The sequence below is a fragment of the Urtica dioica genome, chromosome 4 (assembly GCF_054948205.1).
Source record: "Urtica dioica subsp. dioica isolate 48M chromosome 4, U.dioica_male_clone48M_v1_H2, whole genome shotgun sequence".
Lineage (NCBI taxonomy): Eukaryota > Viridiplantae > Streptophyta > Magnoliopsida > Rosales > Urticaceae > Urtica > Urtica dioica.
In genome coordinates this window covers 45,517,452-45,589,540 of record NC_142759.1, presented here as the reverse complement: position 1 = coordinate 45,589,540, position 72,089 = coordinate 45,517,452, and the positions used below count along the sequence as shown (strand labels likewise).

The following is a 72,089-nucleotide window of genomic DNA, read 5'->3' as shown; positions in this document are numbered from 1 at the left end:
GGAATTGCTCTATTTCGTTCTTAGAAAATAAGAGTGAGATCTTGAAACAATATTTGCTTCTTGATCATGTGAGATTAAAGAGTGTGGTCCCATGATGTATTTCTTTATTCGTCCGAAGATTACGTTTCGGAAGACTACGGTGTCATCAATAGGAGCACAAGGATCTGAAAGCTTGAACAAGGAGATCAATACGTTCAAAGACGAGGATCTGAAAGCTTGAAGAAGGAGATCAAGGCGTTTGAAGACGGATTGTGAAAGCTAGAAGTTTCTGTTCGTGAGCCCAATCCGTAAGTTCTCTATGAGCGTTGTTCTTTGATCTTATTGGTTGCTTGACATGTTTGAATGCTTTCATTATTTAATTAATAAAGTAAATCTAGATCTTGTTAGATAACCATACTTTTAATTAGCTCTTGTTAGTGTAATTAATTTAATCCGCAACTTACATGGTTATCAAGGTGAGCACATAATTACAACAAGTGGTATTGGAGCGATTGTTAGAGTCTGATACCGCTCGTGTTTCTCCAACAAGTTGTATTAGAGTGATTGTTCGTGTCTGATACCTACTTACTTTTTCCAACAAGTGGTATTAGAGCGATTATTTGTGTCTGATATCCTACATGCTTCACCGACGAGTTGTGTCGGAGCAATCGTTTTGTGTCCATCCGATACCCTCCATCCTCATTTTCCAACATGCGTCTCTGTGATGCACATTTGTCCACTTGTCAAGAGGCAGAACAATAGCTTTGTTCTCAGTAACAATGGTGGGGGGCTTCCATCCCTGTTCAACAGCCTGCCAAGCACTCTCGTCGATGGCCTTCAGAAACGTCGTCATCATCGTTTTCCAATAGGCATGGTTGGATCCATCCAACAGAGGAGGACGTCCTATATTGTATCCTTCTTTCGTGTTCATCTTATCAAGTAACGCACATTAGCAAAAATCCAAAAAAAACACTCAATATGCTAGAGCGACCTGCTCTGATACCAATTGAAATTAACTAACGTTGTTAAGATGGTTGTTCAAGTTTTAGGTTAAGCAACTTCTAGAACAACTGATTGTTTTAGCACATTAGATGCATTGTTATGGAGAAAAATAATCAAGCAGAAAGCAGTAAAAGACACATAAAAATTGGCAACCATGTTCGGTATAACAACTTAACACTTCATGGTTGGCTCCATCTCGCACTTGGAATCCAGTCTCCCACAATTCTTTTGCCTCTTCAACAGCTGGCTGCAAGAACACATCTATGTCTTTTTCGGGTAAGCTCAGCTCGGGAATTAGAAGCGTTAGCATCAAAAACTCTTTGTTCATGCACAACCAAGGTGGCAAGTTATACGCAGTCAGTACCACCATCCATATGTTGTACACTAAACTCATTTCTCCAAACGGGTTGAACCCATCAGAAGCTAGTCCAAGCTGCACATTTTGCGACTCTGCAGCAAAATCTGGGTATCTCTGATCTAGATTCTTCCACGTCATTCCATCACCAAGATGTCGCAGAACGCCTTCTTCCTTAACACGCTCTCTGTCGTGCCAATGCATCTGAAGTGATGTGTATTGACATGCGTACAACCGCTTCAGTCGATCTTTCAGGGGGGAAATATCGCAATCTTTTGCGATATTTTTTCCTAGGAGTCTTCCATCTGCTCTCGTTGCAAACTAGGCAGATGTCAGCTTTCTCGATATCTTTTCGGAATAACACATAGTCGTTGATGCTCACAAGGACGAATATCCGGACCATGAGCAAGCTTCTCTCAAACAACGTTATCAAGCAAAGGCTTGTCAAAATGGTTCTAGAAATCGGCAGATGGAAACTTTCATCTCAACACTTACTCAATAAGATTGTTGATGAAGATGTTTCGATGTCGATGTTTTGCAGATGATTGAGCTGCGTGCTGAGAATCAGCAGATATCTGATTCATCTGGAACTATTGGTTGATTAAAAGGAGCTTCAGTAGCAACTTCCCACCAAAAAATATATGTTAGCGTTGTAATTGAGTTTGTGCGGTGGAATGAAGAAGCCATTTCCTGATGCAGTTTGTTTTCATCTCGAGTAATTTTTACAATATATATATATATGGTCTCTCTAGATATATAGTTATACGAGTACTCATGTTTTGTCATATAGTCAATCATTGGTAAATTTTAAGTAAATAGTTACGAGATTTTATTAACAAAGCCAAAAAGACATTTATAGTTGTAAATATTCATTAATAATTGTAAATAACTATCATACTCCGAGAGCATAAATGGAATGCTAAATACGTCCAAACAATGTCACATCACCATAACGATTATTTACTTAAAATTTACAAAAAGTTGGTTATTTAGCAATTCTCCAAATTATGGTGGCTTAATTACTCAATTAATTGTAGTTTTATTCTGCACCGGATATAACTTCCTGTTAAGTGTCTAATTCCTCTTAAAAGATAACAAGAAATGGGAAAAAAAGGATATAATTTTCATCCAAAGTTTCATCAGTCCTTATTTTAACTGGAATTGTAAATGTCAAGGTATGGCCATATAGCATAAATTTTTAGCACAGTAATGTCATTCTTGTGGTAAAGAGGCTATGGACTTTTCTTGTTAAGCAATTCGTATCTGATCATATACAGGCTACCACTCTTGCAAACAATGTCAAAGCCGTGTTTACTCGTCTCCTGGACCAAGTAAGTTGGTCAATCAAATGGACAATGTACTAAATGTGCCAAGTAATAGAAAATATAATTTTAATTTATTTCCCCAGGTAAGTCAATATATAACAGATGGGTTGGAAAGGGCTAGAGACGGCCTTACTGAAGCTTCAGCGTTGTCAGTAGAAGAGTGGATGCTGCGACTGTGATCACCTTACTCCGATTCATTTTTTTAATTTTCAATCATACGCGTTTATCTGAAATAATTCATAGTCCTTAAAGATTGCATTTTGTGATCTGTGCTTAGGCCGAAGCCGCCGCTTCAGCTGGAGAAAGCAGCTTCAGATCTTTCATGGTGGTTGTAGCCCAGTAAGTATGTATTTTTAATGGCTCTTGCTCAAATGCCCTTCTTTTTTTTTTACTTAAAACGCCTATCTTTTCACAGTACTTTGCGAATTCTATTTCTTGGCTTTTGTTGAATGCTGCTTCATGTGAGGATATGGCGACAACTGTTGGTGATTATTGCACCTTAAATAACCAATTAAATGCGGATAATAATAATTAAACTAACAATAGTTAATTATTAATATGGTTATTAAACAAGATATAGATTAATTAATTAATTAAACATAAGAAACTTCATCAAGCAACCATATCAGATAAAAGACGAGTTTAAGAAAACTTACATTTTTTGGCTCACGAACCGAAAGCTTTCACAATCCGTCTTTGTCTTGAACGTACAAACCTCCACACGATCAGATCTGAAACTCCTCCTTCAAGATCTCGATGTGATGAAACCAAAGTTTTTCGAAACGTAATCTTCGAGGAAGATAAGACAAAAGAGTGGGCTTCGTTATATCTCACTAGATCTGGAAACGGGGTGTTTCCGATCTTTCTCTCTTATTTCTAAGAATGGAATTGAAGCAATTCCGAGGGGAATGAGTAGAGGAATTAGGTCGGCTCACTCAAGGGAGAGATACCACGAAATTCCTTGGCAATTCAGGTTAAATTTTGCTTCTCATTAGCCCTTTATTTATAACAGTTAAAAGGTATCTTATAGAATATTCCAGAATATTCTAGAAAATATTATTTTCTTTTATTGTGTTCACACTAGTGGATTAAATCTCAGCCCTTGGATCTCAATAAGTGAATCCTATTTTTTCTCCCATCCGTCAGATCAATATGATTTTATTTTATACAACAGTATAAAATATTTGCTGTTGAGAAAATTTAGGAAAATAGATTCTCCTAAATATTCTCCTTATATTTAGCCTAAATATTAGGAGAGAATATAGGACAATCATATCTCCTATTTATTCTCTTATATTTTAGGAACAGAAAAACATAAAAATACTGGTTGGCACACCAGATAAAAAATCGCCTACCACAGGTAGGGAGGGCCCAAATTTTTCTTTTTCAAAGCCCAATAGATTTAAACCCATTTTACACATATTTAATTATCCAACAATAAATATAAAGTTTATTTACTTGATCTGGCAACAAATAAACAGCTTTACTAAAAATATTTATTTAATTCCAAAAATACCATTTTTGGAATTAATTGCTGTCAATCATTATTACAACAAGTGAGATTATAATAATAATACATACTATCATATTAACGTTCTTATCCGCCTTTATCGAAGCAAAATCAGAGACAATGGACCTAGTAGTAGAAGCTTAACAATCTCGATAAAAGATAAAATATTCATTTTTCTTTTCTAATCGAATTGTCTAGTCCCTTACAATACTCCGATGCGGAGGGTGATGCATATAAAGGACTTCAACAATGCGTTGAACCCGTCAATGGCTGAGGTCAGCATTAGCCTCTCGAATCCCAGATATCGCTTTTGCTTTGACTTTCTTATGATCAAATACACGCCAAGTATGGTGTTTTATTCGATTTTTAGTCCTCCGTACATGCTCTGATTTAATTTATGCTTTGTAGGTGGATCGGTTACTACTTTCATCTGAACAAAAGTCAAACAGAGTTTTGGTCAGCTGATGATGGAGTTGCTCCTGATCATCGGTCAACAAATGCATTCACGAGGTACAGAAATGTAAGCTAATTTTTTTGGAAAGAGTTTGTTGACTTTGGCAATTAGAAATTTTAATTTGGATTCATCAGGAGCCCCAGGGTAATTGCGAAGACCCGTGGCTTACCTAATACAATACCAATTAATTGTTCGATGCATTTCTCTAATAATTCTCCCCATATTGAAAGACAAATACAAATTCTAATTATACTATATTAACCCTTTAAATATATGTTATTATTGAATTTCCCTGGTATATAATATCCTAACACGTTTCCTTCACTATTATTGAAGTTATATGGCTTTATGAGGATTGTATCAGCTTTATCTTTCTTAGGCTGTAAGTTAAGTCGTTTATGTAAGGAATATTGCCCCACTTGATGATAATAAACATGAATGATTGCTGAATTGGATAATAAGTTTATTTTATTAACATCATATGATTAGTGGGTTGAGTTCTAAAATCAAAATCAATAACAACTATCTTCCATAGCCTCCGCATTAAACTAAATTGCGTGTTGGACACCTGAGTTCGAACGGTGAGCTAAAACATGGTATTATGCATCAATATTCATGTGTTGAAACCCCGGAACAAAATTATGTCGTTGAAAGAAAACACCAGCATTTATTGAATGTTTCTCGTGCTTTGTTTTTTTAGTCATACATCCCTATTGTTTTTTGGTCTGATTGTGTTCTAACAGCCACCTATATTATCAGCAGAACACCTATTCAACCTCTGAATCATATATCTCCTTTTGAAGCATTGTTTCATAAAGAGGTGGATTATCAATTTATGAGAGTTTTTGGTTTTTTGGCTTTTGCCACAACTTTGAGAGCACAGAGGACAAAGTTCCAGCCACGAGCTAGACAATGTGTCTTCATTGGTTATAGTCATGGTGTTAAGGGTTATAAACTCTTTGATATCAACACCAAAGAGGTTTTCTTAATCTAGAAATGTTGTTTTTCACGAAAATGAATTTCCTTTCTATTCTCTTTATACTAACCATCCTGTTGCAGATCCTTTTGAGAATGTAGTACTTCCTACATCACATCATCATGTGGAATCTGATGATGTTGATAATCAAATCAAATTACCTACAGATCAAGCTAAAGAGGATGTTTCTCAGCAACAGCTTCCTTCATCCACAAGTAAGATGATCATTTGGATTCACCACCTCTAAAAAGATCATCTCGTGCAATTCAGACTCCGACTTATTTACAAGATTATCATTGCAACCTAATGGAAGATGACTCAGGTCCAAGTTTTCATTCTAAGCGCACCATTGATAAAGTCATTAATTATGATCATTTATCTATTTCTTTTAGAAAGTTTGTGTTATCTGTCTCAGCTAATTACACTCCAAGCTACTACCATCAAGCGGTCAAGCATGAAAAATGGAGGCTAGCTATGGCTGAGGAGCTACGAGCAATGGAGGCTAACAAAACTCGGTCGATCATTCCACTACCTTGTCATGCAAAAGCGATAGGATGTCGATGGGTCTACACCGACAAGCTGAATGCATATGGCTCTCTTGCTATACATAAAGCCAGATTAATAGCCAAAGGATATACACAGAAGGAAGGTGTTGATTACATTGACACGTTCTCACCAGTGGAAAAACTGGTGACAGTCAAGCTTCTCTTTGCCTTATGTGCTTCACAGCGTTGGCATATGGCTCAGTTAGACATTCAGAATGCCTTTCTGAATGGAGATCTTCTTGAAGAAGTCTTTATGGAGATACCATTGGGAGTATGCAAACTCCACAAGTCCATCTATGGATTGAAGCAAGCCTCGAGGCAATGGAATCTCAAGTTCACGTAGTCTATTATTCAAGGTGGTTTTCAGCAGTTGAAGTCAGACTACAGTCTTTTTACAAGAGGTCAAGGCTCAACCTTCGTGGAGATTCTTCTGTATGTTGATGACATCATAGTTGATGGTCCAAATGCAACTATGATTGGGGAGGTCAAGACTCTTTTGAAATCTAGGTTCATGCTACGAGATCTTGGGGTGTTGAGTATTTCTTAGGTTTGGAAATTTCCTATTCCAAATCAGGGATCACAGTCAATCAACGTCACTATGCCATGCAATTGCTTGAAGACTTTGGGTTTTTAGAGTCCAAACCAGTTTACATGCCTATGAAGCCGAGGATCACTTTGTCAGCAACTGATGGGGAAGTATTAGAATATGTTACTCATTACAGGCATCTCGTTGGGAGATTGTTGTATCTCACAATCACCAGACCTGATATCACTTTTGCTGTCCATGCGTCGAGTCAGTTTCTTCAGAATCCGCGAGATGTCCATCTCCAAGTTGTTCGTCACTTGTTGAGATACATCAAAGGCCAATCAAGTTTAGGTCTTCACTATCCTTCATCTTCTACAACAAATCTCAGGGCTTTCTCAGACGCAAATTGGGGTACATGCACTGACACTAGACCCTCAATTACTAGATATTGTGTCTTCTTAGGTGATGCTCTTATTGCCTGAAAGTCAAAGAAACACTCCAGCACTGCTTGATCTTCTGTGGAGGCAGAGTACAGGGCAATGGCAGTTACAACGTCTGAAGTTGTATGGATAGAATAATTGCTGAAAAATTTTGGGATTCGATCTTCTGCAATTTCAGTCTTGTTCTGTGATAATCAGGCAACATCTCATATTGCTTCGAATCCTTCTTTCCATGAGAGGACAAAACATATAGAGATTGACTTGCATTTTGTCAGTGATCATGTCAAGAATGGATCGCTGAAGCTCCTGCCTATCAGAACTCAAGATCAACTAATTGATCTTCTTACTAAGCCATTGCCTTCTCCGACGTTGAAGCATCTACTATCCAAGATGAACTTCATGAATCTCTTCAGTCCATCTCGAGGGGGTGTATTGAAGTTATATGGCTTTTATGAGGATCGTATCAGTTTTAGCTTACGTCTTTCTTAGGCTGTAAGTTAAGACATTTATTCCTTTCTTTGTTTTTTTTTTATCTATGAACGACAAGTTGTTCCTTGTTAAGTCGTCTGCGTATGACACATTTATTTTTCTTTTTTTTTCACTCATTCAATACGTGGTCGTATCGCTATTAATGAGTTAGTTAATTTCGTTTTTAACGTAAAAATACCTTTTTGATATTCTGATTGAATATCGAAACTTTCTGATCAATAACAAAAGTTTGTTTTCATTGGATTCTTTTTCGCTCTGTTTTTCTCCGTCTTCTTCAGTGGAGATCGATTGTAATAACTATCATGAACTAAAACCAGAACTTTGCTCATTTTATTATTTTTTATTTTCTGGAAATTGATTATGATGTGTTTCGCTTCTTTCAAAATTTCAAGAATTGTTTCTTGGGTCAATGTGACTTTAAAGCCTAAGTTTTTAAGTAGGAATAAATTGTTTTTTTGGCAAAACTTTTCCGCATGAACTTTTACTGTAATTTTGGTTACTCTAATGATCTAAAGAAAGACATGAGATTGTATTTTCCTTCAGATTTTATAAACACATTGGGTTTTGTTTTGTTAACGTTGGTTTGCTTCAGTCTTGGTCCGGCCGTAACAGTCTTTTTTTTTTGGGGGGGAGGAATTAAGTCATATAATCAAATGAGATAAGAATAGTAATAGTTTATTTGACTTATTGGCTGTGATTTATTTTCTAATGATCAAAAGGACAGTATCTTTCCGTGTTGATTCTGGATAACATGTAACATGCTTTCTTTTTCTTTTCTTTTTTTGGCTCAGAGTCGTCGCTTATCTGAACTTGAAGGCCTTAACAAACAAGCATTCGTAACAGAATTGGTATGCCATCTTATGTTCTCCTCAACTATGAATTTCAAAAATACGCGAGCTATCTTTTGATATTGGCAAAAATCAAAAACTGTTCCTTATCAACCTTGTTCATGACACAATTCGAGTTAAGTCTACTACACAGCGATGAGACCACATTTTTGTTCTTCTGAATTGGGTAAATGGAGTGATAATTTAAAAGACATTCCCTCGATTACTATGTAATTTGTAGTACACCTTATTGAGTCAACTCAACGTATTTCATCAGTCTGACCTATGTGATGTATTTTTTCTGTTCTGAAGTGGAGGACTAAGGCTGAAGCGTGACATAACAGAGTACGGAGAGTTTGTACGCGCCTTCAATGCTCCGTCAGTTGACGAGAGTTTTGAATTGCTTGGCATGTAAGCAATTGAATCCTATCAATGAATTCAATTTTCCATTCAGACTTTCTGATGAATCCTTTTGTGTCCACTATGGCCAATGTCTTCATTGCCACTCCCGAAAGTCTCTCAACACTTTTCGATATAGTTTTGGTATTACTTTGGCTGCCAAATCAGATTTATTTTCAACTACGAGAGGACTATAAGAGTACAAAGCTTGCTTCTAGACTCAGCTCCTTGTGGAGGAGCTCATAATAAGATAAGCAAAACTAAATTAAGTGCGTCCTTTGCTGTGAGAGAGCCACAGTGTGGCTCATGTGAAGCATTTGCGGGCCAAAACCAAGCTCAAGATCGAACTACCCTGGAAATTTAACTGCGCATTTTCGAGTCCTAAGGTCGTTACTTTCTCTGTTTTTACGCTTCATTGTTTTCTTTTTTTTTTCACTGAGTGTATATTTGTAAAAGGTACGAATAGAAAGATCAGTTAAAATTATAGTCCCCGATGGGTTTATTTATGTAGTAGGTTTTTCAAAAGTATTCTTTGCTCGATGAATTCCAAGATGCGATTCCCTTTTTCTTCTTGTAAATTATTCTTTCGGGTAAAAATGAGAACCAAGCTATTCGAGGTACTATGAATGCATAACATCTCAAATCGAAACTCTTGTTGCCTTTGTGCTATAAGGTTTGATTTTTGTAGGTGGACCAGTTTTAGTAGTTTGCAATGCTATTTCACAATCAACAAGATGGTTGCTAAATTCTAGCAGATTTTGGTTAAATGAATCTTTTTTTTTTTTTTTTTTTTTTTTTTTTTTTTTTTTTTTTTGCAATTTCAAGATTGCCTCCATCAAGAAAGCAATTGGTTGTCTTAGCTTGAGCAAAACTTCAAATCCTTTTTAGGTTTTCTAGGACCGTGATAGCCATTTAGTCTTCAATAAAGAAGGCACAAAGGAAGGTCCAATATGCAAGTTCAAATTTTGCTCGTTTTGTTCATGGATCATCAACTAGAAGAAAAATAAGAATCAAGGGAAAAAATAATAGAGGGCAAAAGAAGAGTAGAGCTAGTAGTGATTGAGACGTACGACCATGTCCTTGGTGGGGAGCCTCATATTTGGACGTTTGTTTTGGGCAAGTGTGGTGTGGCACATCCTACCTTAAATAAGCGTGGGAATTATGTTCAGTAGTGCTTTTGAAAAAAAAAAAAAAATAATACCAAGAAAAATTTCTTTAAATTTTTTACACAAATAATATTTTTTAAGTTGTAACCGATCAGTATTTATGAGTTTTACATAATTATTAAACAAAAAAAAAAATGCATTGCTATGTTGCACTCTATTTAACTTTGTTAATACATTTTTAATTAATAAAAAAAATGATTGATTACCGTTTGAAAAAAATAATATGCTTGAAATTATTTGAATTCCTCACTATTTTATAAATGGTGAAGTAGTTAGCCAATTTAAAGTTATAAATTTGCAAAATAGAAGATTTGTCTTAATTTAGTTAAATAGTCAAAATGTACAATCATTTGGTTTTAAAAAAAAAAAAATTGACTATAAAATTAATTTTTTGAAAATGATAAATTACTTATAATAATCGTCAAAAATTTTAATCTTAATTGTCAAATAAATTTGAAAATGTAAATTTGACTACTCTGTTGAAAAGTTGAAATTTTGACTATTTTGCTAATCAATAAATTTCAATGGCTATTTTATACAATTTTTTCAAAAATGATGCACTTAAAAAAATTATTCCGATATTATTTCCTAAACAAGAGCGCTATCTCTCTAAAAGATCGCATAGAGTGGTTGATGGAGAACAAATTTAGTGGATCTGGCTTAAGTGATTGCCATCGCTTTGACAGAAAAGTTTCTCATCACTTATATGTCCTTGTGCCAAACCCATTATCACTGCTCTCTCTCTCTCTCTCTCTCTCTCTCTCTCTCTCTCTCTCTCTGGAAGGACCAATCTAGTACATTACTCTCTCTCTCATAGAAAGAAACATGCATTTGCTCGGGAAGGGGATGTATCTAGTGCCAAGATATTTAGAAACTCCACAAAGGGAATTGGGCATTATTTCTTAGGGATTATTGATTGTATATTATCCTCCCATATTATCCTGTATCTTTTCAAGTCGTTATTTGACCCATAACAACAGATCATTTGGACCTTACAAAACAGTTGACAAAAATATTACGGAAAAATATGTGAATACCAATTTTGCAGTTGTGAATTATAAAATGATATGAATTTGTCAGAGGAATTCGTCGGAGTTCAATTTTGAGCGGACCGTCTATCAGAAGGTTTAGGCATAGACAAAATTTTAGTGCTCGAAACTTTCGAATTATGATACAGGGGTATAAATGGACTAGATTACTCTCCTTTGTAAAAATATCGATTGATTGGGATTGAACCCACGACCTCCACACAGGAGGTGGTGTGGAATTACCACTAGGCTATCCTAGGTACCACAATATCGATTGATTTTTGAAATATACAAGTATTATTAGTTTTACTCATATTTTGAATTGTAATTTAGCCAATGTTTCAAATTTTATTTTAAATAGCCAATACTATGCAAACATGGTAATCTGTAACTAATATGTCGTCAATGTCTTGACTTTTCTTTAAAAAAATCTCGCCTGAATTTGAAGGTCTACGTTAATTATTTTATAATCTATATCCTCTAATAATAGGAGGCAGTTATTAAATAGAACGTAACTGTATTTAAATTTTGATTTTGAAAAACTGAGTTGTTTCTCATTCTTTTCGTAAGAATTTAACGAAGTCAAATTTTGCTTTTGAAAAACTGAGTTGTTTCTCATTCTTTTCGTTAGAATTTGAAGATGACTTCGTTTGTTATTTTGGTTAATATTAGGATGTAGTCATTATTAAGTGTAGTTATTATAATCAAATTTTGATTTTGAATGCTTCAACAATTCCATCATTATGGTAACTTTTGTTTGTCTGTTTGACATTGCTTATTAAACCTGATTTTAATTTTTTTTTAAAACTAAATCATATTTAAATGTTTGGTACAAAAAATTTTTGTTTTTAAGTTGAAAAGTAATTTTCAATTTTTTAACTAAAAATCTAAAAGCTATACTTTAATGTTTTTATAAGTGACTTTTGCTTATGACTCTTACTTTATCTTTCTTAACTCATTTATTCTCTTACTTTAATTTTTAATTCTAATTATCTTTATATTTTTTTATCAACTAATTTTTTTTATATGACCAAAAATTATTTAAAAAAAATTACAATCTAATATATTTTTCATATACCGAAAATATCTTATTATTATTAATTATATTTTATATAAATAATTATTACTTACAAATTTTAATATATATTTTACGAAACACTAAATTTGCTTTTGTTAAAAGCTACAACTATTTTACAATAGTTTAACAAACACTCATCTGCTTTTAAAAAAACAGTTTTTTCTTACAGCGGATCTAAAAACACCTCTTTTAAAAGTACAGCAACGCCAAACAGAGTCATTATATGTTTGTTTTTCGTATTTTAATTATGTTAATATGTTTATCCGTGTTTTAAGTGTATGATTTCTGTTTGTATGTTTATAAATGTTTATACCACGTAAGTTTTATTCATTTTTATAGATGTTTTATACATATATTAATTATTGTTTTTAGTTTCCTCAATCAACAAACGTTATGTTTTATACAAATTATTGTTTTTAATTTGAAGCTATCGATGGTGTTATTCATAGGATCTTATTTTAGTATATCGGTGTGAGGTGTAGGAGATAAAGATTTTATTTTTTTACTTTTATTTTTTTATTTAATTTGAAAATATAGTCAACAATGGCATATTGTCCGTGTTGTTTTAATCAATGATCGAAATACCATTATCGCTACCGTTCCGAGAACTCAAATTTTACTGTTATCCGAAGATAAGCCAGAGGAATACCGTGGAATTCAGAAAAGGAAAACTGTACCGTTGAGAATTCCGTAACCGTCGAGAAATACCGTCAAATACCATACTTACCAAGAGGAATGTAGTGAATAAATATTTTTTAAAAAATTCATACATAAAATAGGAGAAAAATGGAAAAAGTCTACAATAATAGTTCAACAAAAATCCAACACAAATTTAATGACATAGTTTAATACAAAGTACAAAATCAAAATAATGATAATATTCATGTTAAAAATCAACTAATTATACATAAAATTTCATATTCTACAACTAATTTAACAAAAAAGACAAAAACACTCAAATCTAAACCCTATTTTCTGATGTAACAAAAAAATTGAAAAAGAAGGATATAAACTCCAATTAAACACAATAATGAAGTTAGAAACTAAGAATTTGAAATAAATCATCAAATTAAAACCAACGACAAATTTCGTGAAGAATACTAAATATCATCAGATTTTAAGAATTGTCGGTATTTGACCACATATTGGTAAGTTTTCATCGGAATGCGTGAGAATTTGCCTAAAGACAATCGGAAAATGGACAAATTCTCCGAAAAACACCGAAAACCTAAATGATTTCCTCGGAATTCAAGAAAAATTTCGGTTTTGTACCTATGGGTACCGGGACTCTTAAAAAAATGATTTTCGGTCTGGTTTCCGACCAAATCTGCGGAATTTCAATCCTTGGTTCTAATCATCAAAATCCCAAAATTTGAAACTTGATATTCAAATCTTGATAAATCAATTTATTTTGGTACCAACACGTTATGTTTTTTTTTTAATTTGGTATAATATTTTATTAAATTTAGAAAAACCTTGTAATTCTATTTGTTTCTCCTCACCACTATTCACCTTCCCTCTTGGAGCTTCGCGGGATTTTGGCAGAAATGAAGGAGAAAATGTAAAAATAAATAGATATTAAAGGACATTTAAGCGAAAGCGCACCCAACTCTTTAGAAAAAAAAAGAAGGGTGTGTTAGGTATCTAGCCCAAACAGCCCCCTATTTTAAAATTATAGCCCAAGTATTAACATATTTAGGAAAGTAGCCAATTTGTTATAATAACATTCCAATATTCCAATAATACCATTAAGAGTTGTTATTATTAACTGTCAGAGTAAATAATATTAACGGTAACAAGAAAAATAGTAAATCTCATTACCCGTAACAAGAACAACAATAAATCTTATTAACTGTAACAAGAACAACAATAAATCTTATTAACTTTCATATTCGCCGTCTTCGGCGTCGGAATCCGAGTTTTCATCAAAGTTTCAAACGGCGAAATCTTAACCCTAACTTCAAACGGTCGGATCTGTGCAGCCGCAGGACTCGCTGATGTTCGAGATCGTCGAGAATTTCGATGTAGCTGTGGACGTTGCTGCCATTTTTTCCGGCGAGTTTGTGGTCGTCTACGGTTTCGGCATCGTGGCGAAGAGGGAGGGTTTTTGGTGGAGAGAAAAAGAGATGAGTGAGTGTTTGGAAGAGTGAAAGGAAATGGGTTACACTACTACAAATTAACATATTGGGTGCGGAAGGGTATTAGGTGCGACATGTCGCATCTAATAGTCGCACCTAAACCCATATTAGGTGCGACATGTCGCACCGGATACTCATCCGGATGACTAAAAATTTCGCTAATGTTTAGTGGTATTCGGTGCGACACTGTCGCACCTAATAGGTACTTGTCGCACCAGATACCTCTAGGTGCGACATTTGTCGCACCTAATACCTTTAGGTGCGACAAGTGTCACACCTAAAGGGTTTAAAATTCAAATTTGTCGGCGAATCCCTCCGAATTTTTTTCAACATATTGGGTGCGACAACTGTCGCACCTAATAATATTATTAGGTGCGACGGCGTCGCACCCAATAGGCTTAGCGTATTATAAGCACGCGAGTCTTCTTCTTCCTCGCCCAATTTCATCTTTGCAACTCTCTCTCTCTCTCTCTCTGTCTCACCATCTCTCTCAATCTCACTCTCTCTTTCTCTGACCAGCCGCCGCCCAGCCCTCCCTTCGTCCCGTCTCCGACCAGCACCAACCCGAGTCTTCTTCTCCGTGCGCGCGCCATCTAGCCGACCACCGAGCCTCGTAGCACGTGCGACCGCCGTAAAGGTTGAGCCGCCGCGAGCTAGAGAGGACGTCGGAGGGTTCAATTCCTCTAGAAACAAGACCGTGAGTCACCAGCCGAGAGGACGAATTGCGCGTGCGACCGCCGCGAGTCGCCGAGCGCGCCGCCACGAGGAGACGCCGGTGAGGAAGAAGTTGAACGTCGGAGAGCTGAAACCCACCCAAGGCAAGGTGAAGTTCTCTTTCACCCATAATCAATTTTGAAGTTAGGGTTAGAGTATTGATTTGGGGGTTTCGAGTTCCTTGGTGGTTTCTGAGAAATTGAACGCGTTTTGGTGATTTTGGCCGTGTTTTTATTAGACCGTGAGTCTCGCCCGCCCGGACTCCTGCCCGTGCTCGCCTGCCCGCGCCTGGACGCCCGCCACCCCGTTGCCCTGCTCGCCCCTCGTCAATCCTTACCGCCTCGCTGCCCCACAGCCCGCCGCATCGCTGCCCCACAGCCAGCCACCCCGCTGCCCCACCGCCCCTGCTGGCCTGCCCCGCGTCCAGTCCCACCGCCGTAGCTCGTTGCCTCGCCGTCGCCTCGGAAAATGTTAGTTTATTTTAATTAGTAATATTTTTAGATTATTTAATATATTTAAATTATTTCATATAGATTAATTAATAATATATATGAAAATATAATTTTGATTAGATGTTAACATATTTAGTTAATTAATTTAATTAGTAAAATGTTTAGTTAGATTAATTAGTAATATATATTAAAATAGTAATATGTTAGATTAGATGAAAATATAACTTGATTACTTTTAATAATATGTAATATGTTAGATTAGGTTAATTAAGTTAAATGTAACATATTAAATTAATTAGTAACATGTTTATTGTAATTTAATGTAATTGTAACTTGTTTTGTTTAGTTTGATTGCAATTTGTTGAATTATTAGTAACATGTTAAATTTAAACTTATTGAAAATTTCTTGCAACCAAGCTACGGAGGCTCGGTTTATTATTTAGTATGTTAATAGATAGTCCTGGTTGGTTATATATGTGTTTTTTTTTAATTGCAGATTTTGGTTAGTCAATATTATAGGGGAAACTCTGCCGAATCTTTGGTAGAATAAAAATTATATGTCAAAAAATTAACTCTTTCGACAATATATTTTAACGAATTAACTAATTTTTCGAAATTGGTTAACTCGTTAATGAAATCAGTAGTGAAGTGAATTTGTGTTAACGATTCACTCTCAATTTCATAACAATCCACTCTAAATTTCAAATATTAACGATTCATTCTCAATTTTACCTCTCAATTTCCTAATAATTCACTGTTACAAAATGAATTCTAACGATTCATTTTTATCTTTCAATTTCCCGTCTCATTCAGCAGAATGTCAAATCCAAGTAGAGATTGGATTACCGAGAACAATCGGTTGAGTTTGCAATATAAAACAGGGGTTAACGAGTTTATCCGCCTTGCAAGCAAACTCCCGAACAAAAACGGTCATTATCGTTGTTCTTGTAAGTCTTGCAATAACGTGAGACGGCTGGACATCGGAGTCGTAAAGAATCACCTTTTGAACAAGGGGTTTACCCCGGGATACACCGAATGGTATCATCACGGCGAACGTCATGTGCTTACCCAAGTAGAAGATGCTAGCGAGACTAACCAGAGAGGAGTCGGTGGATTGCACGATGCTCTCCATGATATAATGGATCACGAGGACTTCGACGATTTTACGGATCCAATTCCGAGTGAAGTGCGTGCAGATGAGCAAGTGGAAGACTTGTTCGTCGAGTTGGAAGCAGAATTGCACCCTGGATGCACAGAGTTTTCGTCTTTGTCGTTCTTGATTTCGTTGATGCACATCAAAGTCACGAACCACTGAACGAACAAGTCGTTTACAGAATTGTTGCAGCTCTTGAGGAAGTCTCATCCAATTGGTAACCGAATTCCGAAAAAACACTACGAGGCAAAGGCGAAGCTGAAGCGTTTCGGCATGGGATACGATATGATCGACGCGTGTGTTGGGAATATTGCCCACTTGAAGATAATGAGTAAATGATTACTAAATTCGATAATAAGATTACTTTATTAGCATTATATGATTATTGGGTTGATTTCTAAACAATTAGAATCAATAACAACTATCTTCCATAGCCTCCGTATTAAACTGAGTCACGTGCTGGGCACTTGAGTTCGGGCGGTGTGCTAAAACGAGGTCGATGATACGCCTGGAAAGCTATATCTAAAGTCATATATGTGGAATACATAGGTGAAGGATGATCACTATGTGGGAGCATTCTACACTTGTGGTAAGTGTACGACTTGGACAGGTCTTGGTTGTAGATGTGTCGTTTAAGGACCGTTACGACACACTAACCGAGGCCGCTATGATGGTCACAGTGAGACTTGATCTGAATCCTGAACTGATCATGGACACTGGGTCATGTTACTAAGCTCTTTGACTCATTCGCTTAAAGGCTATCCATGCTAATCACGGCTTATGTCTTGGGAGTCTCTCAGAGCATGATTCGAGTGGGAAATGATTTACAGATACGGAATCCAGCCTTCCTGAAAGAAGGTTAATGTTCACTCACCTAAGGGTTGATTCCAGAACCGATAGATTGCTAGCACTTTCGAAGTAAGTAACGTTCAAAAGAATCTTTCGCTGGGAAACAACGATGCTTAGGGCTGATATGTATCAAGAGAAGTATAACGGAAAAATTGACTTATCTTGACACGGGTTGAACCTGGAGGATCTTGATCACGAACTGACTATATCAGTGGACACTCGTCACGATGAGTAAATATAATTCTAGTATTAAAGGAGAGTTCATTCTTGGCTTACAAAGTGGAGTATTTGACCAAGATTAAACGAATCGATGGAAAAAGGGAAAGGACTATTTCGTCTTTTTCATCGGATTTGTTAATCTTCAATTACTAGGTCCATAGTCCCCGATTCGGCCCTGATAAAGGCGGATAAGAACTTTCGTATAATAATGTTTATCATTATTAATCTCACTTGCTGTAATTATGATTGACAGCATTAATTCTGGAAAACGGTTATTCGCAGAATTAAATAAATATTTATGGTAGAATTGTTTATTTATTGTTGGATCAAGTAAATAATCAATTTTTAATTATTTGTTTGTTGTTGGACCAAGTAAATAAATAATTGATTGGGTTTTAAGCAATTGGGCCTTGCACAAAATATGAAAATCGGATTTGGGAATTTTGGCATGGGAGTTGCGCAAGTTTGCCTTGGCCGTGTGCCTAAAATCCCACTTTTATAATATTTTTATTTACCAATATTTTATCTTTAGTTGTTTAAATAAAGGAGAGAGCATAATATAAGATATTGTCTTTTATTCTCTCATTATTTAAAGGAAAGTATTTATGAGAATATATGAGAATATATTTAAAGGGAAATAATACATTCTCCTTTATTATCTCACTAAATAAAATATTTTCTATTTAAATAGAGAATAATATCCCATAGATATTGATCTGATGGATGAGAGAAAAAGTAAGATTCACTTGTTGATATCCAAGGGCCTAGATTAAATCATCTAGTGTGAACACAATAAAAGGAAATAATATATTCTGAAAGATTCCATGAATATCTCATTTTACTACTATAAATAGGGGTTCGTGAGAAGGAAAAATCAAGCAATTAATTTGAGAAAAAGTCGTGCATTCTAGCCTCCCTTGGCCATGCACTTCTGCCTCTCCTTCCCCTCGGAAATTCGTTTCCATTCTTAGTAAAATAAGAGCGAGATCCCGAAACACATAGTTTCGTGATCTAGTGAGATAAAGATTGTGCCCACTCATCTTTCTTATTCGTCTCGGAGATTACGTTTCGGAAGACTAAGGTGTCATCCTCTAGTCCTTCATCAAGACGACGCAAGGAGTATGCGATTGGATTATGAGCGTTCTGTAGCTGAACCGAAAATCAATGTAAGTATTCGTTTTTTTAATCGGTTGCTTGATAAATATGCTATCGTGAATTAAATTAATTAAACATAACTAGATCTTGTTAATTATAACCACAATTTAATTAGCTTATGATCAGCGCAATTAATTATTTTTCCGCATTAATATGGTTATATGGGAGAATCATCTCCAACGAGTCGTATCAGAGCGATTGTTCGTGTCTGATACGCGCTTGATTCCCCAACAGCGTGCATCAATGATTGTGTCTTATCTCTAAAAGATCTCGAGAAAGCTGAAGTGTGCCCAATTTGCAATGAGAGCAGATGGAAGCCAACCGGGAAGAATGTATCACAAAATATATTATGATACTTTCCCTTGAAAGACCGATTGAAGCGATTGTACGCTTCTAGACACACGTCGCTTGAGATGCAGTGGAACGAACGAGATCGCGTCAAAGAAGAAGGCGTTTTGCAACATCCTGCAGATGGTTCGACGTGGAAGAATCTAGATGAGAGATACCCAAATTTCGCTGCAGAGCCTCGTAACGTACGTCTGGGACTAGCTTCTGATGGGTTCAACCCGTTTGGGGAAATGAGTCTAGCGTATAGTTTGTGGCCCATGGTACTAACTGCGTACAACTTGCCACCTTGGTTGTGCATGAAAAAATAGTACTTGATGCTGACGCTTTTGATACCTGGACCGAGCTCACCTGGAAAAGACATGGACGTGTTTTTAGAACCACTAGTTGAAGAGTTGAAAGAATTGTGGGATACTGGGTTCCAAGTGCGAGATGGGGCAAACGATGAAGTGTTTCGGTTGCGTGCCGCGCTTTTATGGACGATAAACGATTTTCCGGCTCGAACGTATTTGTCGGGATGGAGTGGCCAAGGGTATCTTGCGTGCCCTACGTGCAACCTTGAGACGGCATCTATGAAAATTAGAAACAGGATTGTCTACTATGACCATCGTCGATTCTTGCCTACGCCTCACCGATTGAGGAAAAACATTGATCACTACGTAAATCGTCACGAGAAGCGCCGTAAACCTGTCAAGTTGACTACGCAAGACATACTCGATCAGTTGGCTAGTGTTTCTTCCACGACAACTGGCAAAAATGTCGGTAAACGAAAACGTGCTGAGTGCGAATTGAATTGGACCAAAAAGAGCATCTTCTATGAGTTTTCTTACTGGTTAGAATTGGAGTAGAAGCACAACATGGAACGTTACAGAAGAGCCGTTTATACTCGTGACGCAAGCGAAACAAGTGTTTTACATCCAAGATCTCGTCAAGGGTCGCGAATGGGAAATTGTTCAGGAATGCAATCATCGAGGGATATAGGACATTCCTGAAGTTGACCCGACCACTTCAGCATCGATTCTGTTGACAATAGAATTGTCAAATATCGACCGTCTTAATCATCGACACGAAACCGCTACGGCCGAGCTTGTTAGTGCTGTTGAAGATGATGAAGAAGTGGATGAAGAAGATAAAGCATGCGCCGTTTTTTAGGGAGACGATGTTGATGTCGATACTAACATTACATCGAGTGATGACGATGAATGACTAACACCATGTAATAACCACATTCGTCGAATATTAATTAAATAGTAAAAATACTAACTATAATTCATTTTGCAGGATGTCTACTTCAGATCAGGACCCATCAGGAGGAGAGCGTGACCCCCCGCAGATGCCGAGGAAGAAACGGAGACCAACGACTGACCTCGTTTCTGCGAGAGCTGGTGTTGGGACCCCTGGAGTGAACGTAGTTCGCTACGATCAGATTGCGAAGGCGTTCTACCAAGACGTCAGGGAGCAAAATCCGTTGATCGGGACGTTCCAAAACCGATTAGGAAACCTAATCAAGAGTACCATTCCAGTCGACCTCCCAGACTGGAATCATGTGCATGCGCATAGTGTGGCGGCTCTTATGAACTCGATTCATAACGAGTATCGCTTCGTTTACGCTCATCCCGACACTGGCGTGTCAGCAGATCCTATTCGCAACGAGATTGATATGGCTATCATTCGCGATGCGAAGAGGATGCGCCGTGGTTATAAGTCAAGGTTGTCGTAGCTCCTCTTCAAGACGTTTTGCGGGATTAAGGATCTCGCTAGAAACGAAACTCCTGAAGGCTACAGGAAGTCTGGTTGAAGGAAATAGAGACGTTCGACTCACCGGAGCATAAGGTATGAGTTGAACTTCCGATGGTTATTTGAATTTCTTAATATTGAACTTAACGAATTTATGTCTCGCAGACAAAGTCTGTCCGCAACCGGGAAAATTCGAAGATGAAGAAGACGAAGGCGAGACAAGGGTCGCTTAGTTTTTTTGGTCATCGCTCGAGGAACGTAAGTCGCTTAATATTAATATGCAATATATATGTGATTCATATTTTAATGTTGAAAAATTACAGCGAATGGAAGATGGGAGTATAGGCTCGGCTTTAGCGATATGGTCAGAAAAACACCATGACGCTAAGGGATCGTGGACGACGGACTTCGCGAAGTTGCAATTTGTAAGTTATTTGTTTTATTTACTATAATTAATTACTTAAATTATTCTTATCTGATAAGTTTTTTGTGGTTTTTTTAAGGATCAAATCACCGCCCAAACGATAGATATTTTGCAGCAAGCGGAGGAGCAAAACACCGTGATCTCCCAAGAAGATGCAGAGATGTACGCGATGCGTGATGTTTTTGGAGTACGGAGAGACTGGAAAGTCGGTTTAGGGCCTTCGATCCCAAGGTCATCATTGGGTGTTGCCCAAGCGCTAGATAGAGGCTCGTCAAGTTCGTCATCTCAGACCGATCCATTGGTTTTCGAGATGCGAGCTCAGATGGATGCCCAACAAGCCGAGCTGCAGGAGATGCGGCAACAGATCGCATTCCTCACCCAGATGCACAACCAGCCTCCCACGACTCCCCAACCTCCGCTTGCACCGCAAACAGGTGGCACTGATCAGCAGACGCCAGGTTCCACGCCGGGTTCTACGCCTGGTTCTATGGATTTCTTGCGAGACCGTCCTTACGGAAGCGGCGGAACGAGCGGCAGCGCATCAGGCAGCGGTGGACAAGGACGCGGAAGCGGTTCCCGAGGTTCTGGCAACTTATTCGGTAGAGGGAATTCTACTATCGATAAGTTGTATAGGAAAAAAAATTAGTAATTAATTTTTTCGTTTTTTTAGAATGAATTTGTATTTTTAATTAACAATTCACTTTCAGAATATTATTTCTAATTTAGAACTTTGTTAATTAATTTTTATTTAATTTTAAATGAATTTTAATTTAATTTTCTAATTTCTGATTTTGTAATTTTTTAATTACAATAACATATTCGGTGCGACAATGTCGCACCCAATATGATGGCGGGAAGTGTATTAGGTGCAACATTGTCGCACCTGATATGAATATACCCGCCAATTTTAATAAATTTGGCACGAAAATAGCTTGGGCATTAGGTGCGACATGTCGCACTTGAAAGTGTCGCACCTAAAGGTATGATTATTAGGTGCGACATGTCGCACCTAATGCCTTTAGCGACGGACTTTTAGGTGCGACTTTGTCGCACCTAATGTCACACCTAATAAATTATTAGGTGCGACATTCGTCGCACCGGATGACGTTTTTTGTCCTAGTGTTAGAGTCAAGGGTATTTTAGGCTCTTTAAAAATTCTTTGGCTAATTACTTAATATAACTCAAACCTTGACTATTATTTTAAAAGAGCTCTAATTAAGTGGCTACTTGTTCACCAATCTAAAAAAAGAACTCCTCAAAATATATATTTAAGTAAAATGTCATATTTTCATCAATTGTATTGAATGATCTAGTTTCATTTCCCTTTAGAAGTAGCAACTAGCAAGTGAAGATCTTAATGGTCTTTTTCCGTCCCAATTTCTAAGTAGATAGAAACAAAGAGAGCATCATCATTATTGAGAGCATACATGGTTGACCAATCCAAACCAAGTGAAGATTGAACTAGAAGTACTATTCTCAACTGTTTACTCATAACTAGATTGCTCTTCTAAAATGTCAACCCCCACAATAAAAATAAATCAAACATCTTTACACCAAAACCATAAAGTATTTATTTATTTTGTTTATTTCCATCTTATACAACAAGTGCTTCACAGCACTCTATCCATACAATTTGTTACCCAAAAAAAAAAAGTGACGAAAAACTTATGTCATGGATAGTTTTGGTGGTGGTGGTCCAATTCTAGAAATCCTTGCCTATTTTTTCATCTTCTTCTTCTTCGATGGGGATTCCTATGCATCGTAGTCACTAATAACTCTCTTTTCTTGGCAGAAAAGGTAGCTCTTTAATGCCAATATTTTGGCTTTATATGTTTGACACCCATATAAAAAATGGAAAAGGGAAAAAGAAAGGGAGGAGAAAGAAAATAAAAGGAAACTAACGTTTATTCGTTTGAGATTTGGTGGAAGCAGTGTAAGTAAAAGCGTAAAACAAGCTGTTTGAAAAGACTTTAAACGTGCAGAAACATTGGATTTAAAATGTACAAATGATTAAGCCTTTGAGTGGCTTCCTAATCTTAGAAATTTCGAGTGAGGAACTAATAATCACTAACGATAATGTTAGTTAGTAAGACATGATTCTCTATCTCAATGTTATTTACAAACTAAAATAAATTGTTTAATATTTTAAAAAGAATATTTAAAATTAACTAATACTTTAAAAATTAGAATTTTTTATGTAGTGCTTTCATGGTCATTATATCATTTATCGTTTGCTTTCTAAAATTAGTAAGATATTTTAGTTAATATAAATGGTGTAAGTTGTTTAGGTGTTAAATTTATAGTTATTTCTCTTCCTAAATGTTCAAGAGGATACTAAATCATTTGGTTCTAAAAAGTGGTTGATGACCAAAACGAAACACTTAAAAGTCCAAGGGCTACTTGCACAAAAGATTAAAGATTTTTTTTTTTTTTTTTTTTTTTTTTTTGCATTAGAAAAATGTATATATGATCTAATATATGTATATGGACACCGAAGATAAGTAGACCAGATGAAACCATAAAATTTAGACATAACCAACGTTTGGAAACTTTTGAAAAAATAGCTAACGTTCAAAAAAAATTTCATCATTCCGATATTTTCAATAACTAAATCCCTATACACGCGATTGATATGAATGCATGCATATTATCAGTTATGTTTCTGTTTTAATTGTATGACGTAGCAAATTTATGTCAATATTTGTTCATTATTATGACATCCATAACTTATGTATTCAATACTTGGAGTGGAAAAAGTTGGATTGATTAACGCATTATAAGAAATATCGGTAGTTGACGCTGTAAATTTCTGTTAATAAGTGGTAATTAATGGCCAAAAACAAAACGAACAAAAAAAAGCTTTGAGAAGGCTGAGAAGAATATCGTTAATTGTGAAATAATAAGCGCTTAAATGAGTTTGCATAATTCAAATTCAAATAAAAAGAAACAAAAAGTCTCATTAGAAGTAATTAAATCGTATTTCATTTGAAAAAATAATTAACTGATACACAAAAGAAAAGCTAATGTGTCATTAATTGAAAGTCATTTAAGCGTAATTCATTTGAAAGAAACAAAAAAAATGTAGATAATTAGTCATTCTAAATAGCTTATTCAACTGTCAACTCAACGTTTTGGCTATTTACTTCACATTTTCAAAACGTTAGCTACAATGAAAACTCAAAAGTTTCTTGTCACTTAGAACAAGAAACAATAGCGTAAAATTTATGTACACTTACACAACTAGTTAAAATAATTATAGGAATTAATCACTGAAAATTTATAGATAATGATTTTTTCTACAAATTTTCACCGTATCATCAATGCTAAGATTTTTTTTTCCTTGTATTATATATATATATATATATATATATATATATATATATGTATGTATTCTACATAGTTAAATCTTAAATATAGTATTTGTTTAAAGAGATGTTGAGTAGACTAGCCAATCAGAAACACAAAATTGTCAAAATAACCAATGTTTGATTTATTTTGTGAAATAGCCAATAAACCACATTAACAAACTTGATCACACAAAAACACCCTTTATTTAAAATGAAGGTTTTCCAAATATAAATTAATTAACAAAAATAAAATTAAGAAATGAAAAACAATACAATAGATAACTCTTACATTAATAGATTAAAAATATTACGAGATCTTCATAGTCGATCTTCACCGCTGATCTTCAACGCCGAGTCAACTTGTCATCCATCTCGAGTCGCCAATTCTCCGACCGGAGACATAGAGTCCCCAATTCTCTCACAAATAAACTGAATTTAATACGAATAAACCAAAATAAGCAGAATTCATATATATGTATATATACAATGATATTAATAAAAATAAACCTGATTTACCAAAAATAAATACAAATAAACACAAACATACCGATCTGTTTGTGAAAGGACCTCCATGATGACCATGGCGGATTGGCCCGCTGAACACTCGAAACATGCGTTTAAAACACAAATTTACCAACATTTACAAAAATATACCGACATATTACATTTGGGCAACGAAGAAGAAATCGAGAATTATGAAGGAGAGAAGTTTAGCGCAAACCATCCTTCATACTATGTGTGTGTTCTAGACATAAAACCTCCCCACCTATTGGCAACCGGAAAAACCTCCGCCATCTAATCCAACGCCCCTCCTTGTTATGGAGAGAGATAAAAAAAAAATATTTTGAAATGAAAATTTCCATTGATGTATATTTTGGACAATCAAGTCATAAGATATTGGGCAATCAAATAGATATATCATCTTCTAGATTTGATTTTCATTAATAATATTATTATTTCAAAATTAGATATTAAAAAAATGTAAAACTAGAAGCAAAAAATTGGTTTAATTGTGACATTATCAAAATTGGCTTTCTCCATTGTACTGAAGAAGAATAAAACAGAAACACATATACTGATACGCAAAACACAAAAACAAAACAATTGTTGATGTTTGTTCCTTCCAGAATTATGTGTAGATCTACAAACATTATAAAAAAAAATATATTATATTGACCAGGACTAGACTTCCTAACAAGGAAGATACGCTATTTTAAAGACTCATAACTTAACTATCAAAATATCAATGGATTTGGTCAAACACACACAAGTTGCTTTATAGTAAACAAAACAAAACAAATATAATCTAAACAAAAACTACCATAAATATGGCTCCACTTTGGACTAAGCACGTCTCTAACATGGTGCCACATCCCCCACAAATATTGGACTGCACTGCTCTCTCTCTGAAATTTTTTTGTACGGCACTCACCACTAACTTTGACCCAGTGCATATCAATATTCAATAATACAGATAAAAGTAAATAAATATTTGATTACATAGAAAATAAAATAGCTTTAAATAAAGACCCCACACGTTTGCAATCTACAAAACAAAGCCTCGTGATCCCCACGTCTATACCGGCCTTCGCAAAGCAATTGTTTCGCATACATTCAGCATTATATATATATATATATATATATATATATATATATATATATATATATATATTCATGATTATATATACACTTACGCACATATATATGCATCGAACCAGCTCAAAGTTTTATTTTAAATATACGAATAAATTGGAAACTGTTTAGCATGTCATAGTCATTACACTCCATACATATGTGCTTGTTAATTAGTTGATGCATTGCAGGCAACATTATTAATATGTCAATTTTTAATTATTTGTATTTATCTAGAGGTACATTTTGGCGTTTTTCATGTCACTATCCCCTTAAGCTCTAACACATTAAAAAACATAATAAGTTATAATTAAGTGACAGGCATATACATTGAGACAAATTAATATTAATTTTAACAAAATATCTATGCATCCAACAAAAGATATTACAAATTCACAGTGACACTTGATTACGTCTATATTTTATATGATGTTATTTGGAATTTTTTCAAAAAATAGATACAACAATACTAGATATTACACAGCATATTTAACATAAATGAGACCTAAAGTAAGCTATATTGATCATTTGTGATATAGAAAACTCATGATGTATCAAGAATAATGTAAATGACCACGTTTAATTATTATATGTGTATACATGTAACTTCAAGTAGGTGTTTCGTCGAATTTTGTAAACATACAAGAGACGAATTGCATATATGTTCAATCATGTGTTTGACAAAACACGCATGCAATAAAAGAAGGATTACGGCTTCACTTGATTTATGTTATATATATATATATATATATATATATATATATATATATATATATATATATATATATATATATATATATAGCAGCATAAATAATCAATATTTGAATTTAGTGTCACATAAATATTTTTATTTTTTATTTTGACGGAAAAAAATACTCAATGATCATTTGAGTATCACCGTTACAACCTCGGATGTTTATACTAACAGAATTCGCACGTGTATGAGTTTATACTCAAAGCAAACATCGAGTATTTTTATCGTAAAAATAAGATAAAATATTTATTAAATGACACTAAACTCAAACATTGAATATATACGCCACCATTAACTCCCTTTCTCCCTCTTTTATATATATATATATATATATATATATATATATTATATATATGTGTGTGTATGTATGTATACATATCTATATATATGTATATATAAGAGTCCATAGCACTACTACAAACTATGGATTAGGAACGTCTACAATGGTACAAATAAGTGTTAAAAAATCCACTTTTTACAACGGTACAAAATAACCTTTGTGAAAAATTAACTATTTACAATGGTATAGTGGTCCCGTTGTAAAAAATGACACAACCAGGGCATTATAAATAATGTTTTCATCATCAAGGGAAATAGGCAAAACATAGTAAAAGATTTTTTTTCTTCTTTTAATCTCTCTCTCTCTCTCTCTCTCTCTCTCTCTCTATATATATATATATATATATATATATTAATTTCTTTGTATTGCGCAAAAACAATTATGTTTGCTCATATTTGTATTTTGTAGGATACCTAGTTAAATATTCAAACCGAAACTTAACTTTTGCAAAGTATATATTACAAGATAACCATTAACTAAAATAGACGTGATAGATTTGAGAAGAATTATGGGAAATTGACACACATAATACCAATTGAATGTCCCTTACCAAATATAGCCCAAAATGAAAAAAATTGACACAAGTAGTACTTTTGGTAGGTGAGAGAAATTAATTTTTCCCCATCTACCCTCACCCCTACCCTCCCTCATTTAGTTACGTTTTTTTTCTGCTGAGAACATAACCCAGGAGAAGAAGAAAAGAAAACAAAAAAGGAAAGAAAAAAATCGCGCGTCTTCAAGGACACCGGCTGAGAAGAGCTCGCCGGAGAAGAAGGAGAGAGAGACGGCGACGGAGAAGGTAATCTCGATTTTTAATTTCTCTTCCTCTATGGTTCGGATTTGAGGAAAAATGAAATTAGGGTTTTGAATTGGGATTTTATGATTTCGTGGGTATGAGTTTGAGAGTTTGATTTCGATGATGACATAAATGAGTTTTTGATTTATGTTCGTGTTTGATGCCTTGTTTATTGGTTGGGCTCGGATTCTATTTGGTTATGATATTGTTTCTTCTGGCCGAGTGTAATTTCGGCATTTTGACGTTGTTGATGTTCTGGTTGTTTATCATGGTTAAGGAAATTCCTTTGGAAGATGTCTGAGAATCACGTGATAGGTTTGAGTCTGGAAATTGATTTGGACGAGTTTGGGTTTGATTTTTGGGTCTTGGCCGTGTGATGATAGATTTAATTGTGATGTTGAATTGTTGATGATTCGAGACTGTTGGTGCTGTGTATTGGCTGAAATTGTTAAGCGTTTATTGTGCTTTGGACTGAAATGATGTGAAGCTGTTTTTTGTGTGTGTGTGCGTGTGTGTGTTTTTTTTTAATTCACTGTCATAACATCTTGCATTGTATCATAAAATATAATATAACTAAGATAGTGATGTTTGCAGAGTGGGAGGTTTGGGAAGCTGAACAAAAGAGTGACTTTCCCAGAGAGTTTGGATCTTAGTGCTTATACGAACGAGGGAGGAGAGAGTGGGGACGATGATGATGTGTACAAGCTCTATGCAGTTGTTGTCCACGTGGACATGCTTAATGCATCGTTCTTCGGCCACTATATCTGCTATGTAAAGGACTTCTCCGGAAACTGGTATAGACTTGACGATTGCAAGGTAACCACCACAAACTGTCATCTCATCCCTCTGCCAGATCTTATGATTGGCCTTTGACAAAATCTTTTTTTTATGAATATATACTCTTGTGTGTGTGTTTTAGGTCGCCAAAGTTGAATTGGAAGAGGTGCTTTCTCAGGGAGCATATATGCTTTTCTACAGCCGGTATGTTCATATTAGTCAATTTCTTCTACCTTTTTAAGGTTATGATAGAGAATCAAATGATAAAATTAATGAAAAAATGATATAATTTAACCATTTTGAAGACGTCCCTTTCCACCTCAAAGATCTGTGGGACAATATTTTGAGGAGCATTGGGTTTTGTCCGCGTGCGATCTAGTTTGTATTTTGCTTCGTTCTAGATGAAGCTTCCCCTCTTTTTATAAACTTTTTCGATTTCTTTTGAGAAAAAGGTATTCAGCAATGTAGTTAAATTTTGACACTCTATATCAGGGTATCTACTCTATAAATTTTGTCACGAAGTGAATCCAGTTTGTGACACTTCCAGGTTTTTCCAGGGTGTCATGAACTGGATTCACTACGTTTTTCCAGGGTGTCACGAACTGGATTCACTTCGTGACACTAGTGTCACGAACTGGATTCACTTCGTGACACTAGTGTCACGAACTGGATGTTTTTCCATGTTAATAACCGTCTTTTAATACTCATTTCTAATACTGAGTGAACGTATACAGGTATGGCGGAAATATGTTTATATGCTAAGCATAGCGGGAAGTGGGTAAAACCGGGCGTATATCAAGAGGGTGGTACTCTTACGCTTTTACTTCCTACCAAATTGAATTACCAAAGTTTGATGCAAACATTGTATGCTCGGTTGAACGTGACCCCTGCAACGCATTCAATCAACGTCAAACATGAAGCTGACGGGCTCGTACCGCCAACCATAGACGACGACGAAAGTTTGCGATGTTATTTGTACTTGAGGAAGAACGAACCGAGCCGGACGAAGTTGAATCTTGTACTTGAGATTAGTCCGGAGGCATTTCAGGATAAAAAAGCGGATGACGCGTCTTCTCCACGGGTTGGATCCACTCCAACAGCAAACACAAGCGAGAGTGGATTTGGTTGCAATCGAAGCAGGATCATTCCAAACATGCCGAGTCCTATATCCGAGGCACGTGAATGGGACGTACCAAGTCCGGAGGCTTTCGACAATGATACTGTTGGGTTGGATGACATGAATACTGTTAGCCAGGCAACACCCCAACCCAGAAGGTCTCCACCACCAGTTATTTTGTCGATAGAGGCTCCACCACAGACTCAACACCAGGAAGAGCCTCCTCTTTCACCACAGCCGCCAACTCGATCACAAAGAAAAGAGAATGTATCGAGCCAAGAGAATGGGGGGTGTTCGGTTACGGCTCCCGAATTAAATACATGTGTCGAGAGTAACGATATTGAGGTGTTGGACATTTTATCTCCGGTAAGTGTTAAAAAAAAGGATTATATGCAAACAAAGCGGCGTTGTTGAAGCATTTGCGGATGGATGCAATCAATAATCATTATCGGTTCAAAACGAAGAACTCATCTCCGCTCAAACTTCATGTCATTTGTGCGGGTAAAAATTGTGATTGGGCGGTCCGGGCAGTGAAGCTAAAGAACACGGATTGTTTTGAAATTAGAAGGTAAAATTTCACGACCTAAAAACTGATTTTATTTGAAATTTCATTTCTCTTCATAGATGAATCAGTCCGTGACAGATCTATCACGACGTGAATCCACTCCTGACACGAGTGGATGTACTTCATGACAGATATGTCAGGAAATGTATGCCCTTTTAATTTTAAATTGTTTTTGATCGTGTGTATGTGTTTATGGTTCAAGATATGATCCAAAACACACTTGTTCTGTGGAGGAAAGACAAAAAGGGCAACCGCAAGCTACAGCAGAGTTGGTTGGAGAGAGGGTGAAACACAAATTTATTGATCCAACTGTACATAGTTGTACCCCAAAGGAGATTCAGAGTTACATGCGAACAGAGGTTGGAGTCAATATTTCATACAGAAAAGCATGGAGGGCAAAATAATGTGCAATACAATCCTTGTATGGGACTGATGATGAGTCATATGCCTCTCTTGCAAAATACAAGTACATGTTAGAGCAAAAGAATCCAGGTTCTCTCATCGACCTAAAAACTGACCGTCATAAATATTTCATGTACTTTTTCGTTTCTTTGGCTCCGTTCAGAGAGAGATGGAAGTATTGTCGGCCTGTTGTAATTGTTGATGCAACCTTCTTGACAAACTATCACAAGGGCAGCATGTTTACGGCTTCCGCGATGGACGCAAATGAGCAAATATTCCCGCTTGCCTATGGTATTGGTGAGTCCGAAACTTCCAAGTCCTGGTTTTATTTCTTCAACAAACTTAAGGAAGCATTGGGGGAGAGGGATAACATGGTCATCGTATCCGACCGAAACACCGGAATCATTAACGCCGCGAAGAAAGTTTTTCCAAGAGCAGAACATGGTTTTTGCGCATACCACGTGAAGAATAACGTCAAGGCAAAATTCAAAAAACTTGGCAAGGAATTCAATTGGAAGTTCTACGGTGCAGCAAAAGCGTATACTATATTTGAATATCAAAAGTTTATGCGCATGTTGGACAAGGAAGACCCGTTGATACGTCTGTACCTTGTCAACGAAGTAGGAAATGAGAAGTGGGCACGTTGTTTTTTCAAGACATCAAGGTATACGATCGTAACTTCAAACAACGCAGAGTCTTTGAATGCGTTAACTGTTAAAGCAAGATCATTTCCAATAGTGAAGTGCCTTGATTGGTTGAGGGAGAGAATGCAAGTTTGGTTCTACCAACGACGAGAAAAGGCGGCATCAACTCAAAGTGTGTTGTCAATGGAATATCATACCGAAATGTTAAAAAAACTTGCTGTCTCGGCCCAAATGCAGGTTATAGTGTGTTTTTAATTTTTAAATTCTGTCACGAAATGACCCGAGTCCGTGACACTTGTGTCACGGAGTGACTTCAGTCCGTGACACATGTGTCACGGAGTGAATCCACTTCGTGACACAAGTGTCACGGACTCGGGTCATTTCGTGACACATGTGTCACGGACTGAGTGGTTATGTTTAAACTTTTTTTTGCTTATGTTTTAGGTCCGGCCTTCTGCAGTATACGAATTCGAGGTTTTAGACACAGAAGGAACACCATGGGCAGTGAACTTGATTGATAAGACGTGCTCGTGTCGAGAATTTCAAACTGATCTATTTGTATGTGTCCAAGCCATCGCGGCTTGTCGCTTACGCAACCTACCAGTTGAGAGCTATTGTGCAGAGTACTACACGACCGAGTATTGGAAATTGGCGTATGCAGGGGTTATTCATCCTCAAGGAAGTGAATCGTCATGGACTTTTCCCGACGAAATCGAGCAGATCAAAGTAAATCCGCCTAACTTCTTAGGTCGTCCGGCGGGTAGACCTAAGAAGAGAAGGATTCCCTCTCTTGGAGAATCTGATGCCCCGCTTCGTAAATGTTCCCGTTGTGGAGGTGTAGGTCACAATAGAGCTACGTGTCGCAACCCAATTCCACCGGAAATGAGGGCTCCGGGGATGGGACATTGGTTTGGTTTGTAATTCGACACGTTTTATCATTGAATATCTAGAACTTCCTTGGTGTTTTGCTATGTATTACATTTTGAATGTTTTGAACTTTATTGGTATTGAGTGTATTGTTAAGAATGGTTTATGAAACAATGTTATTGTTAAGACGTGAACACAGTCCGTGACACATGTGTCACGAAGTGATCTCATTCCGTGACACATCTGTCACGAAATGAGGTCAGTTTGTGATACATAAATTGATTTCGAAACAATACACACTTTTAAACTAAGAAATTGAAGTTCTAAGAATACATATATAAAGTTATAAACAATACATACACTTTTAAACTAAGAAATTGAAGTTCTAAGAATACATATATAAAGTTATAAACAATACATACACTTTTAAACTAAGAAATTGAAGTTCTAAGAATACATATATAAAGTTATAAACAATACATACACTTCTAAACTAAGAAATTGAAGTTCTAAGAATACATATATAAAGTTATAAACACATGCGTACAATCATAAACACATAATTTCAAGTTGCCTCAACATTGACATTTCCACGCGTGTGTAGTTTTAGCGCTCCGTGTCGGTATAATTCGGTGGTCATTTTCTGTCGATACATGATCATGTCCTCCTGTTTCAAATCAGACAATGGAAGGTCGTGCGCCAAAAACTCGGCAGTCTTGATCATAAACATGCCACAATCATTTCTGAGGGAACAAAAAACGCATGCTGTAATTGATATGTGTCATTAAGAATGTAAAATTAAGAATTAAAATATTTACCCATTGTCTTGTTGTGGCATTTGATCGTAGTGGACAACCTTGAATATGTCTTCATTGGAGAGTAGAACGCCGGCGACATGCAGAACATATGGCAAAATGGTGGTCAAGTTTCCCGCTTCAGTGTTAACGAGCGTTTGGTGTCCACCGGTGGAACTCATGGAGTCGTACACCGTTATACACCTTGAACGCACGTTGACAACAAGAAGATACCAGTGTCCGCCATCTATTACAGGGATGAAGACATCATCGATCCCGTCCCATGGGTCCACCAGTTGCTCCGCTCCAGACTCTCCTGTAATGTGGTCGACGACACATTTTTTCAGTTTCTTCTTTAAGAATACACCCGGATCTTGACTAGCATTGAACTGAGTGTAACTATCTCGGAGATACTTAAAGAAGATCGTGGACATGATGGTGAAGGAGTGACGTAACAAACCCGCATTTTTCTTCTTCCGGAGGTAGTACATCGCGACGTCCACATGCTGCACGACAAAAGATAAACATAAGCACTAAATACCTCAGTCCGTGACACAAGTGTCACGGAGTGACTTTAGTTCGTGACAGATGTGTCACGGAGTGGATTCACTTCGTGACAGATGTGTCACGGAGTGAATTGACTCCGTGACAGATGTGTCACAGACTGAGTACACTTCGTGACAGATGTGTCACGGAGTGAATTGACTCCGTGACAGATGTGTCACGGAGTGAATTGACTCCGTGACAGATGTGTCACGGAGTCAATTCACTCCGTGACACATCTGTCACGGAGTCAATTCACTCCGTGACACATCTGTCACGAAGTGTACTCACTCCGTGACACATCTGTCACGGAGTCAATTCACTCCGTGACACATCTGTCACGGAGTGAATTGACTCCGTGACACATCTGTCACGAAGTGAGCTGCAAAACAAGACATATTTTAAAAATTACTGACACACATTAAAATCTGATCAGACAACCAACCGTCCTCGTGCCACATGTTGTAGAAGAAGGTCTTCTGGTTGATAGCCATATGTCCAAGTTCCATAGAAGGCGCTATGGTTTCTTCCTCCGGCTTATATTTTGGTTTGCCCTGAGATATGTTCTTGTGGCCCCTCTTCAAGCCGACTTGGAACCACAACTTCATGACGTCAACGTCATCCTGGTCCGGTCGTTTGGTTACCTCCGACAGCGGCAGTTCATCAGGAAGCACGTCCGGAGCATTCGTACCTATCGGGGCTGCGTCGTTGCCGGGTCAAATGTTTCTTGATAGGTGAGTCTTCAATAAGGATATGGGGATTCGGTGTCTTCAAGTCATATATCTATCCAACAAGAGAAATAGAGTTCAAGTTTATTGTTGAGTTCAACCATAAAATAATATTTCATAACAATTATATGCTTATTTGAGTTCAAGTTTATTGTTGAGTTCAACCATAACAATTATATGCTTCTAAACAAGTCAAGAATTAAGTTCAACCATCAAATTAATGGAGGTACCTCTTGAACCCCCTGTGTCCCTAACAACTCATACTCTTCTATAGCCTCTGCATTCATTTGGGCTTCTAGACTGAGAGACGAATCTTCATCACCCCAAGATTGTTGACCTTGTGTGTTTTCGACGTCACTTTCGTCCTCCTGACCATTCAAAATCATTTAGTTCAACATGAGTGTAATCAAAATAACGAAATTCAGCGACTCCGTGACACTGTGTCACGCACTAAGTACACTCCGTGACACATCTGTCACGGAGTGAATCCACTCTTAAAGAACAAAATAATATGTCTATTGCATATCTTGTACCTCTTGTTGACTGGTTTGCTTCTTTTTCCCTTTCTCGACTTCGTTTTTCTTCTTCTTTTGGTTGCAATCCTTCTTCTCCTCCTGTTTCTTGCTCTTCTTGGCGCCATCGTCCTTCTTATTCTTGTCGTCTTTGTCCTGCTTATTTTTCTTGTCCCCGTCATCGTCCTTTTTCTTCTTGTCCTCGTCGTCTTTCTTCTTCTTCTCGTCTTCGTCGTCTTTCTTCTTCTTCTCTTCTTCGTCTTTCTTCTTCTTCTCCTCGTCTTCCTCTTTCTTCTTCTTCTCCTCTTCTTCTTTCTTCTTATCCTCTTCTTCTTCTCTCTGCTTCTTCTCTTCTTCTTCCCGCATTTTCTTCTCTTCTTCCTGCATTTTCTTCAGCTTCTCAACATATTCTTCTTCCTCTTTTTTTTTTCTTTTCTTTTTCCACTCTCTTCTTCGCCATCTCTTCTTCCCACTTCTTCAATTTGGCCGCTTTCTTCTCCCGGCGCTTCTTTTCTAACTGTAACTCGTTTCTCCAATCGTAGTACTGATCTAGTTCATCAAGAGCCACTATGTAGCTCTTCACCGCGTCCAAAATTTCTTTTTTGAACTTCCTGTAGTCGTCTTGCATATAGCGGAAACGCTCGTCGAGATTTCCAACTGAGTTTTCGAGAGAGTCGAGCCGGGACTGTCCATGACCAAAATAACAAAGTAAGCTGGCTGACGAGTAAATCCAGTACGTGACACATCTATCACGGAGTGAATCCACTCCGTGACACATCTGTCACGGAGTGGATTCACTCCGTGACAGATGTGTCACGAAGTGAATCCACTCCGTGACACATCTGTCACGGAGTGAATCCACTCCGTGACACATCTGTCACGGAGTAGATCCACTCCGTGACACATCTGTCACGGAGTAGATCCACTCCGTGACAGATGTGTCACGGAGTGGATTCATTTAAATTAAAATAGAAACCCAAAATTGTGTTACCTCAATTGTCTGTGCTTGTGAATGGGACGGTTGTTGTGGTGGTTGTGGTGGTGGTGTTTCTGGTTGTGGGGCGTCTTTTTTGGGTTTCTTCTCCGAGCGTTTGTCCACCCCCGCTGCCGTCGTAGAAGGGGTTGCAACGCTTGAAGAAGTGTCGCCGATTCCGTGAAATTCAACCTATACGTGGGACAAGTTAACAAATGAGTGATCAATATTAAGTATGAATTAACCTACAAATTTATTACCTCATTGAAGTTGATTCCTCTCATGGCGGCATCCTGAACAAGTCCGATAGACTTCCACCGACGCATTATTGGCCGAGCTGTGGTGGAGACTTTCTCACAAACCCCCATGTTCGTCAGGAAAGGAAGACACTCGTACCCCCAAACCTGAAGCGGCTCGACGAATCCGGGGAGATGGAGCTTCCTTTTTTTTTACCTTGCTCCATTGGCTCGCCACCCTTCTCCATAAACTTCCGGACTTCGCCGAGAAGGTAGTTCCACACCACGTTGCCCCATGGATGGCGACCGAATGTGTCCGTGTCCTCCACCGCCTTAATGAGCTCTACGCACGGTGTCCTATTCTTCGCATCGTCCGCCAGGAGGACATTCAAGATGAAGTAAATTTTCAGGTAATTTACCTGAACTTCTGTCGGCCAATCTACGCTCGCCTCCAAGAATTGGTTGACCAAGTTCCGACTCAAATACTTCCCCGGGAAGAATTTTTTGAAGAGGCTGTCATTAGAAACAACCCCCTCGAACTTGAATTCCTCGTAGTCATCGACGACTTTGAGGAATGTGATCTCCTGGAAGTCTCTCTTCGTGAACTCCCGGACTTGGCCTCCAATCTCAATCAGAAGCCCGTCAGTGGTTTCGCCCTTGAAGCTCCCGGTCCTCAACACCAAGTGGCTTATAATCGCCGACGACCGGACTATTTTGGGTTGCCCCACGTACTGTCCAAAACATGATTGGGCGAATCCAGCTTGAGTCTCGGCGCTGCGGCCGAGTAAGAGAGCGAGGAAATTTTCCAATCCCCCGTGGAAGTTAAAGGAAAATCCTTCAACGTTGGACTCCGGTATAAACCGTCTCCACTCCTACACATATGAGTCAATGACATTATTAGTGAAACCATTATGCTTGAGTTCGTGACAGATGTGTCACGGACTTACCCACTTCGTGACGGATGTGTCACGGACTCGCTGACTTCGTGACACATCTGTCACGAAGTCATCGAGTCCGTGACACATCTGTCACGAACCAGGATCAAAATGAGTTTCTGACACTCACCTTTCGGGGAATAGCAGTTGTAGGACTCTCCAAGGCGGTCGCAACGCCCGATGACTCAGCCTTGTTTTTTGGCTATATCAAACACAAAACAAAATCAAATAGCTGCACATACATCTAATTAAGTCACTTCATTTTTATTCTATACCTTCTTTATCTTTGTTGGTGCGACGACGAACGCGTCGTCATCGTTGGAACGCTTGGACGGCGAAATTATTTTCCTTTTCGAAGCCGTCCTAGGACTTCTTCGGACACTTTTTGAGGCCTCCTCGACCTTGCTTCCTTTAGACTTCGTCATTGAATCTAAAACCTAAGACAAATCAAGTCACCAATTTTCAACAACTTCAAGACCAAATACACGCACACACACACACTCGCCAAACCCTAACATTGTTCAATCAAATATATACACGAGCACGAAACACACACAAACACACACATTCTCGGCCAAACACAATACACACAAACACTCAAAGACAACACATTCTCGGCCAAACACAAATACACTCAAACACCCGAACACAAATACACTCAAACACCCAAACCCAAATACAATCAAACACCCAAATACAACACATTCTCGGCCAAACACAACAAACACTCGCCCAAACACCAAATACACTAAAACACCCAAAAAAAATTTGAGCCAAAAACCCTAAATCAACAAACACTCGGCCGAAATAAATGAAATAGAGATACCCATACCTTTTTGAGTAAATGAAATAGGGTTTTAACAAACACTCACCCGTATTTCTAGGGTTTTAAGAGACCGAAATAAATGAAATAGAGATTTGAGTAAGCCGGCGGCCATGGGTATCGGAGTTCTAGCTTTCAAAATTGCATAAGTAATACCCATACATTTTTTTGTTATGCCTTGCGACCTGGAACGACGATGGAGGATCACTGCTTCGCTAGAGAACGTGTGAGGGAGAGAGAGAGAACGTGCGGCCAATTTCTTTGAGCGAGAAAAAAAATGGGGGGATCGTGCGAGAGAGACAGAGAGAAGATTAGGGATTTTTTTTTTGGGAAAAAGATGAAGAATACCCGAGAATGGCCGATTTTTTTGAGCGAGAAAAAAATGGAGGGATCGTGCGAGAGAGAAGATGAGGGGTTTTTTTTTTGGGATAAAGATGAAGAATACCAGGGAAATGCCGATGTTTTTGAGCTTGAAAAGAATGGAGGGATCGTGCGAGAGAGAGAGAGAGAGAGAGAAGATGAGGGGTTTTTTTTTTTTGGAATAAGATGAAGAATACCCGGGAATGGGTTTGCATGCGTTTAAAAGATTTCTGAGGGTATCCTTGTCTTTACACAATGGCTTAGGTATTACATGTGTAAGTTTTTTCATTTTTGGCTAAATATGGTAAGTGACAACAAGATGGTATTATTGCTGTCAAAACCCCAAGAATTATACTTATTAATTAAAAATTAAATCTAAAATATTACTAAAATAAATCACTTATTCAACTTCCAAAATGAAAATAAATCTCACAAAAGTAAGGAAAACTACTACAACACAAATACAAATCAAATGAAAAACCACATTCAAAATTTTAAAACGCCCACTTCAAAATTTAATATTGGTTAATGTATGTAATAGCGGTTTATTATATATTAGCTTAAAAATAAAAATTTAGAATTAGATTATAGTTTTTTATTTGATTACCACATCATCCTAATTGACTATTTTATATAAAAAAAAAAAAAAAAATTAAAATGTTGGCTACTCTAAAATTGCAATGTTTTAAATGGATTAGTCGGCATAATTTTTCTATTTTTGTATCTTTAATTATTCATAAATCTTCATCAAATTTTTTATAATATGTTTTAATAAATTATATTAATAACATCAAATATAATCTTAAAATCATTTTTATGGAATTATTTATATTTTTTTATTTATAAATTAAAAATATGTCTTCCTATATTTTATGTCTTAATATTTTTTTTTTTAAATATTGATAATTTTGTTGGCTAATAAATTTTAAAGATTAAGGTTATTCTTTACCAAAAATGTAATTTTTAAATAATCGCACGGAACATCTAATAGTAAAAAGAAAAATAAATTTACTAAACTATGTGATAACGATTGACGATTACGTACGTTCTATTTCCTTCTACTATTGAAACAAAGTTGATCATGTAATTGTACACTTCTTTATTTTTATTTGAGTTAGTGACGGCAAAAATACTCAATATATTCTATTTTTTGCGTTTTAATACCCTTTTTTTAAAAATTGCGGAAAAAATACTCAGTGTTACAATATACTTCCACTGTTACTTTTTGTCTGTTAAAATGGATGGAAAGATACATATAAGCCATCTAGATGAGCAAAATTTTAAAAAAATAAAAATAAACATTATACTTTTTTAATATTTAAAAAATTAAAATTCTTGGCCTAAATTCTCTACCCCTCTAATGTATTTTCGTTTATTTTAATACTGAAAAAGTTTGAATACTCTTTGTTTTTAAATAAATTACAAATATATTACACTAACAATAAATAAAGAGCTAGAAGCAATTTATTTAATTTAGATTATTTATTTTCTACAACATTAAAATAATTAAAAATTAATAACAAATAAAATACTATTAACATGAAGTTTCCCCAAAATTTATATATAAATATACAAGCTCATGCATGCTGAGGAAACAGAGGAGATGAGAGAATATCGAATTTTAATTTTTGTGTTTTTTAACATAATAATAATAAAAAAAATTAAGTTCATTTTTAATTTTTCTCATTTAAATGACTTACATGTCTCTTTTCATCCATTTTAACGGTCACGTAGTAATGGTAGAATGATATTGTAACATTGAGTATTTTTCCGTAACCTTTAAAGAATGGGTATTAAACTGCAACCTTCTAGCTCCCACCAACATCAACCCGAAGACCCTTACATCGTATATCAAGAACAACTTCATAGATTTCAAGACCAATCACCTCTTCCACCACGAGTCACCTCTTCCACCACGAGTCACCTCATCCACACAAAGAAAATCCACAATCTCAACAACCCAAGAAGAAAAGAAAATCACGTCCCGAAATGTGGAAATACTTCCAAGAGATCCAAAATGACGAATGAAATAAGGGTATGTGTAGCAAATGCCGGAAGCTCATCAAAGCCGACTCTTCCTCTCACGGTATTTCCTCATTGCGCTACTGTTGGGAAAACAAGGGGGGTATCGGACACGAACTATTGCTCCGACACCACTCATCGGTGAAGCACGTAGGATATCAGACACGAATAATCGCTTTGATACCATTTGTTGGGGAAACACGAGCGGTATTGGACACGAACAATTGCTCCTATACCACTTGTTGTAATTATGTGCTCACCTTGATAATCATATAAGTTACGGAAAAAAAATTAATTACACTAACAAGAGCTAATTAAATGTATGGTTATCTAACAAGATCTAGATTTACTTTATTAATTAAATAATGAAAGCATTCAAACATGCAAACAACCAATAAGAACAAAGAACAAGGTTCATAGAGAACTTACGGATTGGGCTCACGAATAGAAACTTCAAGCTTTCTCAATCCTTCTTCAAACGCATTGATCTCTTTCTTCAAGCTTTCAGATCCTCGTACACCTCTTGACGACACCGTAGTCTTCCGAAACGTAATCTCCGGACGAATAAAGAAAGACGGCATGGGACCACACTCTATAATCTCACTTGATCAAGAAACAATGTTGTTTCAAGTTCTCACTCTTATTTTCTAAGAACGGAATTGAGTAATTCCAAGGGGTAGAGATAGGAAGAGACGGCATGAACCCCTATTTATAGTAGTACAAATGATATATTCTTTGTAGTTTCCAAAATATATTATTTCCTTTTATTATATTCACACTAGTGAATCAAAGCTTAGCCTTTGGATCTCATCTCATGAATCATACTTTCTCTCTTAGCCATCAGATTAATATCTATAAGATTTTATTTAATGTTTAAATAGATAATATTTAATTATGAGAGAATAAAGTAAATATCTTATTTCATTTTAAATATTATTCTCTCATAATATTCATGAGAGAGAATAAATGACAATATCTTATTTCATTTTAAATATTATTCTCTCATAATATTCATGAGAGAGAATAAAGGATAATATATCTTATTTTATTTTAAATATTATTCTCTCTAAATATTCATGAGAGAGAATAAATTACTATCTTATTTCATTTTCAATATTTTTCTCTCTCCTTAATTTAACCAACTAAAGAGAAAATATTGGTAAGTACCAATAATAGCATGGACGATTTTGACACACACGACCAAGGGGTTGGTGCAAATCCCAATTGCCCAAAACCCTAAAAAAATCATCCACCTCATATGTGCAAGGCCTAATTGCTTAAAACTCAATTAATTATTTATTTACTTGGTCCAACAATAAACAAATAAGTAATTGATTAATTATTTACTTGATCAAACCTTAAATAATTAATACTACCATAAATAATTATTTAATTATGCAAATACCCATATTTCAGAATTGGTGTTGTCAATCACAATTACAGCTAGTGAGATTATAATAATAAAAACACATTATTATTAGAGGTTCTTTATTCGTCTTATCAAAGCCGAATCGGGAACTAATGACCTAGTAATAGAAGCTTAACAGATCTGATGAAAAGACGAAAAAGTCATTTCTCTTTTCCACATCAATTTGTCCAATCTTTGTCAGACTCCACCTAGGTACGCCAAGACTGAACTCTCATTTATACTAGAATTATATTTACTCATCGTGACGAGTGTCCACTGATCTAGTTAGTACGTGATCAAGATCCTCCAGGTTCAATCTGTATCGAGAAAGGTCAATTAATATGTTATACCTTTATTGATACATATATACCCTAAGCACTGTTTCTTCCCCAGTGAAAGATTCTTTCGAACGTACATACTTCGGAAGTGCCGGCAATCTATCGGTTTTGGAATCAACCCTTAGGTGAGTGAACATTGACCTTCTTTCAGGAAGGCTGGATTCCGTATTTGTCAACCACTTCCCACTCGAAACATGCTCCGAAACTCCCAAGACATAAGATGTAATTAGCATGATAGTAGCCTTTTAGCAAATGAGTCAAAGAGCGCGCTAATATGATCCAGTGTCCATGATCACTTCAGGATTTAGATCAAGTGTCACTGTGACCATCATAGTGACCCCGGTTAGTGTGTCTTAACGGTACTCAAACGACACATTTACAACCAAAGTCTGTCTGGGTCGTGCACTTACCACAAGTGCAGAATGCTCGCACGTCGTTATCAACCTTCACTAGTGTTCCGCATATATGACTTTAGATACAGCTATCCAAGCATTATCAGTCATCGACCATGTTTTAGCTCACCGCCCGAACTCAGGTGCCCAACACGTGACTCAGTTTAATACGGATGCTATGGATGATAGTTGCTATTGATTCTGATATTCAGAGCTCAACCCACTAATCATATGATGCTAATAAAGTAAACCATTATTCTATTTAGTAATCATTTATAATGTTTTCATTATCTCTCGTGGGCAAGAATTCCTAACAGCTACCACTACAAGATGTGCATCAACGCCGGATCTTCTTCATCTTAGGTAACCCTAAACACACACGATCCCGTTGGATTCTTAAAAGAACTTGTTAAAGACATAGTTTCTACCGATCAATCTTTTTCTCGTGTAGAAATCAAAGGTTTTGGTAGACTTATGCATTATCTAGTTCCTGGTATTGATATTATTAAAAGAAAAACTCTTCGAAAAGAAATTATGAGAAAAAAATATGAAAAAAGACACACTTAGAGCCTGCTTCATGTCTGCTCGGTTTAATGAAGTGCTCACTTCTGATATATGGTCAGGAAATACCAAAATGGACTACATGTCTATTGTAGTTCATAACATAGACGAGGCATGGAATCTAAATAAGAGGATCATAGCCTTTAAAAGGATATAGAGTAGTCATACCGCATATGTCATACTAGGAATCCTTCCAGATGTTATAAAAGAGTGGAACTTTCGTGAGAGAATAGTTTCTGTAACTCTTGATAATGCCACCAACAACGACTCCATGGTGAGAGTTTTACGCCTTAAGATACCCAATCAAGACTCTCTTTTACACCAAAGATGTTACACATATCATGAACCTTATAGCGAAAGCCGAGTTTAGGCATTTCGACGAGTGTATTAGTAAGATTAGAGAAGTCATAGCTTGGATAAACTGTTCAAATCAGAGAGTAGACGATCTCAAGAGGCTTTTTTTATTTAACGGTCTTGACGAGAAGACCATCTACACCGATAACAGGATTAGGTGGAACTCAAATTTTTTAATGTTAAATTCCTTCTTGGCCGATAGATATGTAGATGTTACACATGAATATGTGAACAGAAATGGAGACCATGACATAACCGAAGCAGATATCGTTGTGCCTGTGTTTTACTCATTTTTTTTTACGTTTTTTATGATGAAACATGTGCAGTGTTCGCCGTTTACACACCCACATCTTATTTAGCGATACACAGTGTTACAAAAATTACCGAACATTTTCACAATTGTAACCATTTTGAAAATTTTCAACCATTTGTCGTAGCGCTATGAGAGCAAATTTTTTTAAATATTGGGGAACTTCAAAGATTCCTTACTTATATGGTTTTGCATGCATTCTAGACCCCCGAATGAAATTTGGGGGTTATCTAACAGTTTTACAGTATTTAAAATGTCATGCTGGACAATATTACGTTACACATGATCATGTTAGGGTCATGGAAGAGTTTTACTCATTTTTCAGGTATTACCAGCGACAAATTCCAACTTGTCCTGAGCCGATTCCACCCCGATACTCATCAACAAGTAAAGGAATGTTCCAAGATATAGCTCTCTTTGCCCGAAGCGGAACTTCATCTCCAAGATCGTCACCATATCCCCCACCCACTCAAGAGACGTATGAACACGACGAGATCACGCTATTCACCTCTCAACAATTTGCCTTCATGAACCAAGACGACATCAACTTGCTGACATGATGGCGGCAATACGAAAACATGTTTCTGATAGGTGCGTTAACGCGTAAAACTCCTATTATCCGAATCGAAAACCGACGAGTTCTCGAGTATTTTAATAGTTTTCAGTATGTTTTTTTTATTAGTTTCAGGTTCAAAGGAGCAATAGAGTGTCTATAGTCAATTTCATGGAAAAATGACGTGATTTGGAGACAAAACGGTCGAAATGGAGTAAAAAAGCAATAGTTGAAAATTTACGATTCCGCGCACCGCGGGAGGGCAGACTTCGAGACCGTGCGTTGCGCGCTTCTTTGCGCACGCCGCAAAGATTGGAAAATCAAACCGAGAAAACTTATAGAGTCTTACGCGTGGAGCGTGCATAAGCTGAAGCTTGGTCTGCGCGCCGCGCATCGACCACCACGCGCCGCACGTCTTCGAATTGCTGGAATAGTAAAATTAACGTTTTTTTTTGAAGATTTTGACCCTTGGATTTAATTGGAAGGCTTAGACGACTCCAGAAAGGACACCATTCAGAGTTAAAAACACTTTTGTAACCTAAATTATTCATTCTTTTTTGTTTAGTTTTTTTGGTTTGCTTTTGGAGAGTGTTTGGGAGAGATAGAGAAAAAGAGGAGAGCCGTTCTTCATCAATACGCGTCAATTACAGTATTCTTCTTCTCCTTTACTCTTGAACTCCCGTATTTTAATTTACAATTGAGTTTTTAATTATGGTTTCTTTTTCTTCTTCTTCTTCTCTTATTCTATTTTTGTTTACTCGCTACACCATGAACTAATTCCATTAAGGACTATGGCGTAGCGGGTTTAGGATTCGGTGATGAATATGATTTAATATATTGAAGTTCAATTTTCGTTCTCTATCACTTTGCTTAGTTCAAATTTGTTTTAATGTTTGATCGAGATTAGCTACCTTGTTCATGATTTTGTACTTCAAGTTGATGCTTGAGAAAGATTAGGTTGTTAGTGTTTTGGTTTGAATTACTATAATGCACTCCTAGGCTAGAGATAGCTAGATTGTCATAGAATCGTGTGAATGCTCTTAATATCAATGCATGTTTTTGTTAAGGATTGAGATCGAGAGAAGATTTTCCAAATTTTGACATAGGTTGTTAGATGCTCGAGAGAGATTTAGCAATAGTATTTTGTGAGTGTGATTAGCAAAGATTAGAGTGTTGATTATTGATTGTGCGTAAAACTCGTGTATCCAAACCGTTGAATAAACTCATGAAGCCTTGGTCCTTAGTGTGACGACCTGACTTTTCGGACCGTCTTACTTATCTTACTTTTTAAAACTTCAGAAAATTTGAGATAAATTTTTTTTTAAAACATAACTTAAAATATCAAGTTTGAAAACTCATAACCTAAAAAAATAAATTTTCATTTAAAACTTGATGAACGAAAACAACCAAAAAGTCGAAGTTGCATAATGGAAATATAAAACCAACAAAATACCATCGTAAAATAAATACCATAAATAAAGTCGTAACCTTTAACAGAATTGAAAAACATAACTTAAACCATGAACAATAAAACCTTGGGTTTGGATTATTGAAAAACTTAAACCAAAGCGGAATTCTTTTATTTTCGAAAACGGCAACCATAACCCAACCCTCTCGCTATCGCCGTCGCTGATCCACCCTCCTCACTTGTTCATATGTTGTTTACCTACAACACGGACGTATATACATAGAGTGAGCTAACGCTCAGCGAGAATAACTATAACTCACAAAACATAAGCAATAAAATAAAAATGCATGAACCGGTTATTAGTATTTTAAATTTAACCGTGACATGAGATACCCTATTAAAAGTCTATCGTGTTTTAGTTCGGGAGTCCCCTAGAGTAGCCGTACCGATTTCAGTGTACACTTTGGTAACGAACCATGGGGATGCGACCTCCCATAGAATGCCCCGTCACATACATAAACATATGAGGAACTCTCTATGTGAGCCCGTAGTTCGGCTCGATAAATTCCTCTAGTTACCTCCGTAGTTCGAGGCGGTACGACTCTCTTGCTTACTTAACTTATTACTCGTGTTTATTACGTTAAAAGCATGAGCGACATAAGATAAAAACATACATGATAACATAGCTAGAAAGATAAGACGTGTTATAGATATTCTAATACACAGCATAAGATAATAACACAAACTCACATATCGTCATATCATATCATACCAAGCACATTCCGAACAAACACACACACAAAAATTCACACAATACATAAATACTTCATATCACATAATACTTAGTATATTTTTAACTAATCCGTGTTGCAGTGAGATTATTCTCACCTTCGTTTCGGAAATTTCGACCGTTGGTCGAGGACGGCTCGGGATAACTAGACGGGTCGGAAAAGCTACGCGACTCGGAACCTAATCGATGGGAAAAAAATTATTAAGCTACTGTTGAAGAAGTTCTAAAGACAACTCAGGTTCTGGAAATTTTCAAAAACGACTTTCAAAGTGAAATTAGCAAAATACCCTTGGCTATTAGGGTTTCGGTGAAAAAATTAAAACTCTGAGAAAACTTTTGTAAAAATTCCAGTAGGTATAAAACATAATTTGGATCACTTTTTGTAAAGGCATCACGGCCAAAATAATTTTTTAACTATTTATTAAAAATAAAAGAAGTGCTAAAATCTAACTTTAAAATTTTTTTCAAAAACTGTCTGCGTACCGTTTTGAAAATAATCAGAAAATATTATGTATTCAATAAAAATATTTTTCGATTAAAGGGTTAGATAGAAGACATTTAAAGCTAACTTTTCCAAAAAGAATCAACACAAAAACAAATTTGTTGAATCGCGTTTAAAGTCTGAAAATCGGGAATATGTCTCAGGTTTGTGCGCCGATTTAAAAATAATCGTAAAATATTCTGTATTTTATAAAAATATTTTTCGATTGCAGATTTTGATAGAAGACACTTAAAACTAACGTTTCCAAAAAGAATCAACGCAAAAACAATTTTTTTGAAACCAGCACAAGCGTTTTAAGAAACCGTTTTAAGGGAATCCGAACCAGAGAGAAAAAAAAGCATACCTAATTGGAGCTACGAATTTTTCAAACCAAAAGAGTGATGGGGACAGAGAGCAGAGAAGAAGCGTTAAAAGAAGAGGAGGGGGTGTTTAAATATGACTTAAATAAACCCTAAAAGCCCATACCTTAAAAACCCAAACCCTAATCCTATTTCTAATATTAATATATTAATTGTTATTATTATTATTATTATAACCTAACACTACACGCTGATCACATTCAGTAACCTTTATATAAATATATATATATATATATATATATTACGTTAACTTTAATTTCTTATAATATATATATATATATATATAAAGTATATATAATAACTTATTTATAATATATAACTTTTAAATATTATATAACTTATATATATTATATCCATATTTTATAATCTAAAGAGTATATTAAATTCAAAAACACTCAAAAGAACACATAAAAATAAAACTTCAAAAACTACCACATAAATAAATCATTTACTACTACTTTATTAAAAAAACTAACGTAACTCGAACACAAAATTTTTAGCTTTTTAATTCAGCTAAAAAAAATTGGGATTTCACACTTAGCTTCTCTTTCTGCTTATAACCGTTATTTTAGTGTTTTGTTATTTCATTGCTTTAGAATTTGTCAACAATTTGTGACATCTTTCCATCTCCCCCTTAAGTTCAATTCGTGCTAGTTGAGTTGTTTGTTAATTAAGCGTTTTCCTCGTGGGATCGACACTCGTACTTAATTTACTATATTACTTGAGCGACACGTGCACTTGCGTGCGTAAAATTCGCAACATTTTCCGATCTTGTCCAGGATGCCCGAGATGTACATTTGATCCAAGTTTCAACGGTGTCGTCCGAGTCCCCATTTAGTTGCTCGGGTCGCATCATTGATGATCGAAAGCTGAATTTGAAGCCCGAAATGGTTGATGCATCACCGTTTACAAAGATTGGTGCCAACACAAACATCGTTCTCAAGAAACATTTGTGAACATTGATCTTGTTAATAATTTTGATATAAACTTTCAAAACATGATTATTAACGAAATGTAGTCTTATTGTAATGTTTTACTCGTACTCTTGTTGTAATGTTTTTACTCTTTTTTTAACTAATAAAGATGAAATTCATTTTACATATTAGTACATTCATTTAAAATTTTTACATTTGAGTCTCTTTTATTTACCATTTAAATTTGGTTTATTTTTATTTTTATTTAATTGCTTAATAGAAATTAACGGAAATGTTAATTTTCATTAAGTCTAACGGAAATTCAACTTCCGCTAAGCAATAAAAGATATCAAATTGCCACTTCTAATAAGCAATTAAGGGCACTTTATTAGAAGAAAAAAAATTAGCCAAATAAACCACCGAAAGTCTAAGAATTGCTAAATAGCCAACCTTTTGTAAAAAAATTTGTAAATAGCCACCTCAACTTATTTACTGCACTAAAAAAACAAAATTATACCAAAAAACATTCTCGCATATTTTGAGTTTTTTTTGTCTTTTTGAGTTCCGTAAATAAATTGAGGTATTTATTTATAAAAAATCTTTAAAAGATTATTGTTATACAAACGCTATAAGTCAAATGACTATATAGTTAAAAAACCCTTATTAGAATGACACTTCCATTACGTGACTACTCCATGGTAAGTAGGGTTCGTTTGTTTGTATTTTTTTTTTAATCCAAAAGAAAACATCCGTGGTTAGCGTTATTGAGCATAGAGACATGCGCATAAATGTGTAGTAAAATCTCTATATATTTTCCCTATGTAATTAAATAGTAATAAGAGATTGTTGACCTCCACAAATATGAGTCCTGGTCCCTCGCACAAGTCCCAAGTAATTACTATTTCAAAAAAAAAAATCCCAAGTAATTACATACAATCATTTATATATGACTCATTCTATATTTATGTTCCTCATGAGTCATGATCAATACACCATCTCTCATTAGTTTCACAATGCACGTCATACATACATAATACATGACTGCTCTTCCATAACTTTACTTTGCCCTAAAACCAGTGACGGATCTAGAAAAACTTATCAGGAGGTTCAAATTTGAAAAAAAAAATCAGGGGGGGCCAATTTGAAAAAAAAAAATCTTAAGTGGGGCTAATTTGTAAATTTTTAGGGCAATTTTTAATTTTTTTTTTAAAATGGCTAAAAATGTCAAAAAAAAAATTGAGGGGGGTCATGTGACCCCCCTGGGCCCTATATATGTGTGTGTGTGTGTGTGTGTGTGTGTGTGTGTGTGTGTGTGTGTGTGTGTGTGTGTGTAAACCTGGCTTGGCGGGAGATACCACGACTCCTGCTCCCGCCAAGCTCGAACTCCCGTTACTTGGCCAAACGGGACGGTAACGGGAGTCCCGCCTAACGGGATTCGGACCCTGTTAGGCGTAAAAAAATTATATTAAAAAAAATGATTTAAATGAATTTGAATAATTATATACAATGACTTAATTGAAAAGATTTTAAAGTAAATGGGTAGAAAAGAATAATAAAGAAGAATGTGAAATTAAAAATGGGTCTCCTAAAAAACCTCAACGACCCCTAAAAAGGTGCGACGGTGAGGAAAAAGAGCACCACTTTCCTCGTTAATTATTTGAAAAATCATCCCGGACAAGGGCCGGGATACCCCTTAGTTATACAAGTTAGTCTAACCATTGATGTTTACATTTGCGAAATCAACTTCAAAATCATCAAGAATATCGAAGCACATGAATGTTTCTTGTGCTCGATTTCTATGTTGAATCCAATCCTTACCACACGTCAATGCTTCGACCATCTCCGGTTTCAAGCTACATCTTCTATCGTCGATGATGCGGCCCGCGCTACTAAAAGCCGCCTCAGATGACACGGTTGAAACAGAGATAGTGATGATGTCTTGTGTCATAGATGACAAAACTGGGAACTCATCGCATTCTGTCTCCACCAAACCAATAGGTCGATGGCTTCGTCATCCGGTTTGACTCACTCGTTCCGATCGTACTCTTGGATCTCCGGATGCGACCGTGCGTCGGCTGGGCTCGACCTCGTCTGACTTGTCCCAGCTTCTTGTTGTTGAGGCGATGAGCTATAAGCAGGGGCGTTGACGAAGACATTCGTGTATTGGTGTCTTCTTGGATACTGCATCTGTGATGAGATGCTTGTGCTCGATATTGCGGTAGGAGTTTCGCCTCGTATACCCTGAAAAGATCATAAAAAGCTTGCACGATCCTCGCGAGATCAAGTGCAACGTAATCTTGGTCCTCGAAATGGTTTTTAATGTACTTAAATTTTTTTTTAAACCACCAATTTTACATCGGCAGTCTAGAATGGCTCCAAAACCGTATAATAATGGAACTTTTCCAGCCCCCCAATATTTTAAAAACTTGGCTTTCATTGCTTGAATACAATCTTCAAAAATTGTTTCGTTTTTATATTTATCAAAATGCACAACAATTGCGGTCATAGTATGAAGACCGAGAAAAGAAGTAGGAGTGTAAATAGCAGAGAGATAACAAGTTTCTTTGTAAAAAAATTCAGTGATAGCGTCATCGCCATGTTCACTGTTAATGTAAGAAACAATAACATTAACATAATGCTCGGATAAAAAGTTGGTCAACATGAGAAAAGTAGAATTCAACCTAATTTTGTTTTCTATGTGAAAGGTGCGCTCTTGGAGACCGTTGTGTCTAAGGCGTCTCTTAAACTCGTCTACTCTAGAGGTTGAACTATTTATCCAACTAATGTAATTCCTAATCTTGTTGATCGAAAAATCATAACTAGCGGCTCCAGCTTGAACTATAAGGTTTATGATATGGGTAGCACATCGTTGATGCAAAAGGGTATCGTCACAATGAAGTTTCTCTTTTAACTCTCTAATCATGACGTTGTTGCTTGTTGCATTATCTAAGGTTACAGATATAATCCTATTGGTCAAACCCCACTCAGCTATAACACTAACTATGATGTCTAAGATGTTTTGACTAGTGTGATAACCTTCTATCCTCCTAAAGTCTATGATACCTTTGTTGAGGTTCCAATCGTCGTCTATATTATGGACTACAACACTCATGAAATCCATCTTTGATTGATCAGTCCAGATATCCGATGTTAAGGCTACGTTATACCTACCAGATGATATTGTGTCTTTCATTTGTTCATTTTCTCCTAAAAACCATTTTATGTTATCGGATCTCAAGACTTTCCTAGACATTATTTGAACGTTTGGAATTATAGAACTCATGAATCTAACGAAGCCTCGAGATTCGATATGACTAAAAGATTGATCGGTGGAAACAAAATATACTACTAAAACACGTCTAAAGTTTACAGGATCGATGTGACTTACCTGGCTTGACGAGGCTCCAGATTACGTCCCCTGGCAGTGCATGTGATGACTCCACAATAGCGACGTCCCGACTCTTGTGTTGTGAGCGCTGAAGATTTTGCCACAACTGTGACATTTTCCGACTTTTTCGTCGTTCGCAATCACCTCTTCAAAGAAAGTCCACATAACGGACCTAGCACGACGTCGTGGTGGTTGTTGTTGTTGAGGTGGTTGTTGTTGTTGTTGTTGAGCACCTTCATGTTGTTGTTGTTGTTGTTGTTGTTGTCGTGCTCGTCGTTGTCGTCGTTGTTGTGTCTCATCTTGTTGTTCACGTTGTTGAGGTCGTGGAACTTGACTTCGACGTTGAGGTGGTGGTGGTGGTAGGTCTTCTTCTTCCTCCTCCTCCTCTTCTTCATTTGAATTTTGGGTTTCATCGTCATCTTTTTCTTCATTTGGATTTTGGGATTCACGCATATGTTGCTCGAATTCTTGAAATGCTTCATAAGCCACTTCGGATGGCGGAATTTGAGCTTGATAGGCTTGCTCGGGATCCATTTGAGGGCAGTATGGCACTTGGGTGTTTGGAATTTCGGTGAATTCCGAATGGCCGAAAGTAGGAGCAACATAATTTGGATCGAAAGAGTATTGAGTGTTTAGGTCGGGGGCGTTTTGAGACAAGTGCAACCAATTTTCTTCAAAACGGTGCATTCGTTCACCTCGGGAAGCTCTTCCCCTACGACCTCCTCGGTTGTGGGATGAGTATGCCATGAAAAAACTGAAAGCGGTAAAGAGTATTAGAGATTAAAATCGAGAGAATTTGAGAGTATTTGAGATTGAGATTGAGAGAATTTGAGAGAGTTTGAGAGAAATGTGTGAATAAAATGAATGAATTGAAAGGGGGGAGGGGGGTATTTATAGATTTTAGAAATGAATGGGTAAAAAAAAAAAAAAAAACCAAGAATAGCCATCAACGGGAAAAAAAGGCTATTTTTTTGGGCCGTTGGATCTTTGATCCAACGGCCGAAATTTAAAAAAAAAAAACGGCCGGGACTAACGGGATCACCGTATCCCGTTAGCCCCCTTAACGGGACTCCCGTCCCGTCCCGGTCTCAGTAACAGGAGTCCCGGTCCCGTTACTATTCATAATGGTAGCGGGGATCCCGTCCCGTCCCGCTACCGTTAAGCCACGTTTATTTTTATTTTTTTTTTTTGTAACTTTATTTGGAACTTGGATCTACATAGGATTCTGTAACGGTTCAAAGAACATTATCGAATATTTAACATTAGAATTACAAGCCAAAATAAAATACAAGACTGCTAATTGTATTTCTGTTTAGTAAAGAGTCTTTTTTTTTTTTTTTTTTTTTATCGGATTTTAGTAAATAGTCTTCCTGAAAATATAATGGACCCACAAAATCGATCACACAGTCTTGTGCCACCTCACCGTATCACTCGGTACACTGCCAATCAGAAACATATTTTCGCCGTCGGATCGATTTACTTTACCCTTTGCCCTTTTTGCGGCTTGTACCGTTAGATGGACGCTATCAAAGAGAATCTTCCGATTTAACCACGCGCATGGTTAGAGAAATTGTTGACACTCGCGTTTGTAGGAAACCACGTGGAGGAAACGATTGAGCACCGCTTTTTTCGCTCAGTATTCTTCGGCGTGTCGGTCACGAGTTCTTACAGAGATTTGAGCGCTGCGCGTGTGAGTGCTCCTAGCAATTCGTAAGTGATTTTATTTTGGTAGAAAATGAGGTCATTTTAGTACATAAAAATATATCACATCGGGATGATTTTAAGTTTTCACACATTTTCCCTCTACCGCAAGTTTGTTCAGTGATAAAGGGGTCACTGAATAAATTTGCTTTTTTCGTTATAACGCAATAATGATAATTTGTCAAACCGTGAAAAAATTATATATTCATTTGGTCATTAATATTGGTGTTTATTGAATCGGGTTTGAGAGCTTATAGTTTTATGACATACCAAATTCTTCATCTTCGATTTAAATTTGTAAGCCTACATGTCACATGATTTATTGCTCTCCCAAATACTTTATGATGGATGGCTCTATAAGGTTGGAGTTGGAGTGTTTGTTTTTATATATATATATATATATGCAAATTATATACTTGATCATTTTTTACGCTAACGATTGAGCTTTATTTTCAATAGCACTAAATATATCTTTTGGGACACCAACGTTGATTCACGTGACTATCCATGCGTGTAAATGAAAATAAAGAGTGCTCTAATTTTATGGGAATGTAAAAAATTCCAATTGCAAGTATTTGATTTGAATTTTTTTACTTACTTTTTTTCTTAAGATATTGGAAAAATTAGGGATGACTTATAATGTAAAGGTATATTTATTATTATTTTTATATTAATCAAATTTTCATAATTAACTTTAATAACAAGCGACGATCACCATATCTTATGTATATAAGATTTGATATATACTTTCCTTAAAATTATATGAGCAGCTACATGACAGATGATATGAAAAATAAATTTTGAGAGGCAAAAATTCAAACTTGCATGAACAGCTACATGTCAGATGATTTGAAAAATAAATTTTGAGAGGCAAAAATTCAAAAAAAGATCACCTTAAGTTCTAAATTGAGGACTAAAATTTTCAGTGTGATGCTGTTGATTTCTTTACGAGTTTTATACCCAAAATAGAACCACATATAATAAAAAGAATTAATAAATTATTTTTTTAATGTTTAGAATTTTTTATTTTGCAATTATATATTTCGCTTTATCTCTTTATTTTATATATATGGTTGCTATTAATTGATAATTTATTTGTCTCAATCAAAAAAATCACATAGGTTGCTTAATCCCCTAAAAAATGATCTTATCTGATTTTGAAAACCTTCTCTCTTCATATTGTTTAGTGATATTCATCTTACTTTCTTATCTTATATATGGTTTTTTTAGTGGTTGCTTACGGAACAAATTTATTTTGGTATTATTTTTCTCGAAGAGATTTTTTTCCCACTTTATAATAATTTACTCTACGTAGTACCCCCCTCAAGAATTTAGGGTAAAATAAAAGTTGAGAAATATGGGCTAGCTATACTTTCTCATATTTATAGTTTTTTTACCACTATCCCTATAATTAAGGACCCAAGATTCTAGCGTCAATCTAAAAGCGCGTGTGAATTTTGAGCAGCTTTAGCTTTTACCGACTCTTCCTAAAGAATAAAATAAATAAATTCACATAGTTAACTATTTTCATATAGTTAAAAAAAACATTTTGATAAGAGCACCGTTGGCAATATTCGTGAACATTTATTAATTGTCATCTTTTTTTCTCCTTTTGTCGGTATAACTCACGAGCTCTACTACCAAGACACCGTGTGGAATTTTTCCATCATCAAAACCGGCTTTGACAATTTCGTAAGTCAACCCCTTAAAAAAAACCACTTACCATTTTCCTCAAACCACCCAAGCAAAAAGCCAAAAGACATTACTCGCAAAAAGGAAAAAAAAATAAAAAAAAATAAAGCTTATGGCATTTTATTTGCATAGAGATGCCAGCCACAACACCCTTTTCACACACAAATCTCTCTCTCTAAAAACCCACTTCTTCTTCTCGCTCTCTTTCTCTCTCATAATAGACTTTTTTATTATATTATAATAGAAACCCACTTTCTCTCTCCATATATACATGTTGTATATATTATTCTTTTGCCACTCATTACATCCTTATCTCTCTCTCTCTCTCTCTCTCTAAAATTACCAAAAGTCAGCGCCTTCTTTTGTCCCTCATCTCTCTCCCTTGTCGGAAGGAAAGAACTAAACCGGTCATCATGGACGACGATTGGGGTCTCAACGCCGTCGTAAGAGGCTGCTCGGCCTCTCTATCCGGCACCGGAGCCGCCGCGCCGTCTCTCTCCGCCGTGACAACCACCGCTTACGTGGCAGACTTTGACTTTCAATCCTACAACAGCAATCAGAACAGCGGCAGCAACAACAATACACCGTTTCTCTTCGCTCCTTCTTCTTCGTCTTCCTCTTCATCTTCTTCCCCATCGTTTGGGAAGAGCCAGAATAGTCAAACCAGCGGTGGCGGTGTTGGTCAACTCTTCTCTCTCTCATCAGATCCCATCGCGACGAGACCACGGAGGAATAGCCATATCAGCAACAATAACAGAGTCGTGGTTGAAGATCTTCACGAGCTGTACAAGCCATTCTTTATCCCAATTACAAAACCAGAGGCTAATAATAGTTCTTCACAAATATCTTCCTTCACCACCACAACCACCATTTTAAACGACCAAATGAGACCGTTAAAGCCGCTACACAACAACATCACTCCCTTAGCCAAAAACTCCCACGCTGGTTCTGTTTCTTCTTCTACCGCTCCAAGATCCAAAAAAAGGTTTTTTTTTTTTCTGCAGTTTTTAATTTCTCTTGTTGGGCATGGAAAATATTATATCTTTGGAAAAACCCATGTCGTGGAATTTTCGCTCATGTCTTGAATTTTGTATTTAAAAAAAAAAAAAAAAAACAGGAAGAATCAGATGAAAAAAGTGTGTCAAGTACCAGCTGAGAGTCTCTCTTCAGACATATGGGCTTGGCGTAAATATGGCCAAAAACCCATCAAAGGCTCTCCTTATCCAAGGTACTTCTTTATTTTCCCTTCACCATTTCCAATTTTGCTTGGCTTCTTTATCTTTTTCTCCAAAACTTTGATTCTTTTCTTCTATATAAAAAATACTAGTCCTTAATATATCAAATCTGCTTTTTAATTTTACAAAATGAAAAACCCTTGTCTGATTTTTTTTTAAATCGTCAAATTCGCAAGGCTTTAATTTTTTTTTTTCTTTTCAAAACTTGGAGGATCGTCTATTATGAAAGAAAAAAAAATATTTTGTTATCGGTCCTTAAAGTTTACAAGATGATAAACCCTTTTTCTTAATTTCTTTTTTATTTCAAAAAATTATTTATTAATTTTTTGGGCTGGCGAAAAAAAAAACAGGGGATATTATAGATGTAGTAGCTCAAAGGGATGTTTGGCCCGAAAACAAGTGGAGCGAAACAGATCCGACCCAGCAATGTTCATAGTCACTTACACTTCAGAGCACAACCACCCAGCTCCGACTCACCGCAACTCGCTCGCCGGGTCAACTCGCCAGAAACCCTCCCTCGACCCCTCGAAGCCTCTCGAAGAGTCTTCTATCAAACCCTCTTCGTCTCCGGCAACTTCCTCGCCGGACGACGATCTGGCGGCGGCGCTGAGCGGCTCGGCCACGGAGAGCAAAGACGGTCCGGAGAGCTCTACGATGGTGATGGATGACGAAGAGGAGGACGAGTTTGGGGTCTCTGACATGGCCGTGAGCGACGATTTCTTCGTTGGGCTCGAGGGGCTTGGATCTCCAGTCACCGGAGATTTTGCGTCCGATGGTTTACCGGTGAGTTTCGGTCTTCCTTGGTCGGCGGGAAGCGCCGCCGCGGCTGCCGGAGGGAGATGAGAGTTTTTGTCGTTTTCTCGGCGGTTTGACCGAGAAACGACGTGATGGTTTTGTCGTTTTTCTTGCTTCTGGTGGGGGGTAATTTGGTAATTTGACAGAAAGAGTTTTAGTGAAATTATTGAAAAAAAAAGAAAGTGACAAAAATGGGTTTAGTGAGGTATTATTAGAAAAGAGGGATGACGTTGTAGAGATGTAATTAGTCATTTGATGGTTCTTTTTTATTTAATTTATTTTTGGCTTTAATGAAGTAAAGACAAAAGGTAGTGAGAGAACTTATAGTTTTTTTTTTCTTGGTTAAGAACGATTGACCATTTTGGTGGTTTTTTTAATAATGGTCATATTCCATTGATCATGTGTATTAACCTCCGTAGTCCGTAAGTAATAAAATGCTTGAGTTTGTGCTTATATTAGATATGTGAAATTAACAATATGAGTATGTGACAAACAGTTATTAGCTTTAATTAAAAATTGGTTGGGAATTTTTTTGGAGATGATTTTTTGCCTATTTGGTGATTTTGTTATTCCCTTCCCTTGGTTGAGAAAGGAATGGAATTTTGACTATTTTAAGGGATACATTGAAAGGGATTTGGCATGCTCTGAAGTCTCGGTTTGTGAATTGTGAAGATTCAATTTCCCATTTATTTATCTATGTTTAATGCTATGACTGTAGTTTCTGTATAAAATAACCACAGAAGAGTTACTGCGAAAATAACAACTCTGAAGATGTTTCAGTACGTTCTTTGTGGTATTTGATGCAACAAATCTTTATTTCTGTACACTTTGTTACTCCCATATTAGAAAATGATTTTGGAAAGGATAAATTTTAAAATTTTACAGTTCGTTTAAAAAATGAATTCCTTCACGTGATGCTCGGGAAGAGCATCTTTTCTTTCTTTTTTTTTCTTCTTTTTATAGCCATAGTATAAAATATAAATACAACATATACTGTGTGGAAGCTAGCTAGTAGGTAAATTAAATATTATCTGAGATATCTATTTATTTCATTTTCCGAATATTACCAGTATTAGTTTAGATGAATGAAATCTCATCAAATTACAATTTTGGTATTTTTATTGTTTTTAATGGAAAATTTTAACTTTGGTGCAATATCAGTTGTCTTGCCAACCCTATCCGAAGACTCCATCCAATATGAACAATGACATATATTTTGCAGGTTTTTAGTTGGATTCCACTAATATCTAATTTTTCGTTCTATTTTTTGTTTTAGGAAATTTAGAATACAAATGCAGGGTGTTTTTTATTTTATTTTTATTATTTTTTTTAAGTGTATAGCAGTAGGACAAACATATTTGTTCACTTCATAAACACGGCATAGATATATAATTTTATCTATGCCGTGTTTATGAAAGTATGAAGTGTGTAGAACACATTATCTATATACATTTCTTTTTATTAGGGACTATTTTCATAGTTTTTAGAAATATAAAAAAAAAACATTAGATCTATCTATTTACATTACTATTATTAGTATGTTAATACTCTAAAAAAAATTATTGAGTCAAATATTACCCTTTAATGATTTTTTATTTACTCTTTCGGAAAATATTATTCATAAAAACAATCAGAGAAAAATAATTTTATTTATAGTGATATAAAATGATAAATATGATATTTCTAAAAGGATGATGTAGCTAAATAGCCGATTTAAAGTTATGAATTTGCAAAATAGTCAAGGTTTGTCTTAAATGAGTGAAATAGTCAAAATGTGCAGCAATCTGGTTTAAAAAAAAATTTGACCACAAGATTAATTTTTTTTAAAGTGATAAATTGCTTATAATAAACGTCAATAATTTTAATCTTTCCTATCATAAAAATTTTGAAAACGTAAGTTTGACTACTTTGCTGAAAAATTGAAACTTTGACTATTTTACTAATCAATAAGTTTCAAATGACTATTTTGTACAATTTTTCCTTTCTAAAAATCATAGTAATAGTCCCCCATTTAGATTATGCACAATAAATACATATTACAATATCCGTTAAATGAGATTACTAAATAAATATAAATATTTACTATCTATGAATGATCTAAAAGACTAATTGAGATACAAATGTACTATCACAAATTATAGATGATCATGCTCAACTTAGAATTGGAAAGTATTTTGTACGTTTTACTCGAATGCTTGATATGAATATAGATATATGATTTTTTTTTTTTTTTGAGAAGTGGTACTATTGGTCAAAATTACATGATATATTAACAGTGCAAAGCGTATATGACACTATTACGTGATATATGATTTTTTTTTTTGAGAAGTGGTACTATTAGTCAAAATTACGTGATATATTAACAGTGTAAAGCGTATATGACACTATTGGCCAATATTACATAATTTAGGATAAATTTTATAAAAAATTAGCAAAATAGTCAACTTAAACGTTTAGGTTTAGCAAAATAGTCAACGTTTCGTAAATATTAGGTAAATAGCCACTGCATTTTATTTACAAACGTATTTTTACAAAAATGCTCATAAATAAGTTCAAAAATTTCTTGGTATTAATGGGTATTTTTGTAAATATACGCTTGTAAATAAACGTAAATAAAATTTTGTGGCTATTTACCTAAGATTTACAAAACGTTGGTTATTTTACAAAAACAAACATTTAAATTGGCTATATATCTAATAGACTCTAAATTTTAAGGGGATATGCATTTCTGCAGTCTATGGAGTTTGAACTCATGACTTCTCAATCGAAGTATGTGTGAAATTACCACTAGACTAAATTAGTTACCAAACACTCAAAAACAAAATTATATAGATATATGATTTTGAGCGCTTATTTTAATATAAATGATGACAGAGTCGGATGAAGTATAATAGTATAAGCCGCCCTAATTTTTGTTTCATACCATTAATAGCAAACCCCATCTCTTAATAACTTCAAACGGCTTTAATGGAGTCAAGTTGATGATTATAAAATAAAATAAGAAAACAAATATTAATTGAGTCAAATAGCCATCACACCAACATGTTTCCAACACTGCACGATATTAATTCCTCTCAAGTATATAAATATACATATATAGTTCTATTGGTTATAGGAATAACGAAATATATACATTAGCCGGTCATTAGTAAATCATCCATATGTATGTTTGAATCTATTTCCAAAGAAATTTGTATTTGGCGCTTAACAAATCAAATGAAATGGTTTTGTGAAAGGCTTTCAAATTAGCCCAAAAAATGGTGGTAATGGTGCTCTTTCCAGTTTCCTCTACCGCTCTTCTCACGAACGAATGACAGAGATTTTATCGAGACTTTTTATTAAAAAAAAAAAGAAATAAATAAAACAGGCTATTTACCACTAGTAGCTTATATGATAATATCAGTTTGAAAAAATTATCTATTCTATCTCAGAATTGTCAGAGGTTATTTTTTTTTTATTTTTTTTTAGGAAACGTGGTCGGTGCCACGAAATATCATAAAAGCCCTCACGTATGGCGGAGGAAAACCGTGGTTACAAAGATAAGAATAAAACAGGAACCGACGGTAATGAAAACACAAATAAATTCAAACAAAAAGGGCCCTAGGAGGCCGTGCGGGACCTCAACTCGCGATCATCGGCCTTAATGGCCTCCTCCGAACAAGACGGGACTGAACCCAGCCAGGTCGAAGACGAGTGATGGTTAACCGCATAGCGCGCTAGATTATGCGCTGCAACATTACAAAGACGAGAAATATGCATAATGCTAAAAACCTCCAGCTCCCTCACCTCCCTGAAGATGCGGTACAAGATCGTCCAAAGCTCTGTCGCAGGCGTCGCGCCCTCATCGATCATCCTCACCACCCCCAAGCAGTCAGACTGGATCTCCGCTCTCCTGCCACCGACGATGCGAACTAGCTCTATGCCACGGAGGACAGCATACGCTTCCGCAAGCTGGGGGGAGAACCCCCTAGCCAGGAAAAGCGTCTGCGAGGCGATCACCTCTCCGGTGTGGTCTCGAATTATACACCAGACACCGAAGCCTCCACGGTCGCTAGCTAGTGCGGCGTCGACGTTAATCGAGAGGGTCCCGTCCCTTGGGGGGGTCCATCTGGGGGTCGTAGTCACCCTCGTGCTCGTCGGAGTCTCCCCAACCGTAGCTGCCCTGTACTCCTCGAGGAAGCTCACCGTCCACTGGACTAGCTGTGGCTGACTCCATGCTGATCTCCCGGCTAAGACATTGTTCCTGTGGTTCCAAAGTTCCCAAATAATAGTAATGAGTAGCTCAAGGAAACGAACCTCAAGGACCTATGTCGCTCCGAGGATAGCGTCGAAAACATCGCCGTCTCTGAAAGGCGGAAGAATGTGGCCGAAGCCCACCTCCTTCTAGACTCTCCTGCTCCACCTGCAACCCCAAATCGCGTGGAAAACAGTCTCTCTCGCCTCCTGACAGACAGGGCAACTGTCGTCAGAGGTGATCCTCTTCTTGGCTAAGACTGCTCTAGCCGGAATCTGGCCTAAACAGACTCGCCAACAGAAGAGTTTCACCTTAGGAGGAGCTCTCAGCTGCCAGAACTTCGTCCACCACCTCTCCATCACCGTCGGATCTGAAGAGCTGGCGACCGGAGTACTGGCTCTCTCCATCGCAACACGGTAACCGCTCTTGACGGAGTACTCTCCGTCCTCAGTGAAATGCCAGCGACACACGTCAGGAATACCCTCACCACCACTCGGGATGCTCAAGATTGCCGCAGCGTTCTCCACCCCGAACATCGATGTAACAAGATCGACGTCCCAACTACCGTCGAAACTCATAAGCTCCGCAACCCGCATATCGGGGGGAATCCAAGGGGGATCAATCCAGGTGGCAGGTCTGTCCCTAGGAACCCAACTGTCGCCCATAACCAACACAGACTCCCCGTCCCCGATCCGCCATCTCGAACCGGACTGAATGATCTCACGTCCCCAAAGAAGACTGCGCCACATGGAAGAGTTGCACGAGCCTGGATGAGCCGTCATAATATCTCCGTCGGGGAAGTAGCTTTGTCTATAGACTCGGCCTACCAGACTATCTGGTGTCCTGAGCAGCCTCCAGACACTCTTAGCCAGAAGGGCCTGGTTGGACTTCTCCAGATCTCTGAAGCCCATCCCGCCCTCTGACTTGTGTCGCCTGAGGTCCTCCCACTTGCACCAGTGAATCTTCCGCGTCGCCGTTCCACCCCCCCACCAGAATCTGCCAATCGCCGAATTGATGTCCCTAATCAAACACAGCGGGATCTTGTGGCATGAGGCCACGTAACTGGGGATCCACTGAAGGACGGACTTAATGAGGACCTCTCTGCCAGCCTGCGAGAGGGAGAGACCATTCCAACTCTTAATCTTAGCCCAGACACGGTCTCTCACAAACCCAAAAAGCTCCGCCTTCCTCCGACCATTGAACGCGGGAAGACCCAGGTAACGCTTATGGCAGTCCGTCTTCCGTACTCCTAGGATCTGAGCCAAAACCTCACCCTCCTCATCGCTAACCTCCGTACCGAAACAAACATCAGACTTTTGAAAGTTCACCATCTGGCCCGAGGCCTCTAAATAAGTCCGTAAAATGTTTGTAACCCTCTCGCACTCATCAGGTATCGCTCGACAGAATACCATGCTATCATCCGCGAAAAGAAGGTGAGACACGTGAAGATCCCGGAAACGGACTCCTGAAATCGCCCCAGCATCCTCGCTCGCTCGAAAGAGGCTCGAGAGACCCTCAGAGCAGAAGAGGAATAAAAATGGAGAGAGAGGGTCCCCCTGGCGGAGGCCTCTGAAAGGAGTCACACTGCCTCGGGTGGAGCCGTTGATGTTGAAAGCAAATCTGACTGAGGTAACACATCTCATGATAAGGTGCACCCACTGCGTGCTGTATCTCAGTCTCAACATCATCGACTCCAGGTAGACCCACTCGACCCTGTCGAATGCCTTCGCCATGTCAAGCTTGAGAGACGCACACTTTACATTTCCGAAGCGTTTCCGCTTCATCGTATGGAGAGCCTCGAATCCAACCATGACATTATCGAAGATCAGTCGGCCTCCTACAAAAGCGCTCTGGGACTCAGAAATAGCATCGTGCATAGTGATCTTAAGACGGTTGACCAAGCACTTGGCTACTATCTTATAGATCACATTGCACAGGCTAATCGGTCTGAAGTCGCTGACTCGTCTCGGGTCCTCTACTTTGGGGATGAGGGTGACCACAGTATCATTAACGGTGGTCACCTCATCCCCGTCGTTAAGAATCCCAAGGCAGGTCTTCAAGACCGACTCGCCAACTATGTCCCAATATCTCTGGTAGAAAATCGCGGGGAAGCCGTCACTTCCCGGGGCCTTGATCGCATCCATCGAGAAAAGCGCCTTTTTTACATACTAATAGCGGGTCGTGTTTGGGTTTTGCTCCTAGACACGATTAATAAATAGGTCGTGTCTGGGTCTGTCAAAAAATACATGAAAACGAATAAGACACTGCACGAACATGACACGTAACCCGAATTGCCACCCCTAATAAATATATTCATTTCAGTCATAAATGAATCATCTGTTATCTTATTATCGCTATTACTTGCCTCTCTCGGTGAGCTGAACGCGACCCAAGCTGTACTCTTTTTGATAAATATTCAATAAAACATCTCTTTTCGCTTCGTTACTTATTCTCTATCCATTTCTTATTTATTATTTCGCTATAAATTAGTTTTACTTAATTCCCATTTGGAAAATTGTTGAGATTCACATAAATATAAAGAAAAATATACATTAAATATAATACATAGTTCGTGATTGTTGAGGAACTGATTCTGACATCAACAATTTGGCGTCGCCTGTGGGAAATTATCAAGAGTTCTAACTCTTAAAATACTTGAGTTAAGATGGATTCATGCGAAGTATGGCTAAGTTCGATTGAATTGATCGAGTTGGGCACGGGGGTCACCTCCGAGCTGAAAACTCTTCTTAAAACTCTTATCACAAGATCAGAGAGCAACGTGAATTCCAGTAGTCCACCCAGACTCAATTGGACAATTTGATTCTTGAGCAGGCCTTCAAGTCGAGATATGATATTGACAAGGCTACGGCAGCGAGCTCATCACTTCGTCATGTTGAAGATGGATGTGACGGTGGAGCTTTGCCTCTCGAAACTCGTATGAATTTCTTTAGAATGCAGGTGACTTCGTCTGGGGCGGGGTCTTCTTACCCCGTTCACCAGCCCGAGATGTATTCTCAGGCCTTGCCCTTTACTCCGATGATGACATCGAACTCGGATGCCTTCCTCCTCCACCACCTGGAAAACCACGGTTCCAGTTCGCGCCAATCAGGTTAGAACTATCGCCACCAGGAACCGAGGTCTCTGGTGAACCTCTCCCAAATCACACCAAGCACGTCAGTCCGTCAGGATCAGATCCTAGCTCCTCCCGCGCTGGAAGCGACCTTGATCGAGGCCCTACACTCTAAGTCAGTCCATATACAGTGGAAACATTGTGCTCACCACAACTCTAGTTGAGAGAAATAACCTAAACACCACGATATTCAAAGATGTCCAATCCAAGAGGCATTCTGCAACGAGCTTAGCCCCTGAGATCGACCGTTTTGTCGCTAAAACGGGTTGATCACCATTCACTCATAACATCACCAGGGTTAAGATAAGTGATGCCGGAAATGTCAAACTCCTAAAACTAGGATGACCAACCTGAAGTCAAACATGACCGTTTTCCCAGTTGTGATAGGCCGAGCTCATCCCAAGGATGACGAACTGGAAGCTGGCTACTGTTAGCTCTTTGCTGAGAACTTGACACGGGCCGCGTTGGTTTGGTTCTCAAGACTTGAAGAGGGCTCAACTGATGATTTTCAAAAATTATCTACCACTTTTCTTAAGCACTACTCCATGCTCGTCGAAGACGAGGCCACCATGGCTGACATGTGGAACACACATCAAACCGACTCCAAGACGCTTAAAAGTTATGCTTAAAAACTGTTATGGAAAAATTCCAAACATCCATAACGACTCGACTTTGACTGTTTTAAAGAAACGACTCTGGCATAAATCCATATTCCATGAAGAAATGATGATAAAAAAACCTTCTACCATTAAAGAAGCAATCCATCATCCAACTTCGCTCAAGCTGAAGAAGAAAAGAGTCTCTTGAAAAAAAAACATAGTGTCAAGAAATCTCCCAAAGGAAATGAACATCAATAAATCAGCTATCGAACGAGAGCTCACCGAACTAACCAAATTCAACGGTTTGATCACCCTTTTCCATGGGATTAGTTGAACTCCATGTCCGGGCTGCAGGATTAAATCGGATGGTCGAATTCATAGTTCTTGATTGTCCTTCTCTGTTCAACATAATCCCAAGATCATCTTGGATCCATTGTATGAAGGCAGTGCCCTCTAACTATCATGTGTTCGCTTCCCAACTCCTAAAGAGATCGAGGAAGTGAGAGGCAGCCAACATGCAGCTCGAATCTGCTATATGAGCAACCACAGAATGAAGTTCGAGAAACTCGACGATGGTCAATAGCAATTAATGACCATCGAAAAAGCAACTCTGACTCCAGGAAGAATGCTTGGAAAAGAAAGAAACTTTGCGCCTCAAAATGACGAATCAAATTTAGCTCGACAGCTCAAATACCGAACACCGTGTCATAATCGGAGCCGAGCTGAAAGGGAATCTGAGATAGGGAGATAATAACTTTTCTGAAAAGAAATAAGAAAATGTTTGCATGGACCACCGAGGACATGCTAGACATTATCATTGATGTTGCGTCTCACCAACTCAATGTCGATCCTAGTTACGAGCCTGTGAAACAAAAAAGAAGAAAATTTGGCCCAGACCGAGCCAAGGTCATTAGCGAAGAGATATAAAGACTTCGGAATAAGAAGTCAAATACTCGGATTGGTTAGCCAATATGATCATCGTTAAGAAAAGAACGGGAAGTGGCGCGTATGCATCGACTTCACCGATCTAAACAAAACTTGTCTGAAAGACAGTTTTTCGTTACCACATATTGACCAACTTATCAAGGCCACGACATGACATAAAATGTTATCATTTATGAGCGCATTTTCAGGATATAACCAGATCTAGATACACCCAGAGTATCAAGAGAAAACAACATTTTTAAAAGACTAGGGGATCTATTGCTACAAAATAATGCCATGTATGAGCAAGATGTTCGCTGAGAAAACTGGTAAAACCATAGAATATGTTGGTTAAATCCTTCCATAAAACTGATCACATAGCACATTTGGAGGAGTTTTTTTAGATACTTAATAAGTACCATATGAAACTCAATCTTGCTAAATGTTCATTTGGGATTTCTTCATGAAAATTTCTCCGATATCTAGTCATTCGAAGAGGAATTGAAGCAAATTCAGACCAAATTCATGCACTCAAAAGGCGAGAGGCACAAAGGTTGACATGAAGAATTGCGGCACTCATCCGATTCATATCCCACTTAACAGATAAGTGTTTGCCTTTTTGCAGCCTACTCAAGGCTCATAAAAAGGCCGAATGGAATGAGAAGTGCAAGGAAGCCATTAAAAAATTGAAAGGGTATCTGGCGACCCCTCAAATACTAGCAAAACTCATGAACGGAGAACCTTTGTACTTATACGTCGCAGTTTCACACACGGCGGTAAATGTGGTATTAGTAAAGGAAGACCGAAGCGACAAAAAACTGGTATTCTATATCCGTAGGTCCCTCGTCGACGCCAAAATTAGATACCCCGCAATAGAAAAGCTAGCTCTTGCAGTGGTCACGGCTGCTCGGAAGCCAAGACCTTATTTTCAGTCACATACGATAATCGTAATGACAACCCAACCACTAAGAACCTTCCTTCACAACCCCAATCAGTCAGCAAAATTGACTAAATGGGCAATCAAACTCAGTGAATACGATATTGAGTACCGCGCCAGAATTTGTATGAAATCACAAGTCCTAGCCGACTTCCTCGTTGAGTTACCTAGAGACGAACGCGAAACTAAATTTGAAAACGGAGTTTGGACACTAAATGTTGACAAAGCTTCTGCGAAACAATGAGTCAGAGTAGGAATCCACATGGTATCTCTGCATGGCAAAGTCATCAATCAATCATTTCGGCTTGACTTCACTGCCTCCAATAACAAAGCCGAGTATGAAGCCCTTACTGCGGGAATGCAACTGGCAAAGGCTTGTGGAGCAAAACAGATCAATGCGTATTGTGACTTGCAACTCGTTGCTATCCAGTTTAGTGGCGAACATGAGACACAAGATGTTTGCATGGAAGCCTACGTAAAGGTAGTTTGAGCTTTGGCTAAAAAATTTGATACCTTCGAACTTAGTCGAATACCCAGAGAGTTGGCTTTATCTGTAAAGCATTGGGAAATTGTTGTAAAACAGAGACAAAGTGAAAGAAATAAATTAATAAACGATAATAGTCGCATTGACTAGTTTTTAAAGCTCGCCATCTTATGCATCCATTCCCATTTCATTCTGCTATGCTACTGTGGAATTCTGAGAGCATTTTGATGAGCTTAAGAGAGAGAATCACTATCTTGAAATCGCAGATCTTACCCTTGATGAGCATCGGGTTCTTGCAAATCATGTCCCAAGCAGGAAAATCCTTCCTGGGAAGCATGATATCATCTTCTTCGAGCTTCAAGACCGCACAAAAATTGGCAGTCCCATCTCCGACATAGACCACTCTCTTCTTTCCCTCGGCCAAAAGAGAAGCTCGCATTTTCTCCAACACCACGCCCTAGTGGCAAAGGAACAAACTTGTTAACTTATGTAAGAAACCGATGACAAGTAATTGAAAAAAATAGCAAAAATAAAAAAAAAAAACACTAAAAATTGATGGACGTATGTGTAATGTGTGGTGGAAAATACTTGAGTCTTGTTCTGTCTAGAAATACTAGTTGTTTAATAAGGTTTGCTTTGCAATCTCCTCCAAGCTAGCCTGGGAACCTCGGGGAGTTTTGTCTAGAAAGGCTTGGGTACAAAGTGGGATCATAGTGACATTTCCAATTGACTTGGGAACATTCTTATACGTACTATTCGCGTGTCTACATATTTATCCACAACCCATAAAAAAATAAAAAAAATTCAAAAAAAGAGAGAAGTGAATGACCCAATTTAGAGACAAACTACGTCGTTTTGCTAAGAGATCCAACGAAGACCTTGACCATATTCAAGAAACACCTAAGTCTCTGTATCTCTCGTCAACTTCCACTTCTTCTTCTTCCCATCCATATTTTCCAATCTCATTGCCATATAATTTCTTCAACCCAATGACACATATCAAAGAACATCATGTAAAAACCCTTAACAAGTATTTGCATCTGGCGCAAACTTGTTATGAATTCTTGCCCACGAGAAGATACTTATGTAAATTCTAATTAAAATTATTAATAAAATAAAGTTTGACATTTATTATCTATTTGACTTGAAAGCGTTATTTCTTATTTAATGAGATTTATTAAACATTCATTATTCCATAGTGCCTCTGTATCTAACTGAGTCACGCGCTGGGCACCTGAGTTCGGGCGGTGTGCTAAAACATGGTCGATGACTGATATACGCCTGAAAAACTATATCTAAAGTCATATATGTGGAACACATAGGTGAAGGCTGATCACTATGTGGGAGCATTCTACACTTGTGGTAAGTGTACGACTTGGACAGATCTTGGTGTAGATGTGTCGTTTAAGGACCGTTACGACACACTAACCGAGGCCACTATGATGGTCACAGTGAGACTTGATCGAAATCCTGAAGTGATCATGGACACTGGGTTATGTTACTGAGCTCTTTGACTCATTCCCTAAAAGGCTATTCATGCTAATCACAGTTTATGTCTTGGGAGTTTTCTCAGAGCATAATTCGAGTGGGAAATGATTTACAGATACAGAATCCAGCCTTCCTGAAAGAAGGTTAATGTTCTCTCACCTAAGGGTTGATTCCAGAACCGATAGATTGCGCGCACTTTCGAAGAAAGTAACGTTCGAAAGAATCTTTCGCTAGGGAAGCAACAATGCTTAGGGTTGATATGTATCAATGGAAGTATAACGGAATAAATTGACTTCTCTCGATACGGGTTGAACCTGGAGGATCTTGATCACGAACTGACTATATCAGTGGATACTCGTCACGATGAGTAAATATAATTCTAGTATAAAGGAGAGTTCAGTCTTGGCTTACAAAGTGGAGTATTTGACCAAGATTAAACGAATCGATGGAAAAAGAGAAATGACTATTTCGTCTTTTTCATCGGATTTGTTAAGCTTCTATTACTAGGTCCATAGTCCCCGATTCGGCTCTGATAAAGGCGGATAAGAACTTTCGTATAATAATGTTTATCATTATTAATCTCACTTGCTGTAATTATGATTGACAACATTAATTCTGGAAAACGGGTATTCGCAGAATTAAATAAATATTTATGGTAGAATTGTTTATTTATTGTTTGATCAAGTAAATAAACAATTATTAATTATTTGTTTATTGGTGGACCAAGTAAATAAATAATTAATTGGGTTTTAAGCAATTGGGTCTTGCACACATGGAAAAGTCGAAATAGGGTTTATGGCACTAGGATTTGCGCAAATCTCCTTGGCCGTGTGCCATCAAGTTCGACAATTTCAAATTGGTATTTACCAATATTTTCTCTTTAGTTGTTTAAATAAAGGAGAGAGAATAATATAAGATATTGTCCTATATTCTCTCCTTATTTAAAGGAAAGTATTTAGGAGAATATATGAGAATATATTTAAAGGGAAATAATATATTCTCCTTTATTATCTCACTAAATAAAATATTCTCTATTTAAATAGAGAATAATATCCCATAGATATTGATATGATGGATGAGAGAAAAAGTAGGATTCACTTGTTGAGATCCAATGGCCTAGATTTAATCCACTAGTGTGAACACAATAAAAGGAAATAAAATATTCTGGAAGGTTCCATGAATATCTCCTTTTACTACTATAAATAGGGGTTCATGAGAAGGCAAAAATAAGCAATTAATTTGAGAAAAATTTGTGCATTATAGCTTTCCTTGGCCGTGCACAACTGCTTCTCTTCCCCTCGGAAATTCGTTTCCATTCTTAGTAAAATAAGAGCGAGATCTCGAAACACCTAGTTTCGTGATCTAGTGAGATAAAGATTGTGCCCACACATCTTTCTTATTCGTCTCGGAGATTACGTTTCGGAAGACTAAGGTGTCATCCTCGAGTCCTTCATCAAGACGACGCAAGGAGTACGCGATTGGTTTAGGAGCGTTCTGTAGCTGAACCGAAAATCAATGTAAGTATTCGTTTACGCTTATATCGGTTGCTTGACATATATGCTCTCGTATAAATTTAATTAACGTAAATCTAGATCTTGTCATATAATCAATGAATTAATTAGCTCATGATTAGTGTAATTAATTATTTTTCCGCATTAATATGATTATATGGGGGAATCATCCCCAACAAAACTGCGGTCCCGGATAATACTGCACCCGAAATTTTGGCTGCATTGGCATCGAATTTGGATCCTAAAGTCATAAGAGTCATTTCGGTCGAAGCCATCAAACAATCTTTTATCGCCATCACTGTCAACTCATGAAAATAGAAGTGGAAGATTGGAGAGATGAGATCTTCATATATATCACAAATGGGGACGTACCAAGCGACAAGCAAAAAAGGCGCAAATTAAAGCAAATTAGCTCTAGGTTCAGTGTGATCAATGACATACTATTTAAAAGAAGTTTCTCCGGCCCCTACCTTCGATGCATTAGTAAATACGAATCAACGCGCATCATCTCGGAAGTTCATGAGGGAGAATGCGGAAGTGACACTAGAGGCAGAGCCCTGACCTTAAAAATAAAAAGACAAAGCTAATTTTGGCACACAATGGTCGCACACTGTGAAAAGCATTCACGACATGATCAATGTCAAAAGCACGCCCCAAAATTCAAGCAACTGGCCCAAGAATTATCTTTGATCTCGGCTCCATACCCATTTATTTCTGGACATAGTAGGTACTATGCCAACCGCTCCTAGTGGGTTGAAATTCCTCTTAGTCATAAAAGACTATTTCTCCAAGTGGGTCAAAGCTTCCCTAATAAAAGACATTGACGTCCAAGAGTTTTTTTTGGAAACACAAAGTCTGTCGTCATGGCGCACCACGAAAGGTCGTGGCCGATAACGGCGCACAGTTTATATCTAAAAGATTTAGACAGTTCTATTACGATCCATGGATTGAACATAGTATGTCAACTCCAAGATATCCTGAAGGCAATAGCCATGCGAAAGCCGGGAACAAAACAATCGTAAATTCTTTGAAGAAAAGACTCACGACTAAGAAAAGACAGTGGGTCGACGAACTCCTACCATTCTAGTCCTAGGCACCCCACCCGTGAAATAACATTTTCTTTAGTCCATGGTGTCGAATTGGTGATGCCCATAGAACACGAGATCCGAACAATAAGGAGAATGTATGCCACAAAATGAGCACGTTAATGACCAAGCACTAGGCGACTCACTCGACTTCATAGACGAGAAAAGAGAACAAGTGCTGGTAAGAATGTCGCACCATCGACAAAGCATTGCCCTTGACCAGTGATGTTTTCAAGTTTGAAGCAAAATTCGTTTAAATGATCAAAGTCTTAATGTCACAATGTAAGGGTAAATTCGTGATTGCCTCAATCCTATAGCGAGAAACAACTTATAGTAACACTTCAGAATCATTTGTATTGTCAATGACCTACGTCCTAAGTCACGAATTAGTTACCTTTATAATAATTTTTTAGAGATCCTAAAGGTTAGGATAAAATGACACCTTGCGAAACTTCAAACTAGTTTGAAAATTGTAATTTAAGGCGAGAGAGAGAGAGAGAGAGATAGGGAATAATTCATTTCATTTAGGCTAGCTAGTGATTTCC

General features: G+C 37.1%; 2 protein-coding genes and 3 long non-coding RNA genes across 5 annotated transcripts; 3 read left to right on the top strand and 2 right to left on the bottom strand.

Moving 5' to 3' along the window:
• The first annotated feature begins 27,977 nt into the window (after nucleotides 1-27,977).
• Nucleotides 27,978-29,258, top strand: LOC149401656 (uncharacterized). Its single transcript, XR_016296787.1, has 3 exons — nucleotides 27,978-28,157; nucleotides 28,749-28,970; nucleotides 29,074-29,258. It is a non-coding gene; the product is annotated as an uncharacterized LOC149401656 (long non-coding RNA).
• Nucleotides 29,259-31,083: 1,825 nt separating this feature from the next.
• LOC149401655 (uncharacterized) lies at nucleotides 31,084-32,580 on the top strand. Its single transcript, XM_089610827.1, has 2 exons — nucleotides 31,084-31,896; nucleotides 32,104-32,580. The coding sequence occupies exons 1-2, from the start codon at nucleotides 31,084-31,086 to the stop codon at nucleotides 32,578-32,580; spliced, it is 1,290 nt and encodes a 429-aa protein (XP_089466953.1).
• A 261-nt stretch (nucleotides 32,581-32,841) lies between these two features.
• Nucleotides 32,842-33,379, bottom strand: LOC149401654 (uncharacterized). Its single transcript, XR_016296335.1, has 2 exons — nucleotides 33,345-33,379; nucleotides 32,842-33,269 (listed from the first exon to the last, which is right to left on the bottom strand). It is a non-coding gene; the product is annotated as an uncharacterized LOC149401654 (long non-coding RNA).
• A 3,687-nt stretch (nucleotides 33,380-37,066) lies between these two features.
• Nucleotides 37,067-37,603, bottom strand: LOC149401653 (uncharacterized). Its single transcript, XR_016296427.1, has 3 exons — nucleotides 37,523-37,603; nucleotides 37,378-37,449; nucleotides 37,067-37,184 (listed from the first exon to the last, which is right to left on the bottom strand). It is a non-coding gene; the product is annotated as an uncharacterized LOC149401653 (long non-coding RNA).
• Nucleotides 37,604-55,413: 17,810 nt separating this feature from the next.
• WRKY22 (WRKY family transcription factor) lies at nucleotides 55,414-57,605 on the top strand. Its single transcript, XM_089613153.1, has 3 exons — nucleotides 55,414-56,107; nucleotides 56,240-56,350; nucleotides 56,708-57,605. The coding sequence occupies exons 1-3, from the start codon at nucleotides 55,536-55,538 to the stop codon at nucleotides 57,198-57,200; spliced, it is 1,176 nt and encodes a 391-aa protein (XP_089469279.1). The 5' UTR covers nucleotides 55,414-55,535; the 3' UTR covers nucleotides 57,201-57,605.
• The last annotated feature ends 14,484 nt before the right edge of the window (nucleotides 57,606-72,089 follow it).

Excerpts from the sequence above, each read along its gene's own strand:
- LOC149401655 (XM_089610827.1), top strand. The coding sequence starts at position 31,084 with ATGTTAGAGCAAAAGAATCCAGGTTCTCTCATCGACCTAAAAACTGAC. Across the intron at positions 31,897-32,103 it reads CTGTCTCGGCCCAAATGCAG|GTCCGGCCTTCTGCAGTATA; the intron begins GTTATAGTGTGT and ends CTTATGTTTTAG.
- WRKY22 (XM_089613153.1), top strand. The coding sequence starts at position 55,536 with ATGGACGACGATTGGGGTCTCAACGCCGTCGTAAGAGGCTGCTCGGCC. Across the intron at positions 56,108-56,239 it reads GCTCCAAGATCCAAAAAAAG|GAAGAATCAGATGAAAAAAG; the intron begins GTTTTTTTTTTT and ends AAAAAAAAACAG. Across the intron at positions 56,351-56,707 it reads AAAGGCTCTCCTTATCCAAG|GGGATATTATAGATGTAGTA; the intron begins GTACTTCTTTAT and ends AAAAAAAAACAG.